This window comes from Genypterus blacodes, unplaced genomic scaffold (genome assembly GCF_046128005.1).
Source record: "Genypterus blacodes isolate CSIRO-AG114 ecotype Tasmania unplaced genomic scaffold, CSIRO-AGI_Gbla_v1 ptg000003l_1, whole genome shotgun sequence".
Lineage (NCBI taxonomy): Eukaryota > Metazoa > Chordata > Actinopteri > Ophidiiformes > Ophidiidae > Genypterus > Genypterus blacodes.
Window position 1 is genome coordinate 6,327,044 of NW_027466817.1, and position 72,089 is coordinate 6,399,132.

At 39.9% G+C, this 72,089-nt stretch overlaps 1 protein-coding gene across 1 annotated transcript; it reads right to left on the reverse strand.

Annotated features, from left to right (window-relative positions):
- Window positions 1-13,903: 13,903 nt before the first annotated feature.
- Window positions 13,904-25,196, reverse strand: LOC142988984 (cholinesterase-like). The gene is made up of 10 exons (XM_076138358.1): window positions 25,123-25,196; window positions 22,812-23,120; window positions 20,957-21,191; window positions 20,530-20,662; window positions 20,198-20,349; window positions 18,376-18,559; window positions 17,844-18,154; window positions 17,127-17,336; window positions 16,883-17,040; window positions 13,904-16,260 (listed from the first exon to the last, which is right to left on the reverse strand). Exons 2-10 carry the CDS (start codon window positions 23,110-23,112, stop codon window positions 16,166-16,168), a joined length of 1,779 nt encoding a protein of 592 aa, XP_075994473.1. The 5' UTR covers window positions 23,113-23,120; window positions 25,123-25,196; the 3' UTR covers window positions 13,904-16,165.
- Window positions 25,197-72,089: the final 46,893 nt, after the last annotated feature.

Here is a 72,089-nt window from a genome sequence, read left to right on the forward strand (position 1 = left end):
GTACCAAGTCAAAGCCTAACACAAATGTCTGAATCTGATGCCTGGAGTAATGTAAAATCCAGAATTTTGAACTTGACAAGTTGTATTTGTTTGATCCCTCAGATATCACTCCGTCACAAGAAAGGTATTTGAAGTCCTTCAACACCCTCTTCCTCTTTGTATCAATCAGTATGGAGCACCAGATCCTCATTAGATTAGTGAGAATAGATGGAAGCTCTTACGTCTTTTTTCTGACTTCTAGTAAAATGGATAAATTAAATAATCACACAAGAGTATTCTGGATCATTACAGACTAATCTCATGAAGTGTGTTCACTCTGAAAACTGACAAAAATACTTGACTTAATACAAAATTAAATTCTCAGATAACCACAACAAATTTGTGTTTTATCATTGATTTATATGGACTTTGGACTCTATGTCAGGAGTGCTGTCAGCAGGTGATTATTGTGGAATAAACCCACTAGGGTCTTGTATTGATTGAGCAGACATTAAGTATTTTTTGACCATTCAATCATTTGATTATCATATTACCCTGCTTAATATAGTATAAACATTTAAAATGAATTTATTAGTTATTAATTTGCACCCACGGAGAAAAGTAGTCCAACTGCTGTTAATCTGCGGTAGTCATGCAACTCCATTTCTACATTTAGCAAGTGTAGCAACGTCAAACTTAGTTAGCAGCCTATTTAGATTTAAAGATAAGGAGCTAATTGCACATTTCTTGTAATTATGAAATGCGACATAGTAAATGGGACTTTTTTTAGGATGTTGATTTCTTGTTGTTTTATAGTTTCGAAACCTGACATGCTTTCTTGTCAGGCAACGGCACAAAGTCCGTGCTAGTTTCTAGCAGAGGTACTACTTTGGGATCTAGCTAGGAATGCTTGCAGTCAGTGGCGTTGTAATGCAAAGTAGCTTGGTTGTGTGAATCAGTCATCCAGCAAACCTCTAGTTTGCTGGATGACTGATCCATCTACCACCGGTGATTATTAAGTGCTCTGTGTGTGCTTGACTGGTGTGTCTCTGGTTTCCTTGATACGAAAATATTAGTACTTTTCATTCAACTACATTTATTCCATTACAGCAGTAACCAGTTACTTTGCAGGTGATGACTTTGCATGGGTTCAAGCTGTCAATAGAGACAGCCTGAGGTCCAGCTAAATATAAGCCTGATGATAGAGAGAATGATAAGAGACATACCCACACTACACACACACACACACACACACACACACACACACCTCTTCTTATTCTCAGGGGTTAGCCTTTTGAAATCATTCCCTTCATATTCAGTCATACTGATTCTCACAGATGAGCATCACAGTCACACAATTTAAAAAATGAGCCACTTAAAGCAGTTCAGCTACTTTGGCTGCGTGTGTTCTATTATTCTTCCCTTCTTTTCCTCTTTGGAAACTGTTGCTCAGTGAAACCAAATCTCTAATCAGCTTAGTCGTGTTGATGCATCAGACAGTTTTAATCAGCGGTATTGAAAAGAAAGCAGCTCAGTGCTGAGGTGTTTGGAAAAGGAAGGCACCCATCGAGGAGAGGAGAGGAGGGAGGGGCGGTGAGAGAAGTGATGGGGGATGAAGGGAAGAACCCACATTCCTTTTTCTAATTAATCCCACCCTATCCTAGTTTTCTTTTTGAGCAGCAAATTTTAAAAAAAAACATCTTTAGCAGGTTCTAGCTCTGCATCACTGAATTTGGAAAAGATTTAAATAGATTTTTACTTGAAGAGATGCTGAAAAAAGGTATTTTTCAAACATACAGAGCGGTTTCTTTCCTCTTGGCTTGGCCTTTGTAGTATACCTCTAATCATTATCTTTGTATTGCAGTATCTTGCACCAGGTTTCCCTTGTGTTAGATCTTTTAACGGGTGAATTAGCTTGAATGGTGTCAAGTATGGGCCCCTCTGTTTATTGTAAATATGTGTAAAACAAATATCTGAAACTTGGGTGGAGTGCATTGATTTTGTTTATCCATTTCTGATTACAAAGTACTGTATGCCAACTCGGTGCATTTGTGTTCTTAAAGAGATAAATGAGTAAAATTACTGACTCCAGCAACAATCCATATGACCTGCGCTGATATGATGTTGTGATTTATTGAGTCAGGCTTGTTTGGATAATCATGGCTGGATGGTTCTGTTATTTTAATATTTAATGTACCATTGTTGAGTGCTATATGATGTGTGTAGGTGGCATTATTACATATTAAAAGTGTTTTTGGTCTATCACAAATCATAGCACAATACTTTAAATATAATTTTGCTAGTTTGTTATTTTTTAATCTTATATCAGGAACATGGGCAATCTCCATAAATGCGTTTAATAAATATACAGTTATGGCTGATCATTGTTCAGAAAGAAAATATCCATGAAAAAAAAGAACTAAGTAAATGTTGACAAGTTTAAGCAAATCACCATTAATTCACTAAATCACACCAAGATTATTTTGGTAGACTTAAAACATTTCAGCAAAATATTGAAATTTTCATTTGAATTCAAGCACATTCTCATTTGCAAATCAGCGTCCGTGCAGCTTGTCAGGGACTCAAATTTTACAATTAACTTCATTTAGCCTTGAAGAAACATTGTGAGCTTTTAGAAATTTCAGTTTTCAAGTACGCAGCATATTCCAGACACGGAGACAGTACACACATCGACATCATTTCAAAATTCATATTTGTTGCTCAACAAATACAACGGACTCCAAAAAATGTTGATGGCCTGTCTTGTGTATCCAGGGTGTCAAAGCTACTGCATCTTTTCAGACTATTGACATGCTCAGACTATATTATTTTGCTCAGATTTTACATTTCCAAACAAACACAATTCCCCCACATGCTAATTTTACTCTTTTTCTCTTCTGTTTTTTTTCAGCAAACAATTATGTACCTAATTGTTGAACTGCAACTGGCATCGCAACAGGCGGGGTGTTGACACTCCCCCAACCCATGACAATATTTATCACCTTGTTTGTTAATTAAGACAATACAAGATAATAATTGGAATAAAAAAGCCCAACAATAACAACTCTCTAACACAAAGTACTGAAGACCTTCAGAAGGCTTCACAGGGAATCAAAAACGTCATAACTTTAGCGCGTGAGTTCACTCATTTCTGACGAGTTCAGCTTGAGACTACAGCACAGGTGTGTTTATCATTCAGTGGATGTTCTGACAGCAGAATCTCTATGCCTACCGAGTGTCTTTCTGGCAGTGGATGTGTTTGCTGTCTTTACTTTGGTAGATGTTGGAGGTCCTCCTTGTCGTCTATATTATGTTGACCAAGCCATGATTGGACAGGATCAGGCTCAGAGATCTGTTTTCATGATTGATCGCATCCACTTTTGACCTTCTTGGAGCAGTTCAACACTTCAATCAATGTGGTAACTTTTATCAATGTCTTTATTGTTAAACATCAGTACATTTTTACTGTGTAATGCAAATTATTGTAGAACAAAATAATAATATCAGATCCTGACCAGCATCTCTTATTTATAACAACGTGCACACATAAAGGCCTTCTTTTTCTGATGAGTAATTGTCAACAAAGCCACCAGAAGGATGTAGATTGACGTTCTATCAGCAGTTTGTAGTTTGTTTGCCTTGTTAATCTGCTGTCATGCACGCCGGCTCCATTGGTCAACTGAATTAAACTCTGTGCAAACATCACCAGCCTGTAATGCAATTGTATGTTCTCTCATGCACATCAGAGTGGTCAGTTATGACTGGCTATTCTCACATTTGACTGTAAATGAAACCATGTGGAGGTTTAAACAGACAATTGTATTTCTCCTAATTTGGCAGTGGCTTTTACACTGTAGTTCTTGTTCATTCGATGGCGATGATGTGAAGATGAAGAAGGAGTCTTCGCTGACAGTGTCTTGCTTGTATAATAAAGGTTTATTACAAAGAAGTACAGCATCAAAACAAGCACCATGGATTGCCTGTGAGAGGTTCCGAAGCCAATATGAATCTCTCCCGACACCTTTGTCCCGCACCTTTTTATAGCATGCTTGTTGTTTTGAAACTATGTAAGACATCTGCATCCCATTCTCTACGGAGCCCTGAACCTTGATCCATTCTCTATGGATCTCTAAACCGTGACTCATTCTCTATGGACCTCATTTCCCTCTCAGTAGACATGTGTGAACACATTTCATGTTGCTGTGGGAGTTGAACAATTTTATTTGCGATTAGAGGAGCTGCTAGTGATACTGATCCGTTTTTCTTGAACCCACTCTAGTTTGTGTACATGTACATGCCCCCAGCCACTAAAATAGACAGAGCACTGGCACATCTTTGCCACATGATGCCGTTAACTTTGATATGTAACATGATTTGCCCAAAAAAAGGCCCAGAAATTGCTATAATTTAGAGCTCTGATCAGACTTTTAACAGCTGATCTGTCACAGATTTGCTGTCATTGGAAGTGTTGCTCACTAATAGCATTGTATAGTTCACTCAGTGTGTCCTTACACTGGTTTCACACTGCCTGTGTATTAGGGTGGCCAGACGTCCGGCTTTAGGCCGGACAGTCCGGCTTGTCAATGCCCTGTCCGGCGTCCGGCGCAGCAAGCCGGGCGCGTATTTGTCCTCCTTTTTTAGGCACTACCCACACAGCAAAAAGACTCCACGGACTCCACGGTATCGCGGCTTCCGAAGCGGACCCGCGAAAAGGACCTGCAATGTCGAATCCGCTGATTGGCTAAGAGCGGTGTCAGATAAATATCCGCTATATCATTGGTTAAAAACTGAAAACAAGGCTCCACAAGTGTGCGTCAATTTCACTTATTACTGCACAGAGGTGTACAAGGAGTTCATTGGAAACAAAAAAAACTGTTGGATGCCTCCAGGAAAGAACAGAAGTATTGCAGATAGACAATCAACTATTTTGGTGAGTAGACTAGTCTTATGATTTCACTGAGGGGCTACATGAAATATTCATATTTATTGGGTTGGAAACAATAAATATTTTTGAAGGTTGATAACAGTATTCTTGCTATGTCTTTATTTGTACCAGTCCCTGCAGGAAATAAACAGGCCGAGGGGCAGTGGGGGCTTGGAAGCCATGATGACAGAGGGGCTGTTGTCTCCTGAGCTGCTACATGTGAAGAGACCCAAATACTGACACACACACGCACGCACGCGCGCACGCACGCACGCACGCACACACACACACACACAGATGAAGACACTAAAGACAAGTCCCCAAATGACTGAAGCACTTTAGAAATGCTATACTTTTTGAGCAGTTGAATGTAAATGTTGTTTTCTTTACAATCTCCTTTGTTGTTAACATAGAAGGTTATTTATGCTTTTCAAAAAAGCATTTTTTTATTATTATATATGTTACCTGTTATGCCACTTTGTGGCACAAAAGATTCATCTCAGTTTTGGAACACCACAATGTATTGAATAAATTCAAATACTGTGAACAAACACTTTTTGACTTTTCATTAATATTTTTTCCTATTCAGCTACACAAACATCTTCAAACCACACAAAATTGTATTGTAAATGAGAGTATACCAGAGTCCTATGTACACCATGGTAATTTATTGATATGCCGCATAATGTCCTCCTTTTTGGTGTTATGGAAATGGTCACCCTACTGTGTATGCGTATTCAATCTATGTATACTTAAAAAACCTTATCATTACATCAATAGTGCATTAATATTGTGCCCACAAGCCATTATTTAGCCAAATTCAGCTTGGCTAATGGAATACTGAGTAGGCATTGCTCAGTATAAGTATAGCTCGCTGTAGGCTACAAAATATAGCGAAAGGATGCACAAAGCGCACACGCAAGATCCCCGTGCTCAGTGCTATGGCTTACTGCTCGCCGTCTGTAGAGTAATGGCAACATTGATTGCATAAATACTATGCATGCTTCTACACTGCATACGCCAGCAGTGTGAAACCACTGTTAGCAATAGCGCTGTAGGATATACATACAACCAATTGGTGTGAAGTCCCTCAGCAGATGGTAAGGCCAGCATTCCATGACCATAAATTCCACTTGATATAAGCGTGTTTTAAGACACAACCATATGCTTTGTTGATGTTAACACCCAGAAGACCCTGGTTTGTCTTAGCGGAGAGTCATTCAACTTCCAGTTCCGGCGCTGTGCAAGCGGCAGCCAGCAACAGTTGCTCTCTCTCTCTCTTTTCTAGCTTTTTAGCTGTTTACTACTAATGTTTGTGTGTATTTTGTTACCTTCTCGGTAAAGTAAGAGTTGACTAGTGATTCCCTTACATCACATCACAATGCTGTGGAAAGTGGTCTCCATTGTCCTCATTTTTGGGACACTTCCCCTCAACCGTGTTGCCGTCTCACCCAACACTAGCGCGGAGCCATTGTTTACACGCGCACGCAGACCAAAATCCCCAAGCAGTTGAAGAGGAAGTAAAGGGGATGCAAGGCTGGAGTGAAACTCCGGGAGAATAAACAGAGATACAAACCGTATCTCCATTCGGTCACCATGGGGAACGTGAGATCGCTAGCAAACTAAATTGACGAGCTAGTGGTCTTGTTGAAGACTCAGCAGGTGTATCGTGAGAGCAGTGTTTTGTGTTTCACGGAGACATGGCTCCACAAGGTCATCCCATACTCCAATGTGAATGTTGACGGCTTCCAGACTGTTTGGGCGGACAGGGTTCACAGAGAGAGTGACAAGGTGGGGTACTTGCTATTTATATAAACAACAAATGGTGTAATCCAGGACATGTCACCGTGAAAGAATGTGTTTAGCCCGGACATTGAACTGCTAGCTGTGAGTCTGAGGCCGCATTATTTGCCGCGTGAGTTCTCCCATGTAATCCTCCTGGCTGTTTACATTCCTCTCTTGGCCAGCACGTTGCTCGCGACCGACGTCATCCATTCAGCCGTCGCAAGATACCTGGGGACTTTAATCTCTCTGGCAGCGAAACTGCACACATTCAAGCAGTTTTTGGACGGTCCAACCAGAGACAAACACTGGAACCTGCAGTATGCCAATGTTGAGGCAGCGTGGCCCTTCCTCCACTGGGATGGTCTGATCATAACCTGATCAACCTGCAGCCCCTGTACAAGCCTCTCATCCAGCAGCAACCTGTGACTACAAGGACGGTGAGGAGATGGTGCTGCTGTACACTGCTTTGAGGTTATCGACTGGGATGTGCTCTGTGACTTGCATGGAGAGACATTGATGATCACTGTCTAACAAAATACATCCACTTCTGTGTGGACAGTATTGTTCCCAAAGAGACTGAACACTGCTTGCCCAACAACAAACCTTGGGTGACCAGAGACATCATGGCCGTCTTAAATGAGAAGTAGAGGGCCTTCCAAATCGGGGATAGAGAGGAGATGAAGCGCGTCCAGAGGCTGCTGAAAGAGGAGATCCAACAGGGCAAGGACAGCTCCAGGAGGGGGCTGGAGGAGAAGGCAAAACATGCATCGCGAGCGACTTGTTGGAGACCCCTGGCCTAGTGTTTCACTCCACTTCACTTCAGCACTATTCAAACTAAACTGTTTGAATGCTTGACTGCATTTGCTCCGTTGAAGTAACGTTGAGCTGCTGCTGGTCAGAGCCCATGTTACATTCACAGATGACCAGAAGCAACATGTGAGTGGAGCAGCATTTTAAGAAGCAAACAGAAGTCTGGTCCCTTCTGCGTTCCACTTGAAAGTGCAACCTGAATGTGGTAAAATAATGCCTTGGGACTTTTAGGCACACTGTTGACGTAGTGATAACAAGGGGTGGCGAAGTCATGCAGCTCTTTGCCAGCTGATGTGGGGCTCGGCTCTAGCTCAAGAGCTGACTCATTTTTCTCTTGGTGTACAAAAATGTCATCTTGTGAAATAAACATCCAAAATGTATATGCTATATTTGGCAATACAGACAAAAAGCTGTTAATGTAATATTTATTCATATATGTTTTGTCATCACGCGATCTTGAGAGATGTCTTTAAGTAACGTTATGAGAGCGTGTGGCTCCTTTAAGAAGAGAGAAGCAGGTAATCGTGTCTCAGTGTGTGTGTGTGTGTGTGTGTGTGTGTGTGTGTGTGTGTGTGTGTGTGTGTGTGTGTGTGTGTGTGTGTGTGTGAGTGTGTGTGTGTGTGTGTGTGTGTGTGCGAGGACGAGCGAGAGAGAAAGACTGGTGGTACGTAGAGCGTTGGCGGGAGCAATGAATGTTATGGTTACAGGTAAGAGTATGAAGATATGAATGTAGTGTGCCAGCGACTGGTGAAACTAAAGCTGCCAACGTTAATGTTCCAAACATGAAACATTCTAATGTGTGCACACAGTCTCAGAGTGTTACTAGCCAGACTAGCAGTAGCTATTGACAGAATCGCCAAGGATGCAGGAATGCTTAAAACTAAACGAAAATATGAATTTGAACACTGGACGTTTAGCTGTAGGGTTGGGTCGGTCTCTCGCTAACTCTCTTCCCATCCGCTCTCGCTGGCAGTCACTGGGCAGCTCCTTGTTGTGCCTTGCTGACACACTGCGCTTTTTGTTTATAGTTTGAACGTTCTTTATTAGTTCATCTTTAAGCACTTAACCTGTGTGGGTTAATACTTTATCACAACACACACAACAATCTCAAACAATTGTCTTTTGTTTATGGTTCTTTTCCCATCACTTATGTGTTGTCAGGGTTTTCTTTATTTGTTTTCGGTTTTTTTCTAGAGAAAGGGAGTATTTTACCATCACCTTGCTCTCCTGTATTTTGATTGTTTCTCTTCACCTCTTCTCTATGGCTCTTATGTTATCTGGAACCATTTCATGTCATTATTGGTAACAGTGTTGCTCTTGGAAATGGTGTTGGGTTTTGTTGTAGCTCTTTAAGCTGGACTGGTTAGCCACCCCTGGTATATACAGACTGAATGAGCATTTTAAAGACAAAATCATTGTAGCTCTCTGTACGCTTCAAAACACAGCCCAAACACCCCGAAGCAACAGGATGCACAAGAGGCCTCATGCAGGACTCCCTTGCACTGTGGAGAGTAAAGCCAACAACATTTCATGGAAGTTTGAACAGTATTAGCAGCACTGATTATCTGCTCTGCCCCACAGCAGTGTGAAAGACAAATGCTTTCCAGCAGTCACATAAGCAGTGGGTGTGGGACGGACATACAGAGTGCAAAGCTTCCAAACATCCATCACACTGCTGTTTGGTCATTTATTCTAAGCACCCTTTTAAAGTGTTTATGATGATTAATATTTTGCTCACCTTCACTTGTCTTTCAGCAACAGAAGACAAGGACAGTTCATCCCTGCATGTTTCCCCTGTCTCCCTTTAGTCATTCTGCTCATCTCATTCCCAGCCCCTCTCGATGACACACACACACACACACACACACACACACACACACACACACACACACACACACACACACACACACACACACACACACACACACCTTCATCTTTTCTCATTAAGCCCTGGCTGACAAGCGGAAGAGAAGGAAGCATGGCTTCCATCATTGTAAGGACATGGATAATTTCCACAAACAGAAATTACACAAAGCAAGCCAATTTCAATTCTAAAATGTAACAAATGACTCCCATTTCCAATTTCGATTCAGCGTATTATCTCCTCCTTTGGTCTACAGACCAAGGTCAAGGCAGCAATCGTTTTTTGCATAAATTCCTGGTCTCACAATGTACCAGTCTGCAAATATTTGCCTCATCCCCATTGAAAAGACTTGACTCTTGTAGAGGTGATTAAATAAAAAAGAGCCTTAATGCCAAAGTGGCTCCTCCTGCACAATATTGATGTACAGTGAAACTTGACTTGGAGGAAAACTGCTGTAGATTCCTATTTTGGCCTTTGACCTCATTCTATTCTAGACTTTGCATGTCTTTACCACAATTCAGAAAATATTCACCAAAAAAAGTATTAATATTATCTGGAAGTTTACATACAATTTAAACTTTTTTTTAGGATGATGGTGATGATTTACATTCTATATAATGATAGAGACCTAATCATTTGCATCTTTTTTTCAAATACGGCCTGGAAAATAAGGGTCACAATTGGCTTTGTTAGAGTTTAAGCACTTGTGGTGGTGTGGAGACAGTGGATGATGGATGAATCTTGTGGCACAATGTGAAGACAAGGAGGATGAGACGAGACGTGGTTGTTGTGCATTAACTCTCCGTGAATCCTGGAATGACAATCGCATTTAAAGACCGGAATTCCTACAACCAACCAGTTTAAGGAGTATAAAATGCGTGAATATGAGGAGCATTTACTGCTTCGGAAGGTGGCAATTTATGAAAGAAGATGAACCCAAGTGTGCTGAAATGGGTGAAACGTTGTGGCCGGGGGGGGTGTGTAAGGCTAGATCTGGTGGCAGAGAGCAGTTTTAGTATCCATTTTGGCATGAAATTAAACTTGCACTTCCATTTCCTTCCAGTTTGTGCAATTTTTGCTTTAGTCGGCGGGGATGCATTGACGGAAATGTTTAAAGTTGCATAAAGCCCTGGTCTCTGTGATGGCGTTGACTCCTCACCTTCAAGTAAAACATTCATCTGGCCCACCAAAATGCATTTTAAAGGAATTACAGCTCAGTCTATGCTGTGTTAGATTAGCACAGCAGGAGGATCAGAGTGGGTTTTCCCTGAGATCTACAATAGCAGTTTTGCCTACATTTGGCTTATGCTGAATCTTCTATAAATGTTTCCACAGAACAGACATTTCTGACTGTCATACTCTATGTAAATGTATCAGCACTTCTAATTACTGTGACAGGTGTTACTGTTATGGACTTTCTAAATGGGATTTGATCTCAGGACAATAGGCCTCCATTCCCATTGTCTGGCACTAACAATGTTTCAGTAGCATATGCAACCACTGCTTCTTTCAGTCTCTGTATTGTGGAAGCAGACCTCTCCCAGGTGGGCAGGGACTTCTCTAACAAGCAGTTTTCATTAGCACATGTGAACCAGCTGTACCTCCCTCATGTGAAATTTCAATCATCCTAGCAGAGAACAGCAGCTTTTCCAAAACAAATCAGTCCCTAATTGAATACTAACCAAAAAAAAAGACAGGCTGACAGAGGAAGCAATTGCACAATAGCCGTTCGTTCTGTCTTTACAAGCAGAATTAACTATAATTTATTATAGTATATAGTTATCGAAGCAACTGTATGTTGCTTCAATAACTATATAGTTTTTCTCCATTGCTTCATTATCATCCCTATAACACTATTAAGTCCGGTAAAGATGATTTAAAAACTCCAAACTGAGATCTACTTCTATTACCTCCCAATACTATTTTTTCCAGACCTCTACTCATCAGGGGTCTGCTGACAGCTGCCGGCCTCTCCCTCCATCATTCCTCGTGATCAAATCCCATCTGGCTTTCAAACTCTTCAGTCTTTCATTCCTCTCTCCCCGCCGTCTTTGCACACTCCACATCTTGTTATAGTCTTTTATTCCTCTTGCTTCCCAGACTTTTCTGTTTGTTTGCTCTGTCTGCATGAAAACACTCCAAATCCCTCTCTCTTTATCCTTCACACACTCTTACTTCCTCTGCCTCTCTCTCTCTTGATTTTGCTCGATCCTAAATTCCTTGCAGTCCCATGTCGCTGCACACCTCTCTCTCCCTCTTTTTAAGCCCCCCTCATTCTTTCTGTTTCCCTTTCGTTGTCAAGATTTGTCCTTCCTCTAATCACATGTCTCCATTGAATGATGGCTGTCTCGGTCTCAACTGACAGCCGAGGTCAGATTCTTTCTCCCTTTGCCACGGTGTTAAATAGTGTTTTCTTGTTAACTCCAGGGAATGGCTAAAATGTCCCTTGTTAAACAATTAAACACTTATTTTAATGGGCATGCCAATCAAAGGCGTGGCTGAGTGTCCTGACAAAACTCTTGAAGGTGATTCAACTGAATTAGCTGCTTCAATACAGGACGGAATTCTCAGTGAAGGTAAAAGCTGTTCATTCAACTCACTGAATGAAACCTAAAGAAGTTATGCAGATTCACCACATTTCTATTGTGGTGTATCTGATGCAGTGTATCACTTAATGCATTAATTTCAATGTTGTATCATTAACAGATACAACATTGTAGAGTTATGCTGTGCAAGCAGTAATTACATAATTGTATCATAGGGCATACTTAAATCATTACCACCCTACACTGCCTCTTTCCTCATCCCATGTAAAAATAGCGAAATTAAAATGTGTACATCATGTAATGTTTCCCAGAATGGCCAAGTCCAGATGGAGACAAATGTCTGACTGAGCAAAAAAAGAGTTGCTCTATGAAAATAACAAACTTTCCAACGCAGGTACAAACTGCTGCTTAACAACATTCAGCAAAGTCCTTGATGCATCAAAATAGTATAAAAGTTGCACTGAAGATGAAGAAATAACAATAAATCAGAGGTAAAGGAGAGAAAATATCCTAAACATGGGCAAGACGACAATAAAGTGAGAAATATCAAAGAATATAGTCAGACATAATAGAGTTAACAATGTGAGTTTACTGGTTAGGTATAGCTGCTGCTGTCAGCCTAGTGTAACACCATAAATTGATGATGTATGAGATCATGGACAAATAAAGTTTGTAATACACTGAATATAGTGTGTGAGTTGCCAGTTTGCCTCCAGAGCACTGCCGAGGTGCACGTGAGCAAGGCACCAAACCCCCAACTGCTCCCTGGGCGCCGTAGAATGGCTGCCCTGCACCCCCTCTGTAATGCATGTGTTTGTGTGTGTGTGATATGAGGGGGTGGAAGTCAGATTTCAATTGCATGCGATTTGCTGTGAATTGCAACACGATGATTAATAAAGTATCTTGAATGCCCATTACTACTATTGAAAAATATGCCAAACCTATACTTGTGTGGTAACCAAAGAAAATGAAACAAAATGACTGATATTTTTCTACAGCGTGGTTGGACCTTTGATGACAGTGACAATGATGGCAGGATACTTCAGAGTAAAGCTGCTTCTCTAAAAAGGGTCATTTGAAGTACATATGGCACCTATTAAGGTTTATACTTCACTTTAATTAAATGTGAGCAGATGTGTGTGCTTCTGACACACTTGATGGATGACTAAAGAGGGAACTGTGAAGGCTTGATGAGCTTCACCCTCTATTGCGCCGGTTGTCATCGTCACTGCTCTGCTGACATGACAAAAGTTGCCATTGCTGCCGCCCCATGTTGCATAGCATGAATTCTAGAGAATGTATGTAAGAGAATGAACACATGGTAGTTGTGGCAGCCATCATATCCTCTAATACACACCTGGGCCAAAGAGAAACAGTTGAAGGTCGGGTTGCCTGGTCAGACCCAAACATAATGGCAGATAAAAAGACTTTGGGCCCCCACAAACCTCTTTTGACAGCTTCCTGCATAGAACAACAGATAGAAAAGGATTGTGAACACCTTTAATAGAATCGCTGAGTATGTTTTAATTTCACAAAACCCTATTAAAGATTTGATGTACCTCAGTTTTGATTAAAAATTTTGATTTGTGACATTTTTGTCTCCACAATTTGCAAAACGACCGGGTGATTCTACTGTCACTCTTTGTACAACGTGTCCTTCTCTGCACATGCCCGGGGCTTGTGATAATCATTTAATGACACACAGTGGGTGGTGTTGTCCTCTTAATGAATTAAGTTGTCACTGTCACATGCATTAATCACATCTCAGGCGTTGCATCTGTCTCTGCGTGTCACATCTGAGAACTAAGCTGTGGCTCTGACATAAATGAAAAAGAATAACCTCTGAGGAGCAGCCAGCCCTTCAAATGGCCGTGTATTAACCAAAGTGATGAACCGCAGTCGCTATGGCGATTTAGCACAAGTGAGGTGAGAATGGTGGCACCACAGGAAAGGCTATGGGATCATTAAAATCAAAAGACACCACTAATGCAGTCAGCAAATTTTATTGCAGTATGCTAGCTAGTGTACGTCACAAGATCTTTGGCTTGCTAAGGTAACATTTTGGCCTGAGGCTGGCACAGGAGCAGCCCTCAATTAGGCATCCAGAATGGAAATGGTTCGTCCTCTCAGGAGCACAAACATGGACAGGGAGGTCTACAGCAATCTGACAGAGCTCATTCGAATTTGATATTTAATGTGCACAAATGGACAATTTGGTTACAGGTGGCACAAGAGGAAAGGTCAGGGGGTCACCGAAGCCATTAAATTATTTGGCTGCAAAAAATTGTAAAGGAGGACAAAATTAGGGCAAATGGAAAAGAATAAGCTGTGTGAAGTAAGTGAAGTGTACTGCCAGGGCTAACAGTTCTTTTAGAGTTCTTCTTTAGAGTTTATATATCGTTATACTATATACAGTTTCTGTATACTGTAGTTTTTGGTTTTTACAGGGATCCCAGACTTCACTTCTTGTTCGTTTCTGTCTGTCTTTCTCTCCCTATCGTCCTCCTTTTCTCTTTATCCATAATGTATAAGGCAGAGTCAAGACAGGTATTTTTCTTCAGAAAAACATTTTCTACAACAGCGATACAGTGATGTCATTGTGATTTCACAATCATGTCTCAACAGACCACCTTTGCAAATACTCCTTCTCAAACGTTCATGCTTTCGCTGTCTCTACCAGTGTAAGACACAGACACACACACACATTCACAGTCCTGTAAGCACCAGTCTAAAGTCATTTTACAACAGTCACTTTAAAAGGTCAAATACAAGAATAAGTTATTGTGTGCGTGCATGTGTAAGTGTGTGTTTGCGTGAGGGTTTGGAGGTGGGATGTAAAGATCCAAATTGATGATGACAAAAATAAGTTGCCTTGGCATTTAACGACTACAAGTTCATTAAAATAAAAAAGCTCACAGCAACAATGTAGCTACAAACCGGTGTGTCATATTACACTATTTTGTTTGCAACGTTTGCATTAACTTTTGCATCACCAGGTCATTCAACCAAAACTGTTTATTTCTCATTGGCAGCTCATTAGCTTTTTGGTAGCAGCACTCATTTTTTGTGACATTATTTATCATATCACTGCTTTTAGTGAAAGAGGAAGAACAAAAACATTTAGAAACATTGATGATGTCAAGGGAAATATAATTAAACAGCTATCAACCGCGAGAAAGACTGGCATGAAAATGATTTAAAATGATTTAAAACTTGTCTGAAGTATGCTAACAGCATGCCTTGTGTTTATTGTAACAAGATAAATAAGCTTAATTTTCAGAGGTCCTAAATCAAAATGACAGAATGAGTGAAAGCGATAAAAGAAACACACTGAAATCCTGTGAATACTGCAACACATACAAATGGAGTAATCACAAACATGTGCAGATAGAAGTCCTAAAGTACGAATTTGGAAAGCAGACAGAATGAGAAAAATAAGGTCTAGTGATGTCATAATGGGTTTCCAGATGTTGGTGTTTTCACATTTTTGCTGTTTGCACAGGTCCTTTGATGTTTATGTTGTTACTTTTATATATAAATATCATATATCATATTAGAGGATCATTTGTGAATGGTGTACAATACGGACAATGTGTGCATATTGGTGTTGATGTTGAGGTGTTCATGGGACTCAAAAGGCTATTTGGGCCACTTGGCATCTATCCAACTCTTAACACTCAGACAAACAACATTCCCTTTTCCTTTAAGTTTGCTCTTTTACCAAGGATTTGTTCATTGTGTCTGTACTCTCATTACATTACGATCATTTGGCAGACGCTTTTATCCAAAGCGACTTACATTACATTACATTACCACCCTTCGCAGAGGGGGGAGCAATTGAGGGTTTGGTGCCTTGCTCAGGGGCACCTCGGCAGGGGCTTGAACCGGCGACCCTCCGATTCCCAAGCGGAAGCACTACCCACTGAGCCACTGCCTCACCCAGTCCAAAAGTGTTCCACCAGTGTCCTCAATTTAGTTATTGGTCTGATCCCTCTAAATTGTTGTTTAAAGAAAACCACAATATCTTTTGGAAGAAGAAAGCGGCAAAAGTTTGGGAAAGGTGGAGGACACTCCAAAAAGGATAGTTGGGATTGCGGAATAGCATGTCAGACACATGTAGATTCTCTTTGGTGCTCCTGTAGGTAAAACATTCATACCAAAAGCAGGCTAACATGTCAAAAAGTCATCACTTTGACCACACACTGTAAAATAACATAATTCTTACAGTAAATTATTAGAAAAATGTCTTTGTGGCATTCAGTATGTTAAAGCAATCAGCAGTAAAATGAGGATGAATGTGTGGCTACAGCGAAGCCTAATCCCATCACCACCAACACAAGACGCAAGTTCATCTAAAGAGAAAGGGACACAGACAGACAGGTAGGTAGGTGGCTTTCACAAATGCCATTGACATATCTTTACATATTACAGATTTCCTAACATTTGACGCCTTTGAAAGTTAGATCACATTCTAGTGATGCAACGTTGATAGCATCACTGCAATCTACTCCGAATCTGAGATCATCAGGTACTGTGCGACTCAACACACTTTGGCTTTCACTACAGCAAGTCAGCTTCATACAACCATCAAGGATAAAGCACTTAATAACTGCAAAAGCACAGCGATTCTGCATTCCATAATTTGGTATTACCATCATCAGTTTTCAATTTATTCATTATGCAATTAAGTGACATCTCATTCTTGTTATTTCCTTTAATTAATTCCGTTCGATTCAATTCCATTCCCTTCCATTATTATTGTCTGAATGCAGTCAAATTCTTGATCATTCCAATTTTATTTCCACATTCTGTCCTGCTCATCATTTTATGAGAGGAAATAATACTATCAAGGTCTTTGGGCAGAGTTAATATTCCTCTAATCATATTTCATGTTTATTTTTTCAAATACAAATTCATGTAGCCACAAATTGTATGAATGCATTCATGTGTATGCCTGTGTGAGTTAATACAAACCTGAGATTTCCTGGATTTTTGGCAGCAGTTTTCTCCACAGGTGGCACTCAGTTGCTTTCAACATCCTCTTTTGCACTGGATTGTTGAAGTTGAGGGTGATATACTCTTGGTTTTGGGGAGTGAACTTGGGCCAATCACTGCCTTCAAGTTGTGGATTCCTAACACAAATTACACAGTGACAAAAATGAAGGAAATCAATATCTGCACTAAGTCTCTGCAAAGTGTCAAATAATTTTTTTCATACCCAGTCTTGGCAAAGTTGGCCCAGTGTTTCATAAATTTCTTGGTCATGTTCACTTCATTCTTCGTGTAGCCCAAAGCTGCATTGAGAGGCATTCCAAAGACAAACTCTATCTCATAGCCATGCATCACACCCATCCACTCTGGCCAAGGGTTCGTGGATGAGCGGTGGTCAAACATATACAGGAAGGATTTCCCTCCTCGTTGGGAGTACCTGGAAATGAAATTGTAGTGGATTGGCCCAGAAACAGTGCATACTGAAACTTGGAATTTCCTCTTAATAATTACATCCATATATTCCTATCATTCACCTACACCTGAAGTCTGTAGCTTCACACCTGCAGCACCCTCAAACTGTCTTTCCAGTCTGATTGAAAAAGGATTCTGGGCCAAACTCAATATATGGAATATTTATACAATGTGTCTGATTTCTGAGACAATCTAAAGTTCATGCCATGGATCTTGTGGCTCTTGTTTTCACATATATCCTCCATCTTTATTAGCTATAACTAAGTATCTACTAAGAACTAACTATTAGTTCACCCTAAAACCACACCTTGTGCATTCAGCGCTATACAAGTTTGTTCTTGGCTCCTTTTTTTCCCCATTCACAAGATGCATCTTTTTGTTCTTTGCCTACGCCCAAAAGCCTTGATCTGCCTTGGCACAGTGAAATTACAATCATCAATGTATTCATAATGAATGTTGTGTTGCTTTTTACCTTTGAGCAAACTCTAGCAGAGGGCAGGAGAACATTTGGTCTCCAACCAGACTGCCCAGCAAGTCACGATTTTTTGTCCCATCGTGTTCATCTGCCCAGTTGGTGTACTGTAAGGTGGCAATTTCCCATGTGATATTACTGACACCTGGCGTTGCAATCGAAGCTCCATGAAGGAAATCGGTCCTGCTAATCAGACTCTGTCCGGTAATGGAATATCCAGGCAATCCATAAACTGAGAAGTAGGTTCCTTCATCCTTATTGAGGCCAAACAGCACCTCCTTCTTTGGGAGGCTACCAGTTTGTAGCAAGACCTACAGAGGAGTTGCAGTAGGAGATTACACTGGTGTAATTATGCAGTGAGTGCAGCTTTGGTGATTTGCAGGTGAAAACATGGTGTCTCGGTTGGAGGTGGTAAATGTGCATTGCAATATCACAATAACAGGATTATGTCATAATGCTGCTTGTTTGCTCACTCTATTCTCATAAAAGCAAGTTGTTCAACCAAATGTGTTGAAAGCACAGAAACACCTACTTCAGGTTCATGTGGTAAGAAGTACCCATCAGCATGAGGGACAAAGTCGCTGCTCATGAATGCAGGTTGCCTGATTTCAAATTGCTTGGTTACAATTTCCTTGGGATTAGCCTTCTGCAGACACAGCTCCAGATTAATTGACGGGGACAGAGGACAACCCAGCAGTTTTGCCAGCATCAAGGACCTAGAGGGGGATCGCAACATTGACACAAAACAAGTGAGGGACAGAGAGAGCTCAGAAAAAGAAGGGATAAGGAATGAAGGAAAAGTTGGCAGGAGATTGAACAGAAGCATGGCAGTGAGAACCCAATGGATTATATTTGCACAATAGAATAGACGTTTGTGATAATAAGACCTGTAAAAGTCCCCATCCATGATGAGGTTGTTGTTGGTGCAGGTTCCCAAACTGCATGTCACTGCTCAGAGTGTCATGCAGTTTGTTACAGTGCTGTGTCTGTGTCCACTTGAGGTGGAATACAATGTGGTGACCTTTAATTGTGAAATGGTCCAGATTTGGTTGTTACATTCCCAATCTTGGGTCAGTTGCTATTGACCACAGGACACACAGCTTATCTTCTTGTTGATGTCATTGCCGCCATTTCAGCAGATCTCGGGTTGGATCAGCTGTATAACTGCTGGGTAAAATGTGAGCGGTCATCCTACCACAGTAACTTGACCAAAATTCACCGTCTGTCCGTTGTGTACAAATGTGCATCTGGAACAGGATCACAAAGCATCCATCCAGTCTGAGAGGTGGACAAACAGCATCGCATCCACCTTAGATGGTTTTAGCAATATTCACATATGCTTAAGCATAAGACCTGCGGCTATGCCAGACCGATGACTGAAAACCTGAACAGTAGTTTTATTTTTTATTTTATTTTATATCCCAGGTGGGCCAGGACGGGGTTGTGTGAAGGTGGGGTTGTGTGACTGCGGGGTTGGGTCGGGTGTTTGGGTGGGATTTCTTCTCTTTGTTTATTTATTATTATTATTTTATTTATTTTGTTTTTCTCTTCTCTTCCTATCATGTGATCTGTAGTTGCCTACATTGCTGTTTTCCTGTAAAAACTGTACCTATGGGATCATTGCATCAACATCACTGATGCCATCCTGGACTCTGCTTCCACACTACTGTGCCATGTTCTCACAACCTCCAGCAGCCGTGGCTTCCTGCTGTTTCAATTTCAACCTACTTGTACCTCATATTGCCTATTTTACCTCAGGGTCTCGGAAAAAAAGATAAACAACAACAATTATAATTTTACAACCTTCTTTCCTTCTCTCTATCTCTCTTTCCTTTTCCCTCTCTTTCTGTATAAAAAACGATCTCCAAAATGTCCTACAACTGCGCAATATCATGTCAAATGTTTGCTTCAATAAAAACAATATACCACGTAAACCCTGCGATCGCCTCTGCAAGCTGAAATGCTGGGTATTTTCCAGACTTGTTATTCTCTAGCAAGTGCAACCACTCATTGCACTTCTCTATTATGAATCTAAATCCAAATAATTAAGCTGAAAATTTAGTCCAGCCATGGACAGTTTGAATCATCACGAACCCAGCCTAAACATTTGCAAGACCCATTTCCTTTTAATTTGCTGTTCAATGTTAAAAAAGTAGCACATTGCAGCTTTAAGTAAAAAATCCCAATTAATACAAATGTTTATGTATGTTAAATAACTGTAACTGACTAACAGTCTGGATGATTGATTGAATGAATGATTGAACAGTAAACAAATTCATTGGTGTCAAATACAAGTAACGATTAAAGTAAACAAATAAACACTGAGTTAATCGATAAGTGCACATAAACACTACCTGTCCCAGGCCTCTTTCTTGCTGATTCCAGCCCAGGGTGCATTAGGGGAGCCACTCTGCATCACAGCCCTTTGGAAAAGGCCTTGGCTCCCTGGGGAGAGTAGGTGATAGCCCACCGAAGCTGACCCTGCACTTTCCCCAAACAGAGTCACCTGCAAAGAACCGCAAATCAAGGACGTGAAGTCATTTTTAAGTCAAAAACAGACCTAATTTTGGTGATCATAACAATAATTTGAAAAGAAGAGCCAATATATTAACATTTTATGATTGCCAACATCCGTATGTATCCGTTTCTGTATTTTTACTGTAACTATGGATCGCAAATGCTGTACCTTTGATGGGTCACCTCCAAATGCAGCAATATTTTTGACTACCCAGTTGATGGCCAAGCGTTGGTCCAGTAGTCCTGCATTCCCCCGCATATTATTATTGTGAGGAAGGGCAAGGAAACCTAAAGCCCCGAGTCTGTCGTTGATGAACACAACAATCAAGGTCAGTTGTTTGTTTTTTTAAGTTGTTCCTGGTTGGCAGCATCTTTTGACATAATAACAGGTACCAAAAATATATGGAAGATTATGCACAAGACACATATGGAGCAGTTAGATATTACAAATAAATAGTTTTTGATAAAGTTGGGAGAGGGAATTCTTTTATCTGCACAACAGAAATCCATTTACAGTAAAGCTGAAAGCAAACATGCTGAAATGAAAATGTTTTGGTTTGCACTAATTTCATCAATAGTAATATTTTCATCCTTACCTGTAATTCATTGACACCACAACAATGTCTTCTGATTGGCTCAAAAACCGACCATCATAAATGTCCAGAGAGGACGTTCCTCCAGTGAAACCGCCTCCATAGATCCAAACAAGAACAGGAGCCAGTGGGGAGGATTGAGGCTGGGTTTTGTTGATTTGTGGGGACCAGACATTTAGGTAAAGACAGTCTTCACTCAGAGGAGTGTTTGGGTTCCACATTTCTGCCCCTTTAAATCCTGAAAAGAATGATTGCTATTTAGTCAATTTTGGTTAGTGTGCGTGTGTTTTTATGTGTGTTCGCTCACCCAACTGTGCCCGTGTACACACCCATGTGTGCGTGTGTACATGTGTTACACAACGTGTTTTTCCGTCTGTTATTGCCCACAATATATTTAGTCTGTCTGATTAAAGGAAAGAGACTGATTGAAATGAACAGGCTCCAGCATTTCTGTGATTGATAGATAACCTTATCTCTGTTCCTGCAGGACGTAAGAGGAAACCATAGATGTGAGATTGGTTGTGAAACTTCATTAACTTTTATAGTCCTTTGTTACAAGTATTTAAGTGACAGGGGTAGAGTAAATTAATAAATTCTTTGTTTTGCTGGAAATGAGCCTGTAACAGTGTCCTGACCTCAACTCTGACCCCAACACTCTCTGTAAACATACGTTTGTGTGTCATTTCTCTTGTATTGGGTCTGAAGATGTTGTAAGCACATCGATCAAGGTTGGCTTTCAAATATGCCATGACGTTGTTGTTTCTATATACAGTATATAACAATCCATCATTGGCCAAGCCTCATTCTGTATATTTGGTCAGTTTTAGATTCAGTACTTGGGTGTCGCAGGCATGTGTTTACACTTTCAATTCTACCGCCCGTGTCACAGAAACACTGACCTATAGTTTGTATGGCTGCCTTTTAAGAACATTCCTCCTTATCATACATGCACTATTAGTGATCTATTTACTTTGTTAGATAGATACCATTGGTGTCTATAGTCTGTTGTGTATGTACATCTGCCAAATGAGTAAATGTAAATGTAAAGCACCACTAAAGCTCATAAAACTCAATCCAAGTCTAACAAAGAACACAGGCAAATGATTAAGTTGTCCTCAAATGAACATTGTGTGTCTGACCAAAGTTCACAAGTATGAATCATAGCTCTATATTAAAGTGCAATGTGAAATCTGGATGGAATACCACGCCCTACTCTCATCCTACTGAGGCTTTCATAGCTGCCTATGATTTATTACTATGTTAAAACAGTTTCTCTCATAAAGTTGGACCAAGATTGTTAATTCTGAATTTGGGTTATTAACTAGGTCTATACTGATACTGCAAACTATGCCAGACACACTTTTACACCACCTCTTTTCCTATTTAACACTGCTGATATAAATGTAGAGAGCCCTCTATTATTCTTAATGGCAGTGATATGGACTCTGTTTGTGTTTGCTTTCACGTGCAAAGAAAGCTCTATGCTCTTCACATGCAACACTGCATTTTGGAAAATGTACTTCCAAACCTCCTGCAAGAAGCCAGCTGGCAGGAAAAATGGTTAAATCACTGTGTATCACTATGTGTATCTAATATAGGATAAGCATGCCATAGATTGCTGGCAAAACAGATCCCACCATGCTGAGCATTTCTAACAAGGATACTGTGCTAATGTGTCAATTTGGAGGATATTTTGTCAAGAGCAATGCTAGTAATTCAGGGAGCTATTATTTTATAGCCTTTCAATGACTTCCATAACATAAATCGGTGTGTTTTATGTACAGAAGTACCCAGTTGTGCTAATGTGTGTGTGTGCATGCACATGTACATGTACATTTTTTCCCCCAGAGTGCCGTACCGGGAAAGGTTGTATCTAGCAACTGGTAGCAAGAATTTGAGAATTTCGTTGCATCCCTCACTCCTTCCCATTCATCTGCTGGCTCCGGAGCCCGGAACCTCAGTCCTCCGATGGGTGGTTTTCCATAACGAATTCCAAGAAATGCTCTGATGTGACCTCCTGGTACAGAGACCAACATTCCTCGAACTTTCCCATGCCTGGTATTGATTACAAGGTCATCGTCCGTGGCGAGAGATACTGTGAGGAAATGGAGCACCAGGAGGAGCCAGGTAAAGTTTGCACAAATAGACGCTGTCGCCATGGAGAATCCTGGAAACATGAAAACACAGTGTCATTCACTCAAAAAACATAACTCGATGTATTGTAAGGTTGAAAAATAAGGAACAATGGATGTGTTTGTTTTTAAGTTTGAAGGATAACATTTTCTAAAAAGAGAACACAAATTACTTACCTACATTTTGATCAATATAATGTTTGTGAAGTGTAACTGTGTAACTGTAACTGTGGAGGATCTTCAGAGTTTTGTGACAGTGTAGAGTAAATTGATAAATGTTGGTTTTGCTGGAAATGAGCCTGTTACATATAGGGCTGTAACAATGTCCCAACACCAAACACCCTATGTAAAAATTCTGTATGCATGTGTGGTCACTTCTATATTTGTAATGACTGGTAGGATTTCAAATACGCCTGACAGGTGGTGGTTTCTATAAATAAAAATCTATCTCTGGCCAAGCCTCATTCTGTCTCTTGGGTCAGATGTAGTTACAATACTCACAGTACAAAACGGCTTCATTAAGGGTCGGCAACTGTTTGTCAACGCTCGCACCCTCTTAAATATTATTCTATCCACTCACTCTGGAATCTCACCAGAGACTGTAATTTCCCTGGACATTGAAAAAGCCTTTGACAGGGTGGAATAGGGATACTTATTTGCAGTATTGAAACAATTTGGCTTTCGGAATCAAATTCATCAGCTGGGTGATATTATTATACTCATCCCGACAGGCCAGTGTCTGTACAAATACAATGCGGGATATTGGGAACACAGTTTCAACTTCTCCTCATATTGCCATCTTTGGAACTCCACTCGACTAATGTCATCTATACACTGTGCAAAAATATACGATCAGTTTCACATCTCCGCTTGCCAGACGGCTCCTGTTTTTGTAGTGGAAATCCCTCACCGCTTTCTCTATCTCGCAATGGCTGAAGGACACAATGTTTTTTCTTAAACTCGAGAAATCAAATACACTATGAGGGGACACACCGATAAGTTCTATCACAAATGGCTCCCCCCTTTTTTTTTTCTTGCACCACAGCCCATGATGTGTTCTGAAGCTGTGTTCTGAAGCTGCCTGCGCCCTGTATGATGTCATCCTGTAAGAACTCTACCTTCGAGATCGTCCAACTAACTAATGCCGCTGATGTCATCTAAAACTCACTTATTATAACCTTTGCTGGCTGTGGCTAGCTGCTGTTGCCTTGTTTGTCATTGCATTGCATTAATATACATTGTATATTGAATATATTGTTTCAGAATGTTATTGCCTTTATTCTTCTGTATGTATTGCTTATTGTGTGTATATTGTATACTGTTTGTACTGGTTCTTGGGTGTATATTGTTTAGTGTGTGTATTTATCTTGTATTTCTTCTCTGTACTGTGCCGCTATGGCTACTGAATGCCGTAATATCGTATCTTACTCTCCTTCTCTCTGTATAAATAAAACAATCTCAAAAATGTCTGTAACTGTCCGTAACTGCAAAAAAAAGCAAAAAAACAAAACAGACTGACTGACCAGGTCCCTGGAGCAGCCTACTGCCACAGTTAAAGACTCAATTACGACTGAGTCCAAGCATATTTTGTTTCACATTGATTTTGTAATACTAATCCAAAAGCGTTTTGTGTGCTGCTTCAAAGTTTTCACTCACAGGGGGGATTTAAATTGCAAGACATACAGGAATAGAAAATTACAAGAATTGATTAGACAAAGTTACTACACTTCAAATTCACGCGTAAACATCTGACCTTTGTTACTTTTAATGTGTAATAAATAACCCTAGAATGAACGCGAATGAATGCGGAAGCGGATCAACCACACATCAGGACAATCTAATCAAACGTTGAGCAAAGTACATTTTGAATTTCACGTTGGACTTTGAACGCGTTCGCTCATGATCGTAGTTGTAATGGAAACACGTCGTTGTATATCGTATTCCTCCAAGCATCAGGCAAACCTCTCCAAACACACAAACAGCATCGGACACTGACTGGAAGAAGACCGAGGATCTAAACCACGCAGAGAAACTTACCTTCACCGTGACGAGGGTCGAGCTGACCGCTACAAGTGACTGAGGACGCAGCAGTAATGAGATGAGGAGGACGGCGATTCTGAGTCACCACGCTACCAGCTACTGAGCTGGAAACAATGGACTATAGTTTGACCATGTTTAGAACGTAGAACTAAATGGCTTTAAAGAAGCTGAAACTGCTCTACCTTCATCTAATATTTAGTCTTGCACCTTCATAATGTTATCTGTATTTTCTTTTGTATTTATGTCGGTTAAGATGCACATATTCCAGACACTAAACACACATGGGAAGCCTAATTTAACTTTTATTAACTCTTAAAAACTACATTAATACAAGCAGTATCACACGTGCTGACCAATTTATTGGGGAGATACGCACGCACGCACGCACGCACACACACACACACACACACACACACACACACACACACACACACACACACACACACACACACACACACACACACACACACAGCTTTGAGGACCAAGATGCTGAAAACCTGGATAGATGCTGTGAGAGAGGAGGCAAAGAGGCCATTTGGTGAAACGTCTTCACTATTTTGTGTTTTCTTTGTGTGTCTGTGTCCACGTCGATGTGATTTGGCAGAGGGAGCAGTAAGGAATTTTGCAACAGTTGAAGAAATGATGTAATGAGGGAAATAGGGCGTGAAAGATAAAGTTGTGGGCCTCTGGTTTGTGTCTTCCTGTTATCAAGACATCCTACTTGGACTTATCATATTTTGTATATGTCAACATCAACAGGATAGCAACACATTATATACAGTGCATAATCCATTCCACACAAGTTGTAGTATATTGTGGGCTTAATAAAATGTTTAACAATTACATTTCAGTGTTAAACCATATAAGCTGGACCTGACCTGCGGTGATAGTGATGGTCATACAAGCTTTGACAAGCAACATTATGCAACAGTCATGTTGTGGGAGTGGAATTCCTAGACTTCCACTATTGCAATCTCCCCTGACAATAAAAAAAAAAGCACTAATTAGACAGTTACAATGTGGTGCATGGCAAGATACGACACGTCCAGCTACAGATACATGTGGACACACACTTATATGTTAATTATGCACGAAAATGCATACACCAAATTAACTTGTGCAGAGTCCCCCCTTCCTTTAACCTTCACAGGTAATAGAGTACATGCCCTTCACTGACATAAGCTTCCCTAATTGGAAGAAGAGAGATGGATGGAGAAGGGAGAAAGAGCCGAGGGGGTTGTTACTTAAAAGGTGGTCAGCTGAGAAACGGGTGTGGGTGTGTGGGTGTCTGTATGTGTGTGAGTGTGTGCGGTGGGGGGCAGTGGATCAGTGTGGGACAGCCTGATAACTGATTTCAGAACACACCAATCTAACTGGTTAACTCAGTAATTGCAACGCAGTATGGGGAGTGACAAGGTCAAGTGGGACGGAGTGGGAATAATAGTGACTGATGTTAACCACTCAGGAGAGAGGATCAATATTAAAAGGACGACAAATTTTGACTCCATCATTACCATTATTATTTTTAGATCAGATATTAATATAACTTTTTTTTTTTATTATGTAGATTTGTGGCTATCTGTAATTTTACATGTACAGTACTTTATATTCTGATTCTTGTTTGCACTTTGATGTAAAACATGCAAAGTGAGATATTACTTTGGGTTAAATTAAGAGGATTCTGTTGCTGGTCCAATGTACCCAACGCCTCGCTCAACTGGCTTACAATGGAAAACTTGGTGAGGAAATCCATCGCCTAGAATGCTGTTGTCAATTATATGACAATGGATCATTTACTGTACATATTTAAGGAAGTTTTGATGATTTATTTGTGTACTGTAGTTCTCCTACTCTGACTACACTGAGATAAATTTCATGTTGAATTTGTTGCTACCACATTGTTAACATGACGTTAGAAATAGTCGATTCATAGCTTTAACTGTAGTAGAATCCAATCTGAGTGTAAAGCTAACGGTGGCGGTTCTCGGCCACCGTATAAAGCTGCTCCCTGCCGTCGGGCTCCATCATCACATGAGGTGCTATATATCTTTCGGGGGCTGTAATTATAAGACCTATACGTCGTTCCCCACAAACGAGATGAGACGTGAAAATGCCGCAGTCCCTGTGAATCCACTGAACATTACATCTGTCATAATGCCATGGCAGTGTTGTGGTTCCATCCTTTTTATAATTTAAACCCCTATCCTCATTTCCTTTCTCACCCTCTATTAAAACACAATCATGCATTTTTATTATTATTACACAATCCCCTCTTTAAAAAGGATCAATTGAGCTCCTCCACACAGAGAACGCTGGATTTATTAGAGATGTTTTTTTAAGTTTAGAGGAGTGTCCACTTCACTGCTGTCACATTATATCATTTCTGGGTAATGACAAACTTAAAACTAAATGTTTTCCCCCCAACTGCCACTTGAGCCTGCCAGTGCAAAGATGTCCAGACACAGTTATAAATTGCTGGGCCCTCTCTCTAACCAAAATACCACTATTATCTATGTGTTCCTCTCCGTGTAATCACGCGTGTCATATTAGCGCTAAATCATCTGTCACTGTTATTCTGTCATAATACCCACATCCAGGCTGGATATTAAGGTCAGACTTCACTTTTTTAGGCCGTGTTATTTGTAAGTCAACATGGTAGCTGGTGCTTGTGTATCTTGCTGACAGATTATCAGGGATTTAGCATGTTAATGCGCACAGTGTGCTCGTGGCTGAAAAAATAGGTCAGTAGAAGTGTAAGTGTAGCCTGACAGCAGTGTAAGTGGACAAGGGTTTTGCTTTTTTGGGTGTGTGTGCGTGTAGAGGGGAGGGAGCATGAGCAAGAGAGAGAGGGAGAGAGAGGGAAAGAGGAAGATATAGGATGATAGATTATACAGCCATCTCAACGGTGTGAAATTTCATTTGAAACCCTGCTTTCGATTCAATCTTAATAAAACACTCAACTGTCTGGCGACCCATTTAGTGTCCCATTGCACTCATACCTACCCTCCAAACACGCCGTCTCTTCCTCACACAAACACACACTTATGCACACACAAAAGGGTCTTATCAGGCTGCAGTGTGTCTGAAGTGTTTTTTTCTATATTGCAGTCATATTTCATTTTGGCCTACTTTTCTTTAAATTGCCTATGGGGTTTTGTATGGGGAAAGCAACCATCACATTTATATAAGAGATTGAAGGAAAGGGAAGAGGGGTAGGAGACTTGTTTGTGTTCTTATTCATTTTCTTTGCTTCCTTTTTCCCTCTCTGTGTATGATCCCGATGAGTTCAATTCCATCCAATTCCTCCCTGGGTCGCCATCTTTTTGCGCTTTCATGTGTGCATGTATTCTCTCCATCGTTCCTCCTCTCCTCAAGCATAGTTCCCTATGCAGCTGGGTTTAATTGCTGTTGTGACTCACAGGCGAAGAATGATACATGGAAATAGATAAGCAGAAGGGAGGAAAGTGAAGAATTTGTGTCCAGTCCCTGGTTATTATAGAGCTCACAGTGTAAAGGTCATTCTCTGAAGAAAATACAGTTAACGTGTATATTTTCAGATAACTGAGTTTTTATTTGCTTTCCTGCTGTTGCATCACATATTGCAAAACCTTTAATGTGACGTTTGTGTTGTAATAAATGGCAATCTCTTTGGGAAACCAGTACGTGTGCGCAGCAGAGAGAAACTTTATATTCATTTTGATTCATTTTTGAAGTTGACGCATTTACTTTTGATAAATGTGATTCAATGTGGGGGGAACAGGCCTCACACAGACATAATCTGTCCCCAACACACACACACAGACACACACACAGACACACACACAGACACACACACACACACACACACACACACACACACACACACACACACACACACACACATGCTCGTGCCTTCATGAACTAAATACGTCCAGCAGCTGACTTTCAATTTGTTGCAGTAAAGAACTCATCTCAAAATCTCTTTGGCCTTTGACACAGGATGCATAGTTGCATACAGAATCTAGATTTATACATGTGTGTGTATTTGTGTGCATGATGCAGTGTTGTCCCTGCATGTATATTCAAGTCATGAAACCAATTTAAAAAACATCATACATTACCAGTGGAACATCGCTGGAGAACACAGAGCAGGTGGATGCAAATCATTACAGGTGTGTTGTTGTGAAATTAAAATGAAGCTGTATTCATTTAAAATCTTATCACCTCTTCATGGAAACCTCTGAAACCACACACCAAACATGTGTGAGGGATTATATGTGGAAATCACAGCTTTTTACATTGGGTACCACCTCAGAAAATATTTGGATCTCCAATACCACCACTATGGCCGATGTTAAAATGCAGTAGCGTAGGCCGACCCTATTCAGCTGCTATGCAAAACACACATAGGAAGCACATTTATTCCTCATAAGAATAAATGTGTAATAAATTATAATTTAATTTGACCTATGTCAGTCACAGCCACATTGTACAAATTGGTACTAGAACTCTCTCATATGAACAATTCTCCTATACGGGGCAGGGGGCAGTCCCTCTTACACCCACAGCATGTTGAAACTTTGAAAACTAACTGATAGAAATTCATGTTACTGATTCACTGTTATTCTTGAAAGAATAACACACACACACACACACACACACACACACACACACACACACACACACACACACACACAGAGGGGAAGAGTGGAATGGATGTCAGACATAAATTATGGCAATCTAGATTAAAAAATAAAAGCAATGGTGCAATATGATGAACCTAACTCATGCATCAACACAGCCTGTAAAGACTCCAGCATCACTCCAAGGGTAATATAAATAAATAGTACCTAAATATATAGTACCTATCGTTTGTAAGGCCCTTGTAGGGATCCTACAGCTGTAGAACGTAGCTCTCCTGCGGTGCGGTATTGCCTCTTGGTGTCACTGTGCATTACCTTACCTGGCCATATTTTAAATATTGTTATTGTTGGCTGTTGAATTAATTTCTGTTTCTTTTGTTTAGTTTTTGACCCTGGAGATCTAAATAAGTTTGTTTATTTCAATTAGTATTAGTTATATTTTTTATTATTGATTTCCTATAGCCTTTATACTTATGTGTTTTGTGCATTAATTAGTTTTGACCGTTTCCCCCAGTAGTGAGAGCCAAAGGCGTGGTGCTGGTGTCTCCGGTAGTGGCTTTCACCCGTTTCTTTGTGTGTCGTGTTGTGCTTTTCTTGATTTTGGTGTGTGTAGTGATCACGGGTGCCTTCATTTACTTTGTTGGGATCCCTCTCACCTCTCGTCACCTCCATCCACTGGTAAGCCTCAGCAAGCCCTAATTAAGATTTTCTCAGTGCATGTTGATAATGTGTTTTCCTTTTTGTTAAAAATATTTCGATACCGGAAATAAAATGTATGATTAATTGGAACCACGTCTCATGCCCCTCAGTATTCCAAACCTGTGCGCTTTACTGGTCCTTTGAATAAGTATCTCCTTGGGTGCAATTCCCAAGGTGGCGTTGTGTGGCTTTTAACCTTCTTGGTTGAAGGAAGATTTTAAATAAGATTTCAAACAACCACTCCCACGTTCCGCCACAATAAGAAGCCTCCTGTGCTTTAACCACAGGTGCACCACGGAACTGAATTGCGCATTTGGACTGCCTCAGTTCCTGGAGTTTGCGTACAAAAAACTCCACTGGTTTGTCTTTCAGCATTGTGTGTTTTGTTGTAAGATGCCGTTTGAGATGCGATGGTTTCATTGCCGACATCATCACCACCATCAATTTTTTCATGGTTCAGATTTTTTGTCTTCAGCCTTGTATCTTTTCACAACTTCGCAAATCAAGTGTGAAATCAGTATATATGTATTCACCTGTACCTCTGCCATGATATTGCCTGGCTAAAGTCAACATGTGGTTAGTGGTTTTGACGCCCGGCGTCTAAGGAGGGGATGTGATGTGACGAGTCAAGAAGAAATATGAACCCTCTCATGATCACAGCGCTGTGTTCTCATGCTTTGTGTTGTTGTGGTTGGAAAAGAATGAGTACCCTTCTCTCTTCTCTTCTCGTTTCTTGACTCTTCTCTTCTCTTCATTCAAACATTTTTTGTAGTTAATTGAGATTCCAATTAATTAGCAGGAACTCATGATGTGAAAAGGCTGTAATGTGTACAACACCATTCAACAGACAAGCAGAAGAATTTACTCCAGAACATTTCATTCCCTCATATATGAATGATTTCATGCTGTCACCCGTGTCCTATTAATGAAATTCATATCTTCCTGCCATTTGGTCTGAACCTTTTTACACCTTTCATTTATTTTAAACTTAACCATATTCTACTACTCTGCTGCTGTAATGACATGATGTAGAACAGAGAGGTGATAACGATGATGTTTGAGGTATATGTGAGTGTACGTGTGTGATGGAAAGAGAGGTAAGTGTATGAGTGATCATTAATGTAAGTCAGGATATAGTATTGAAAGAATGAGTGCAACAGGTGGAAAGATGTAAAGAGACGGAAATATGAGGCAGCTAAAATGGGCAATGAGGAGTGAGAGAGGGAGGAGGGGAAGAGGATGAAAGAAGATGGGAATGGACGTGACCGGGCGTGAATGCTGCTGCTGAACAGGAGGGTTCTTGTAAGCCCACAGGGTTATCGATTTGCTGATGCTAAAATATGAAATATATAAATAAAAGCCAAAACGGCCCAAAAAACATGTTGCACCCACAAGAAAGATTCAAATGACCTTTACCTCCATTTAACAGAGCAGGCTGCAGCTTCTATGATGAAGCTGAGGGACATATGCATTATCATAATCAGAACAACTCATGAGAGGTGGAAAGCAACCACACACATTTAATCAAGTAATGCAGTTAGGTAGAATCTTGAGCTATTTGTACTTGACTTGAGTTTCTACTTTGCACTGCAATGTTACCATGTCACTAAATGGAAAAGACACATATTGTGCCTTTGATTGAACGTTTTTTTGTCGGATACATATCTTTCATCTGCATCTGCTTTAAAATTTGGGCTACACAATCAAACAGATTCCGATAGCTGATGAAAAAAAAAACCTCATCAACTGAGAGCAAACCATTGTAACTTTTCCTGATATTTTGCTGGCAGTCGCAAACAAAACAGCCAGGTGTAATTTATACATATTTAATGCCCATGTTGGATCTTTTAATTCTGCCAGGATTCAATTTATTAATCTATTATTACCAACCCAGTGATGTCATATTTAGTCATATTTCTGTCTTTTTCAATAATGCAATACCTTATACAACAAGGTTTGGATTATCAAAGCTTGTAAAATCATACCCGCAGTGTCATTGTCTGACCCACAACAATGTATTACAAAGAGTGTGTTATCACTAAAGATCACAAAGCAAAATAAAATAGTGCTACTGCCAAGACATGTCTATAAAATGAACCTTAGAAAACAAACCCAGCCTTTTGCAAATGGCTGTGCATAAACCAGCGTGTTTGGCTAATGAAACAAATCATTTCACAGAGACTTGACAGAGAATGATTGGTATCAGCAACAAAATACACATGATATAATTGGACCCAATACTTCATCTAAATGAGGATGTTTGTTTCTACACTTTAGCAGTCATACAATCCACAACGCTGTAGTGCTATTTTCTTGTTCTCATTTCAGCGTAAGGAAATTGTGGAAATAAGAGTCTATGACTAAATCCAAATGGTGTTAAAGTATGAATTTTCTGTCGGATTGTAACATCTTCACATCAAAGTAGGCAGACTCCTATTGATTTAGAACACTTGTGTGTGTGTGTGGTTTTCCTGAATGGAGTTTGGGTTTAATGGGGAACCACCTTTCCTCACTGAGAACCAAAACACATCTGCTCACAGAGTCCAGAGAACAGCGGCTTAGTGGGTGCTGCAAACACTGAGCACACATGACATCAGCAACATTTGCAAAATAGATAAGATATTATTTATCCAAATGTCATAAAAACTATGGTAGAAACAGGTGCTGTACAGTGACATTCAAAAAACATTACGAGACACTACTGCAGTACGTACACACACGCACACGCACACACACTGCTATTCTTTGTGAATATTTTCTTTGGTGGTGTGTTTGGAAAGTCATTTGTAACTCCCCAAGCATTAGGCAGGACATGTGGAGTGAGAATAACAAAGGGAAGTGCCTGTTTTGCAGTGACAGCACTTTCTAGCACAATAAAAAAAACTGTGCATGACTCAGTGTTTAGAAACATGGGAGAATATGGTGTTTCTGGTACAAATGAGGATTTAATATTTTCATTTTGGAAGAGGGGCCACTCTGAGCTCATCTGCACCAACTCAGCACTAATTAAATCACTAGTTAGGTCTGTCTTAAGAACATACAGTATATCTCTCAATCTGTGAAGTTATTGCTCTTCTCCACTGATGGAGTAAAAGCAATTGATTTGATTTAGTTTAGGCACTATCTTTATTGTCTACTTGCTTGGGCAAAGTCTCCATGTGCCTCTCAGAAGATTATATCACATTAGGAACGATAGCCTTGATTATGTGTACAGTTGCACTTGCACATGTGTGTTTTATTGGATGTAACCGTGTTGTACAGGCTTTTGTCAGCCTTGTATGAGGTTTGTGCTTTAATGAGCGTGCTTCTAGGTCTCACTGCATTCATTTTTCATCTACTAATCAAATGTATATATGTATTTTACTGCAGAGACCCCATATGTCAGTAGCATTAAGTTCAACAGCAGTGTGTGTGTGTGTGTGTGTGTGTGTGTGTGTGTGTGTGTTCGTTTAAGTGTGTATGGGTCCCATTGGCAGCACAGGTACCCTGACCGTGAGCTAATAGACCCATCAACCAATCCCCTCAGGTTATACAAGACTGTGTAATTGAACCACAGAGAATTTTCCACTAACCTGTAACAGTGACCACATCTCTCTCTCTTTCACTCACTCACACTCACACACACACATTGTTAGCCCTGTGGCTAACACAGAACAACTGAAAGTAGAAAGGCTTTTGTCCCAATCGCCGACCCGCCATCCATCCATCCTCAAACCTCTTTTACCCAATTCCCTTAAATCCTTTAACTTCTCTCCCTCTGGCCTCCACAATGAGCTTTGGTCCTACACTCTATGCTTAAACATCTACCTTGTCTTTGTTATGAAGTCATCTTCTGCTCCAAAATGTCCTATAGGTGTAAAACTTACCTCTATTCATTAATAACATTTGCACACATTCCGTTTATGTGCTGTCATGTCCCAGGTGCAGTGCTACTGACAGTTTCAGCTATTTATTAAACATGTAAGAAAAGAGAATCAAGATGGCTTCACACAAAACTCTGGTGTCTTTTTTGAAAAGTAATTACCAAGGCTTCCTTTGCGAGTTTGGTAAAGGGAACAAAACTTTTACGGGCAATCCCAGTTAGGGCTCTTGAAAAGGGGCAGCTTCTTCTCCTGCACTGCCTGTCCCAGTGTTTTACGTTTTAGAGTTAGATGAGCTGTAAGGGCTTTCACCGAAGCCACCATTCCAGAAAATTGGCAGAAATGATGAGCAGTGTTGCTGTTCTTTCTTGAAATATCGTTGATCATTGTGCAAAAAAATGTAATTAACTTGGGGGGCAGCACTTAACAATCCAAAACTGTGTATAACTTATAACTAAGTCTTCTTGTGTGAGATGTTGTTTGTGCAAATAAGAGACTGTAATGAGCAAAAATACAACTATTGTGGCTGGGAGTCAGGATGCTGGCACCTTTTTGACAGTACACTCTGCTCCCAGGTGCTTAATAGGCATTTTTGTGGCCAAACAACATGCATGCATGCGTGCACACACACACACACCCACACACACACACACACACACACACACACACACACACACACACACACACACACACACACACTAGTATAACATTTTGTTGCAGTGTTTTGCCCTATTTTGTTTAACACAACAAAGGAATATTGCCAATAAGTATAATGTGAACAACCATAAATCTTGTTCAACATTCATTATTATTTAGCTTGATATTATATATTGATATGACTGTGCAGCCTTATTTACTGCTTCCAATATATCAACCTTTACCTTTATGAAGGTAATATCAAAACACAAACCGTTACCAGTGCTACATCAATTATTGTCTCTGTCTGGCTCTTGCAGCTACATAAGTAATTGTTTTGATTGCAAATTATTTGAAAAATGTACAAAAGGTGTACATGCTGGTGTAGCCCAGGAACCCAGAATCTGGCCTGATTGATGAATTGTGTAAAAGCATGGAATCCATGTTTGTACTTGTAAATTGCAGTGCATGTTAAGTGGAGAATTGTATGAGGCATGATGGAAAACTGATCATCTAAAATTAAAGCAATATTTATTGCAGCAACAGAATAAAGTTGAATTAACCAACCCACGTCTGAAAAACAACTTCCTCCTTGTGCATTTCCTCAGTCCCACCACCTACACCCACTAATGCACAATATCCAAGTTAGTTTGATAGAGCTGGTTGACCGGTCACAAGACTGACTGTGTTAAAAAGTCAGATTGCACTGTGGGTTTCTATTTGGGAAAATACGTTTTCCGACCTTCAAAGTGCATTTTGTTTGTTTGTTGTGTGAGATTAAGTACGTGCAAATAAGAGACGTAATGATGATATAATGGTAATTATCCAGGCTCGGAGTTAGGATGGTGACGTTTGGAGTAATTTCTTTTGCTTTTGTCTGTTTCTTACAAGCCTTTTGTGATGGTTGCTTATTCAAGGAAGTGTTGAGGTGGGAGGCAGCTCAAACATCAAGGAAATGTCAGTGGTACAGTATATGACTTCAGCCCATTGATTGAGACTCAGATTTCTACTTTGTTTCGTCCTATTATTTACTTCCATTTCGTGGTGGAGGCAAGAACTGCTTCAGTTGTGTCTGACCTCTTGACCTCAAAGCGACAAAAGCTTCATCAGCATCTTAAACCCGACCCCCATCTCTCCCTCTGTCTTACCATCTCTCTCTCTCTCTCTTTCTATTGATGCTGGAGGGTTGCATGACTTGTCCTCAGACTGACCCCTTGACATCAGCATCCCTCCCTCCCTACAGGATATTAGACCTGACTTTATTGTGACCCCATGACACCGGACCATCACTAATGGCTTACAAGTAATTTCAGTAATATTGGATGTTGCCTAAAATAAAACTCATTTGAGGAGACTAATTATTTTCTTAGCATTCTGTGACACTTGTATTGTTTTATGAGGTCAGCTAATCTAGAACATTCCAGAGATGAGCAATTATCCTGTGCCTGCCCTGTGTGTAAGAGGGTGAGGGGAGAGGAGAAAAGAGAGGGTCAGAAAAAGGCCAAGTTATTTCTTGTGATGGCATCAGGTCACTTGTTGACATTAGAGATGATAGAGTGAATAGCTGATGTATGCTGTGTGTCGATGTTAAATGCCACATAATGTTTATGAAAGCATTTCCCATCACTTGTATCTATATAGAATATCCGACACTTCATGTTTCTGCATATCGTCTTTGTCTAAGTGTTACTGAAGAAAAGTTCAGTTTACATTCAAATACAGTTCATATCATCCACACAAACTTTGCAACAATACAATCCATGGTGGCATATACTGTATATTATGTGGGGCTACCCTGACTTGCTGTCTCACACACACACACAGGCACGGACAGACACACAGACACTGACACCTATTTGTGAGCAGCATACTAAATCAAGTCTTTTTATCTCTACCTTTTCTTTGTCTTTCCGCCCTGTCATCGACAGTTCCTTCCACTCTCTGGCCCCTGCACTTTCCCCTCATTCAACCGTCTCTGTCTCTCTCTGTCTGCTGCTCTATTGCCACTGTTTTTAACATCCTACCCTTACGCTTTTTCTCCCTTTTTTTTTGTTTCTTCTCCTCTGTCCCTTCTTGGCCTGCTTTTGGCACATTGCTCAGAAATTGTGCCAACCAATTAGTGGAGGCATTCACAAGCATCTTCAACTTGTCCTTGCCACAGTGCCCTACTGTCTCCCCTTTGTACCCGTCTGCCTCTCTTGGCTGTCACATGCCTCTCCTCAGCCAATCACTTTCATCTCTTCCCAGCTCCACACCTGTTCATTATTCTACCTCACACAGCTAGCCCTACCTGCAGTGTACTGGTTAGTGAGTTAGTTGGCTTAGCCTTTTCCTGTCTGATGGTTTGCTCCTGGATTTCTAGTCTTTGGTTGTCGCACTTCTGTATCTGTTTGCCTGTTTTACCAGCGTTTAAAGTAAGTCCTTTACCGCAGTGCATGTCTATTCCTTTTTTTGAATTTTTGCCAGATATATTCAGCTTGCCTTAACTACCATAATGTTTCTATACTTAATTTTTGTTGGCTCTATATTCCTGTATGCTTTTTATTCCATTAAAAGACTGCTCAGTATCTTAATTCAGTTTAACTTCCGCATTTCAGTCCACATATGTTGCGCACTTAGACAACCATCAACTGCTTCGGTGATTACAGACTCGTCGCACAAGTAAATATTTATGGAGTGCTTTGAAACAATGGTCCTGATACATCAAATCCACCGCTCCATCATCTTTTGACCAACACTAGTATGCTACAAATTGCTACAAATTGTATGCTTTAGAAACAACGTAGCACTGAACACCAAGAAAACTTAAGAACTCACTCCTCAGAACAGGAGACTTGGCGGTTACCTCCCCTACACTGGACATCAACCGAGATAAGGTAAAAAAGAGTCTCCAGCTATAAATAAATCACAGCCGTTGTGGGAATGTTGCCATGTGAAAAAAACGATGCATATTTAACCAACACCACGTCTGTTGTCAAATATTTACAGCAGCGGCTGTACCTCCTCAGGACGCTGAAGTATGTGAACGTGTAGCTGTTTGTGTGCTGCTAGTTGCATGCAATAATGTTGTCCAGTAGCTGTAGTACGCTGTGATATCGGAGCATATTGTGTCGCTATGTGTTCAGTATTTTTTGTTTCGTGATTATCTCTTGCTGTATGTATGTATTTCCATTTGTTTGGGCAGACTAGGACTATAACATAGGAACATGCATTAGAAAACAAGACAACCGCATGGCATTTGTCTCTCAACAACAACAACTTAGGAACATTTATGAAAATGAAATGTATTTCAAAAAGACAACGCTTACTTGTGGCCCTGTGCCCTTCACAATAGGAAATTGTTTTAACTTTAAGCGAAAACAAGTTCATTTCCTTGCCAAGCATTTTCTTCCAGGCAAACTCGCTGTATTAAATTGCATTAGATTGCAATTGACTGTGTGGCTTTCTGCTCCTCTTGGCTTACAGGGGAAGATACAACATCACTCTTTTAGGTAAAACAGAGTTGCTGAGTTGTTGGCAAGGTATATTATGTATCTTTTGTGTCTCCCCTTGTAAAATAAGATCCTGCAAGAGAAAGTTGCACTAAACACTCATCAGCTGTTCCACAGTGTGCAGGCTGCATTGATACGTTAGATTAGCTTTTTAGTTTATTTTTTCTCTATTTTTTTCTTTTTTGTTTATTGTTACATAATGTTAAAACAATGTATAACCACAATTTAAAAGTTAACACATTTTTTTAGTTTTTAGCCAAATGGTTAATCTGCTGTGAAGAATGTTAGTTGCACTAACTCAAAGGAAAGGGATTACTGAAAGAAAGCCTGGCACTTCCTCACGGCAGCAATAATATCTTCAAAGACCAATCACATCACATTTTTAAACTTATGAGCAGTCTAACAAAATGAACATGCATAACACATTTCAAACTGCAAACTGCCCCACTGCTATTATTCATAACCCAGTCAATCATGCAAAGAATGCCCCACGAGGCAATGGGGACAATTCTGGCATTGAGTCATTTAAAACTTTGTGTGATGTGTCTTGTAAATAAAACTGTCGCCTCAGTTAAAGTGTCCTCAATGAAAAGTTTTCGAACAAAGATCCAACAACACGAAAGCAATTTATTTTTTTGTAGGGTAAAAGTCCAACGCGCCCAGTCTCCCTTTAGCACTTTTCTACCTATACACCCATGAAAAGACGCCAATACGACTTTTATGGCATATAACAGAGGACTGCCTCAAGAAGGGGGGTTGACTTATCTAAAAGTGGAAGTTTTTACAACATCCAGTGTTTAATTCTGAAGAACAGTTTGGGCTTAACGGCATCAGGCTGACAGCAGCTATATCAACTGGAAAACAACCTGGAAACCTATACAGACAAAGAGGACCTGCATCACCCAAAGCCATCACACCGTCCACTGGGTACTACTTCTGAGAAGCAGTTCTGATGTTCCTCACTCTATCAAGTTGACACCCTTTTCGTCCTCAGCGTTGCTGTGAACATTACTCAAACTGAGTGGCTTTTCTTTGCCATCATAAAAGGAGCACGGACAGATGTGAGAAGCAGGTGCTGCCTCATCCCGACCCCCTGTGAAATGCAACTTTAGGTGAATTTAAACATGGGTTGCAAGGAATTTCACCAGTCCACTTAAACCCTGCTGAAATACTCCACTTAATCTGCATTACCATGTTTGTATTACATTGTATTGTATTACAAGCAATAAGCAGACATATAGGCTGTACAGGTTTGATATTATAACATTTTGTATTGTATAAAGCAACATTATCATTATTACTATAGATGGCATTTTCCCCTCCCTCTTAACATCCTCACTAGTAAGATTAGTAAATACAAAGACAGGGTTATTTCAGCACCATGGACAGGTCAACATTCTCTTTCACCCACACACCCTTTAATAAACAAACCAGCAAAAGTATGTTTGATGATGCTGTCACATTTGAAAATAAAAATGTCAAAAAGATGTGATAGCTGTCAAATTAGAAGCACGCACAGCAAATGTTCAATGTATTTTAACTATTGATCGTTGCTACTTTTAAGGTTTTTTATACTTAAATACAATAAGGACTAGTGGAATTGAAACACTAGACGACCCCGACTCTCACATTTTCCCCATCTTATGTATTGATATTTTGGAAACAAAATACATATTACTTTTATTTTTAAACCTAGCAGGGTTTAAATAATGGTTTCAAAGCATCAAAGAAAAGTCACTCGAGCTCACAAAAATCATTTAAATGAAAGAGCTGTCAGAATCTTGTCAACATATATATCCATATCCACACACACACACACAAAACGAAACACTGCACTCAGTTAACACACCAAGCAGTCATGCCTATCCTCTGAGTAAACAGAGTGTGTGTCTACGCATATGTGCCGCATTGAGCTGATACTATAATCAGCTGCCTAATCATAATCATTGTTACATTTCTACCGTTCACTTCCTGTGCAGGGGGAAATCTCAGTCCAATTTACATCATTAAAATAATTGCCTAACACTTGCTAATGCACTTGCCTAATGCCAACTTACGCCAATCTAGCCTCCCCGCTATCTTTCATTTGCCATGATTAGCAACCGGTGCTAACTGAGCAAAAACAGTGGGAGACACACATCAAGTATTACATGCTGACACACACCTACACGCACACACACTCAACTATCAAATACATTTGCAATTGCTCGTCTCATAGAGGACAAGAAGCAAGCTTTTCATGGAATATCTTTCCCTCAAGGCTCTACACTTCTGTGCAATTTTGGCAGTTTCTATCCTAAATTCACAACATGTACTCAGATATTTTAACATATCAAAACAACTGGATTATGTAATGATATACAGTCCAAGTTATACATGACATCCAGCCTTGGTAAAGGGGGAAAAACGGCATTTGTGCTCTTTACCTTTACCACTAACACAGCAAAACGTAACATGTGTGAAGTGAGCAGTCCAATCATCTCTTCAATGGGTAATGGAGTATAGGATTGCTGCCAATTCTTAGGCTGTGATCTATGATGCTAAGGCCAGAGGCTGTGTCCTTTGTAATTGTAAATGTATTGTAAATGTTGGAATATGGACACACAATATGATACCAATGGATGCAATGGGAGCAAGGGGAAGCAGCGTTCAAAGTAGAACATTTAGTTAATCATAATTTTAAATAGACCAGAATCAAGACATAATTGTTCACTGGTGCAACAAAAAGATCAGTAAACCAAAGCAAGCACTGAAGATAAAAACTCAGGATGATGCAATTTTGAGGTAACCACCTACCAAAGGATTGCAAATCATTTCAATCACAGCTACAATCACTGACTTGTAAGTGTGTGTTGCTTAAAAAACAACATGAAAAACCTGACCTTCACCATCACTCTGGTCATTCCTCCTAATTACTGAGCAGTGTTTATCCTGCTGTAAAACACACAGGTAGACAGATTGCCACTTAGAGTTATACTGGTAGAATGATTGCAAATCTACAGTAAATATTTATGAAACACACACAGGTACACACATAGCTAGAGGACATACAAGCAGGAGCAGAAAGCATACATTTAATAAATGGCATTTGAATGAGCTCATTCTGTTATTTGAATTTGCCAAATTAGAAGTCATTTGTTAGCCAAGTATGTGAATACAACAGGAACCTACAAAATAACCAAAAGATACATACATATATACAATGTAATTGGACATTGCATGTGTTATTTCACATATACATATAATGTGTGACAGTGAAATGCTGTACACTATTGACACAGATATACAGCATACAGTATGTATGGTAAGGCACCAAAGCAGATGTAGCCGTGTGCAGTATGTCTGCCTCCGGACTCCAGGGTTGTTTGGTGGTGCCGCTGTTGGGCAGTGAAGAAGCTGTGTGTGTGTGTGTGTATGGGTGTGTGTGTGTGTGTGTTTGTTTGTTTATTTACCAGAGTTCTCTTGGAGGGAAGAGTCTGAAAGAGTGTGTGTGGGTTGAAAGGGGTCAGAGATGATCTTGAAGGTGAATAAATTGTGTATTGGGGTGAGGTTGCAGCTGAGCGGATCATACGCTGCAGTTTGTCCCGCTTGGTGCCTGAGCTAAACCAGACAATGATGGAGGAGGCGAGTAGAGACTCAGTGATGGCAGTGTGGAAGTGAACCATCATAGCCTGGGGCAGGTTCTATTGCCACAGAAAGTGCATCCGTGGGCCTTTGGCGTCAATGCTGGAACACACATCCTAGTGGTGCCGTGCTGAGGGTCACAGGGTGTAAGAGGAGCTCTCCCAGCCTACCCCCTTATATCATCATATCATCAGCAATGGTTATATATGCATTGCCTCTTTCAATTACATAGACACTGAAGTTTTTTCTGTCTGTCTGATATGTGCCTCAAGTCCCTCCAGCCTATTGTAAGTTGTTTTCTGTTTGTCTGAACCACTGTACCCTATAACTAGCTGCAACAACTAAATGTACTGTATAATGCAGAGTCAAGGTGACGCGGTTTTAAAATACTAAGCGAGCATGGAGTTTCTCTGGGGTTTCTCTGGGTGGTGCCCATCTCTGTGCATGTCACTCCTCATACAAAGTCACAAAGAGAGTTAGATAGAAAGACAGAGGATCCGTAATGATATCTTACGTAGGTCAAGGGAGAGAGTGGGATACCTTCACCCTGAGTGTCTATTTAGTGGAACAACTGCTCTGCTTGCGGTCAATTAACCTTGGGGTTATTACTGTGTGGTCATTTCAGAAACACACAGAAAGAGCGAGGGGGACAAAGAGATAGAGGACCCCAGGAACTAGAAAGAGAGTAATTTACTGAAGACAAGCCTAACCCCTTCGGCCACATGCTGTCATTCTGGTTAACACCAGCTGACATGAAAACACATACTTTCTCTTTCTCTCCCTCACTCTTGCCCCATCTCTCTCTTCCTACACACACCTACACACAAACTGTGGCTCCATTATTGGAAGCATAATTTGATTTCACTTTAATAAAAGTGAAAGGTTTGGGTAGGAAATCTCCTCGCTGAAATAGTATAATGCCAAACGGTTTTTTAAGGTCAGGGGCCTCAGACAAAAACAATTGAAAAGTAGGTTCAGAGAGCCTAACTTTGTGAAATGTTTACTCCAGGCGTCACTTCCGTCATTTGTGCCAAGTCAAGGCGAGGTGCATTGATACTTACTCCTTTTGTCTAGCCATAGATTACTTCATCTACCAAATGTCTTTCGGTGTGTCTTATTTGAGCGATACAGGCGACAGAAACAACATTTTATAACAGACGTGAGACAGGCATAAAAGTGGAGAGTGAGATGTACAGTATTCATTTCCCTGTCGTAACCCAGGGTCTCCCCTCTCTGACCTCCAAACAGTGGTTCTAATAAATGCTGCATATATTTATGTGAGCAGAGCCTTTTAAATGCCAGCACTCCAGCCACCCTGATTTATGAGCTGGGGTTGTAACCTCACTTGAGTGTCTCTGAGATAATGTGTGTAATGTGTGTGTGCACGCGATCCGTGTGTGTGCATCCGACGTGTATGCGGTGGTTGTATAAATCTATGTGTGTTCATGCTTGCAGATATATGTGCTTTGTGAATGCATGTGTCCATATGTGTGTGTGTGTGTGTGTGCGTGTGTGTGCGTGTGTGTGCGTGTGTGTGCGTGTATGTGCGCGTGTCTGTGTGTATGTGTCAAGTGCGACCTTGAATGGGCAGCATATCATTGTTAAGCACGGGTGGCCTGCATTCACCTTTGATGTAATCTACAGCTTTACTCTGTTTGTGGCCAGATACAGAGGACTGAGTAAGGAATTGTGTGTAGGTCTATGTTTGTCTGTGTGTGTGCGTCAGCTGTGGGCAGTGTGGTACACAGACTAAGGGGATAAAGAGTGTATTTATCGGATTTATTGAGTGGTACTCACTTTGTAGAGGACAGTGCTATCATACCCACACCATAATAACATATCAGACTTCATAAACTCGAGTTTGCAATATTCTGTAACAGTGACACTGAAGTAGAAATCACATAAATCACATACATTTTACACAGTTGCTGGAAAGGTGAATTAAAAACCCCAGAACTATTTACACAATAAATATGAACAAATTCGTAGAGAGAAGCTGCTTTCATGGCTTCATTTTGTTGGTGTGGAGTCCAGGCAGGAATATTGTGAAGTTAAGTTTTGATGTTCTTAATTTGATGTTCCTGGAATAGTTTTGCTCTAAATGGACATATTTGATGTCATGGTGGTCACACTGGTAACTGTGTCATGTCAATCATTCACACCAGACTGGGGAAAGTGAGCATGTAATCCCCACTCTAGTCGTAGTGGTTAGCACTGTTACATAACAGCAAGTAGGAACCTGCTTTCGTCTTGTGTAATCCTCTTTGTCTAGGGTTTGCGTGCCATGCTCCTCTGTTCTTTGCAATGGCTGTTGACCATGACTTTGGGCTGTCAACCTGGACTTTGGGTGATTTGAGCTAAATTGTTTACAACTACTTATGTAAAAGGAAAAGAAAACAATCATAAAAATGGACGGGGTAGAGGTGTGTCATTTGAAACAGGGCTGGGGCAGGCTGCTATGAATGTTTTGTTCCCAGTCTGGACTAAAACATGTTTTGATTCTGTCTGTCACAGTTAAATTGCATTTTATTTTGGATGTGGACATAAGTCCTCCATTTGAGCATGGAAGTTTTGAGGAACCATATGTTTGACTCCCAGGTCTTGTAGTCAAAAATCACATCTTTATATGGTTACGTGATGGCATCCGATGCTTAAGTCCATAGATGATCTAAATGGCTGGCATTGATGTGGTTTTGTGATACTATAGTTTATAATTTGTCAATATGTGTGTACCGGCAGAACATGCTGTCCCCATAAAGATCTGAGCCTTATTCTTGCAGCAGAACCTAATTGATTATGTGCATCCCCTCTGAGACAAATAATCACCACACCTCAACCCCAGCCTTCTTCCACCCGGCTTCTTTGAATCCCTTCCGAGTAAACAAAAGTCGAAAAGGGAGGCTGATGTACTGAACAGGTGGAGACAAAGGGTCGTGAGAGCCATGCAGATGGAAAGAAAATAAGGGGGAAGCTAATGAGAAAAGGATCATCACTAGGGAAACCCATCCCTCCATAGCAATGGAAAGGGAACAATGTGTTGTGCCCATTAGTGTAGTTTTGGCAACCGTGTCAGAAAAGTACACACAAACTGAAAGAGAATGGAATACAGCCAACTAAGACAAAGGGGGCATTCAAAAGAGTGAGGGGAAAGAATGGAAGATCCTATTAAAGGAAGGCACACGTTTAACCATAAATGAAAGCAAAAGGATTCACTTACCACATTCCGAATAAACTAAAATGAAAAAGACTTGGTGGCATCCTAAGAGAATGGAAATCTAAAGGTATATTCAATCTGGTGTGTCCAACAGTTGTTTTTGGTCTAGGCAAGTACAGTTTGTTGTTGGCCTTATGTTGATGTTACCGTTACATTTGTTGTATGTCGGTTATGACTAGGAAAGAATATATACATATATATATATATATACAAGTTCAAAAAGGGAGGCATGCAAAATATACATACCAATGCAAAAAACTGCATCACAAATATGTGGGACATATGAGTTGTCTGTGTTAGTAAATGGGTCATAAATGGAAATGTAAGTAGGCTTTGGTTTCTGCTATTCTCCCCCAAATTTACACTTCGATATGACACTGGAGAGAATAAACAAAAAAATAACACTTAAACTCCCCTCTTCACCCCCCAGGTCCTCTTATTCCTTCTTTCCTATTCACCTCCTACTCTCAATCTTTCTTTCTCCATTCTATTTCTGTAACTTGCCATGTCATTGTACTGCATGCGCTGACACATGGCTGTGACGGCCAGAGGATGTGCCCTTCCCAGAGTCAAGTGTGTCTGTTCATGCAATTGTTTGGTAGCTCTTAATGCATGGGTGCAGCTAATTTAAGTTAAAAAATATGTGTAATATCCCATCACACACACTTCCACCTCAAACATTAAATGTGGGAAATGCTTTGTGCTCATTAAAGTAAGTGTAGTGTCTAAAAAAAGTTCTATAGTAGGTGTGGTGTCTGTGGAATGTGTAGGAGAGAGGCCTCTGAGTCAAATTTAGAGGTCCATAGAGAATGGGTCATCGCCATCGAATGAACAACATAAGCCTCACTACTGTTTACATGCACACAGTAGCCCAGCTAAGGTCAACAGTCTGTCCATAACCAAAGAGCTGTGGTCTTAAGTAGTCCGTTTATAATGTTTTTGACACGTAGACTACTCAACCAATCCATTCCTCATGCGTGTAGTTAGCCCCTGAAATGCTAGTTTCACACATTATATTTTTCGCATTTCTGCGCTAGTCACCTCGCTAGCTTGCTCAGAGAGGTTAACATTTATCTTGGATATGTCACTGAACACTGAACTATGTCTCCAACTCTACACTCCAATTTGAGTAATAGGCATTTATATGCCATTTTTGTGACAGAAGTCTCTTTTAACCAGACTAAGCGTCTCTAAATCAGACTATTGCAGGCATATTTACAATATGATATCTTGGTCTGACTAATATCGGACCATTGCTGTACATGTAAATGAAGCTTGTGACTTACATCCTCATTATACAACACCATATATCTTATATCATGTCATCATATATAATTGTGAACAGTCGTACACAGACTACTACTGTTACTCTGTTACTACTCCGAAATGTTAGAATTTTATTACATCTCTATATTACGTATGTTATCATCCAAACAATTAGCTCTCAATGTTGTCAATTGTATTATTTGTCATTTACCTTTACCTACAATGTTTTATTGCAGTTTCGTAACCCAGTTTTTGTGTTCAATTCCTGTTGTTCTATTGTACACCTGGATACTCAGCAGACTGCTTGGAGAGCAACAGCGAGAGTTTGATGTAGCTGAGGCCACATTTAGTAATGAGGATGTTTATATGCATCTGATCTGAGACCCCATGAAATAGAGCAGCGGCGGGTCATGTTTGTTGATATCATTCAGCTATGCCTCTAGTGTTGATTAATGGATGGGGCAGTGCCACTCCTTGCATTTAATGTTAATAAAGTTCAAGCTGAAAGTGGAATCTGATTAGAAAATATAATATATCTAATCTCCTCCTGATAGATCTCACGCAAAGACCCCTCCATCCCACACTCATCTCGTCTCATCATCACCCTGCCTCTCCATTCTGTCATGTCTTGTTCACTCTTTATCTTCATCCCCCAAGGGTTTCCTAACTATCATACATAACAAAACTGATTTCAGCTGTTTTCAGCTCCTTCTACTGGCTGTTCTCTCATATTTATCATCTTGTTGTATAGGAGATGAATAAATGATGTTGAGAGATTAGATTGGACACTAAACAGCCTTACAGACACATATCATGGTAAGGGGAACGCTGTTGTGATGTTGACATGTTGCTTAGAGCTTTGTGTCACGTAGTCACACAATGCTTATAAGTCTGTTATTTTTATATGTCATATCCCATCTATTGCATCGTCACTGTAGCCAGGAGAATCGTAATGCACTCTGGCAGCCTCTGGCAGGTACCAACTTTCACAGTTTCTACTGTGATGCATTCACTTGCATACATACAAATAATAGGTAGCCACATACGCACGCACGCATGCACGCACGCAGTGTGTGAAGACATAACAAAGGCTTTTATTTATTTCTACCTTCTGTTTTAGGTTTGTGCAGCCATTACTTGAGTTTAGGATTTTGCTTTAAGACTTAGCGGTGCATTTATAAAGCTGAACATAAACAATAAACTATCAAAGACCAGACTTAAAAATTATGAACTGGTGCTATTTTTCTTCATCTGTAAAAGATCCAGAATATATTGCAGGTTAAGTTTTACATTAAATATTTTCTGCCTGACAGATACTTGGTACATCTAATTTTTCAAGTTGCAACACATCATATATTATTTGTGTGTGTCTCTGTATGGGTTTTTTCTGTGTTTGCACACACAAATCTGGAGAGGCACTAAGAGCACTTCTTCTCAGTGAACTCTCTCCACATGTCAAAATCAAGGATCTGAGTTGTTTCCCCAACATCCCCAATGATTTTGTTTTCATCACAAGGCCATCACACTGGAGAGCACTGCAGAAAGGGGTCATTAACACAGCCTAACAAACATATGCATATGCCACCACTCCACACATTCAAAGCAACCACATTTACATGCCATAATGAGACTCTACATAATATGACAAAACAACATTATTTTGCTGATGTATGAGAGAGCATGGCTGTCTCATACTTTAAAGGACTTGTTTGTGTTGCTTCTTTTTGTTGAATGGTATCTGACCTCCATTTGTATGAATATGAATACATACAGTGACAAAGGCAAACATTCAAACACAAAATTTTGCTCGTTTAAGTTGTGAAATCTTGACTTCGATTTGTGCACAAACATTTTTTTCTGACATGAATTCTGAATGAATGGCTCCTTTTGCTGCCCACATAGTGGTTAGAGATGTTTGCACATATCTAAGAAATGTTGACAGAAGGAAAGTAGTTGATGTGACATAAATAAATTAAGGCCAGAGACCTTGGGGAATCTCATAGAATATTGATTCAATGACACTCGCAATCAAATCGGTTCTCCATATATGTCCAATCGAACATACATATAGTGAAACAGAAACTCAATTTGACAAGTTTAAAACCTTTTCTACACATGAATCAAGGTGATTTTAACCATGAAGCCACATAATCAGATTGAAGGTAGCAAGTGTGAGGCACTGCAAAGAGGACTGGAATGAAAACAGACGGAATAAGGGAGAAAGCAATGAACCTGCATTGAAATGTAAAAGCAGAGCAATCAGCAGGCAATTACTTTGAAAATGTGGATTTTTCAGAATATTGTTCTGTCTCTCATAGCTGATTTCCTCAATTTGCTGTCATTCATAGAGGTGTGTAATCCCAGCAGATGTCACCATTCCATCACCTTAGGCCATTTGATAATCTTTGCTAGGCATATAACACACATGCACGCACGCACGCACGCACGCACACACACACACACACACACACACACACACACACACACACACACACACGCACACACACACACACACACACACACATTACTTACAGCTGGCAGTCCTCTGGTTTATTTTTTTTTGCCTGGGAAGCCTTTTTGATTAGCACAATTTATTTTCCTAGTAGATGAGAGCAAAACAAACAAGCAAGAGGAACATTTTCTCCAGGCAGTAAAATCCTGACATTGTAATTGCTTTGCTTAATTTGTATGCCAATGAGACATTTTACTACATACAGTATCTGATTCCTGGTATCTGATTCTTCAAGCATTATAAACACATGTTTGCTTTATCATGGAGGTTAGTCTTTGATTGATCATTCTGCAAGGCTGAAGGTTTAACTCTCGTTCAGAACAGAAAAGATTCCCCTGGCAACCTTTTGATTGTATTGGGTAAAACTTGGCTTGAAAATTTGTTGGGATCCTCCAGCTAGCCTCGGGCAGCCCTGATTAAACAGGCACAGATGCCCAAAGAGGATTTCAGATGGGATGGTATGATTCAGCAATGTTTGCATCAAACCACTCTATGTTTGACGGTGTATACAGCCTACAGTAATAACACACACAGACACACAGAGACAAACACACATGCACAAAGTAATAAAATGCAATCATAAAACAGAACAAAGAGGCAGACTGCAAATTTGCATAAGATAAAATGAAATCAAAGGAGGCTCTTTCTGAAATGATACCCATAAACAAGAAGAGAATTATCTTAGTCTTGAGGCTTGGTTTTCCCCTTCACACATTGTTAATTGTTCTCATTCACTTTGCATTTTCCGTCTTTTACATTTGATCTTTTTTTTGTATTCCAACCACGCTTCCTAACAGCAGATATGTCCAGTCAATGAGCTCGCTCTCCTTTTGTTTTTATTATTATTATTATTTTTCGTCTTCGGCACCTATCAACCCCTGTGCAGCCACATACCATCCCACCCACTTCCCGCCTTCTGCTTGTCACTCTCGTCATGTCTCACATCTGAGGGCTGTTTTCATCCCCACCCCTCCTTGTCCAGCCCTTCATCCCCATGGGGACCCTGCTGAGAGATTGAAAGCAGGAGCTATAGGGAACTGGCATTCCTTTTCAATATTGAATATTTTAACATTTAATCCAAAAAACTGCCAAGTGCTCCCCATCCCTTTTTTCCCTTTTTGTTTGTTTGTTTGTTTGTTTATTTGTATCAGTTGCAGTTCAGGACATTTTATAAGCTCTGTCCGATTTTATGTCTTGACTAGTAACAGAGGAAATCATTTCTTTCTCATTTTGCTGTTTCTTAAATCCAAGTATCACACACACTGCTTTTACTATCTCCATGTATCTTTCCCAAAGGCTATAACAATGATGGCTGTAATTGACTTAAATGGGCACATTAGAAAATCGGAGATAGTTGATTGCGAGTGCTGAAATGTTTAAAATCTGTTTTCTAGTCAAGCCCATATTTTGCAGGGTAATTATGTGAAAATGAGCGAGGCCTGTGATAGGATACAGGATCAGCTTTTCCACAACACCACAACACCTGTTACAGCTGTTGTAGGTATCCCTAGGTATCTAGGGATGCAGCCGTGTATGCAGTATTTTAAAGACACCAAGGGTGGATTGTAACTATTCATTACTAGTTAGGTATCCAGTACAAGACTGGGCCGCCACACAAAGTGAGTTGCAAGTCTTGAAGGTTACACTAGACTTCACTGCGCTTGGCTTTACACTGATATCGGCAGGGTGTACTGAAATTAACCTATATAGGGTACAAAGTATAGTATGGTATGAGACACATATACTACATACATATAGTATATACCAGGAGCCATTAATATGGTATTAATGCCAAAGAGCAAGAAACCTCACATTTGCACTTTCATGCAAATTACAACGCGGACATTGTCATCATGGTCTGTCTAACTAACAAAAAATAATGATATCTCCATGAATTATGAGCATCCCCTGCTGTATTATGAATATGGCATAATATAGTTAGTTATGTATGCGATAAATCTCTGCAGTAAAAATAATTTTAAAAGCAACGAATCCAAGTAGTGCAAAAAAATAATCTTTTTTGAGAACTATAGTGGGTTATTTCGATGGTTGGGAGAGAGGGATTACAGTTCATTACCTATACCACCCACTCCTTACCATGCGAAGCTGGCATTTAATAAAGAAAGACCCAAAGACAACGAAGAGAATTCATATAAGCACTGAGGGGATTTATATGAAGGCAAATAATAAAAGGGTGAGCAGAGGTTGAAAAGTTACCCTTCAATTTTTCTCTGTGGAATAGTGCGACCCGTAGATTACACTGCAGTGATATGTTTGTATTCCTCTGAGTAAGATTTTGATTTAATGTCATTAATGATGGTGGCACACATTCCAAGAAGCAGATTTGCGTTGTTTGCTCCTCAGGGCGAAACAGCTTAAGTTAAGGTTAACTCATTATGTTTTCCAGTTCACCATGAAGGGCCTCATATTTTGAGTTTAGCTTGAGTCATTTCATTCATATCTGAGAAGATGGTGTGCTTATTAAAAAAGCTTTTTTTTTTGCTCAGTGCCCAATCTACAAATGGGGTGACACACCATGAGTGAGTGAGGAACGTTGGATGATTACATATTGTTTCTCTTTTGAAATGTGTTCTTGAAGTAGGCTGCTTCTTTCTATCATGAAGGGATGTAAAATCTTCCACTTTAATAATTTATATTCTACATTAGCTTGGTCCTATTCATAGGAGACTGGAGTTTATCAAGTACAGAGTGAGACAAATGAAAAGAAGCCTGGATGGGCCACAAGATGATTGTGAATTTAATGCAGACAGATGTTTATTCGTATGGGCAATCCATTAGAGCACTCCGATGGTATCTATGTGATGACAGCAAAACAAAACAAAACATGAAAACTCCACACAGAAAGACCCTGGGCGCTTCTTATATGGACTTGCAGAGAAATTCAAGATTCTACAGCAAGGCTTGACGTCCAGTTTGATGTCCAATATAAGCAACTAATATACAGTCTTACATGGCAGCTCTATTCATGTGACTCTAAGGTGTTATTATGGCCCCCTGTGGTGTTCTGTGTAGAGTTGCTATTAGATAGGAGCAGAGAGAGGACACATTGTTCATGTCACCTCTATTAACTCAATCATATTTGATCCCAGATGTACTGAATTCCTTGCCTCTGATTGCTATTGCTGAGATGTTGATATCTACAGTCCGTTGAAATAAATGAATATGATTTGCTGCATACATGTGAGCCATTTCTCATTTTGAAATTCAAAGTAATGCTATCCTTTCTTTCACAGAAAGATCAACCATTTAGTCCAACAGTAAACCAATAGGCCCTGGGAAAACAAAGGTAAAAGGACAACTAGATAACTTACTCAAATGTAACATTTAAGAATATTAGGGGTAAATTTAAAAGGCAAACACATTAACAACACAGCTTAACACAAGTGTAATCACAAGTGACACACATTCGTTGGAGGTTCTTTTCAAAAGAATGATGCACAATGCCTCTAAGTTGGATCAAAACTTTCCATTTAAATATATTGACAATGTAGGCATTTGGATTCAATTGATCAAATTATAGATTACGGTTAACATGTGTGAGGCAGATACAGTTAAACCCGCTTCATGTTGCCTGTCTTGAACTGAAATGATTTTTTGCCTATTTGTGTGTGATTTACACAAATAAATAGCTTACCTCACTTGCACACAACCAAATATCACAGTAAAGCCTCCTTTAAGCAAATGCTATTAAGAGGCCAGTAACTGGTGTTTATGAAAAAACGTGATTGTGTGGCGCTATTTGCTATTTGAGACATTCAATCAAGTGCTGTTTTTATGAATTACACCCATTGTATTGGTGGTCTTTTCATGTCTATTCTCCAAATTGTGTTCCAAATAAAATCCTTTAATTTCACAGACCATAACAAATAATGTCTAATGTTGCTGATCACGGGACAGAATAATATCCCATAACTTCTGAAGAAGCTGTAGGGCCTACATGGAAGATCCCAAGCCTGAAGTTAGGATCACGGCCTATAAAGGTTGTAAAAATTGTGGATCAAGAAGCGAGTGGTTCTCCTCCTTTCCTCCACATCACAACGAAAACCCTCCAATTACGCATGGTTGTGACTACTAGTTATTACTGTTGGGTTTAATAAACCGTATTATATTGTAACAAAAAGTGTCTGGTCTTGTTTTGTTTGAATGTTGTTCGATCTATCCTCTGCCATGTCAAGACCTCACCCTTTTTAGACTGATTTTTGAGAGCCATAACCCAATCCTTAATTTGTTCCCCTTTGTTTTGATCAATTTAATTGTTAATTGAAATAGTCATAATGTATGGTGAGTCCTTGAGGTCTGGATCAATTATCCACTATCATTTCCCCTTGTAAAAAGGGGTGGTTCCCCAAGGACTTAAAACTCTAAAAAGAGCCGAAATGCCCATCACTAGATATCATCCTTCTACCCGACATTTAGATTTTCACACATTGTGAAAATCTAATTGTCGGGTAGCAGGCTGATGTCTGGGCTTAGGTTGGCTGCTCTGTGGTTGCGTGAAACTGAACACTACTTAGCCTTATCAGCTAGGCTGCTAGCCGTGTTGCTGTTGTGCACTTTCATGTTGTATCATGTCCATGCTTTTATGGCTCTTTTAAGGAAGTTTGTTAGGATGACAACACAAGCATTCTTTATTTGTTGTTTTAAAGAAATCCAAGGCAGGTGCGATATTGGAACTTGCTGCTCGTCTAGAAAGGGGTAATAATCGATTGTTTGAAATTAATATTGGTGTGGGACATCCATGTCCCCCTAGATGGGTAACATGGGAATTTAACCTTATTTTACAAAGTGTAATAAGCATAAATAACAAGTCAAAAATACAGGCAAGCTTGTAAGCATCTATTGAAGGGAGAGGTTTTAAAAAAATTCTATTGGAACTGAAAGCAAAACTGAAAACAGACACTATGAAATCTACTCTCTAAACCTCCAGCTTAGAACTTCATACATTCTGTTCTTGTTTTGTTGAACATAAACCGTGTCTTGTATACTGGCTGTGTAGGTTTGAAAAGTGAGTCTAAGCAAAGTGGATTTACAGTGTATTTGAATGAGATTATTTAAATTTAATATTGGCCACATCTCGGTGGATCCCTTTACTGAATCAGGACTGAAGTATTGCATTTATCTTATTTTTTCATTATTACACCTTTTTGTCACTTTGAAATTCATGTCTTTCCCACCTCCGGCTCCTATTGCACACCCGGGTGATTCAAAGGGAGGAAATCTCTCATTGAATTGCCAAGGTTCCTTCCATTTTTTCCCTTGCACATTATTTTTTGGGGTGGTTCTTACTCAAGTGCTTTCGGCTAGATCAGGAACCATTTGTTGTGTGGTCTGGTAAAGAAATTTGAGACCTTGTATGGGATATTTGGCTACACAAATAAACTTACAGATAGACTAAATTACTGATGCGTTTGATGAAATGTACATGTGGTGTGCGCACATATATTATCTTAGCTATCTCAATAAGCCTCATGTTGCCAACACAAACTGATGTGAACTTCCTTGCTTGCATTTATGTGTGCACTTGAATTTGACTCAGTGAAAGCAAGAGCTTATTTCGATGGAGCGGTTTTCATTTTAACACCTCTCAGCAGCTCCAGCCCATATTGACTTCCCCAACTCATCTATTCTCATTTATGAAATGATGTCAAAACTCCATGGCAACCAATCTACGAGTATCCCTGGGCTTTGCTAACCAGACAGCAGAAGGAAACAGGACTACACTGTCTTCAATAAGCGCCACAAAGTTTATGTCTGCTTCTCTTCAGCACAGTCACATTTTCCCCTGTGCATTTGAATGAATCCCCTTGTGTAATATTTTTGCGGTCATACATAGGACTGCCTAAAATACATAGCACATTAATCTAAATGATTCATTCTGCTTTTTCAAAACCTCAGCCCAGTCCTTATGTAAATTAGGCTGATTCATTTGCACTTAACAGCAGAAGAATTGGTGATCTAGGAACTAAATAGTTTCTCCTTCGGATAGTTCTGTGTAAAATATTTAGTTATTTAGTTGCACATATTTTTGTGAAAGCACATATTGGCAAAATGATATGACAGAAGAGTATGAATCTGTAGCCTTTAGTCTAGTAGTAGAGCCAATATTCCAGTATATAAGAAAGCTATAGCAGACAAGAAAACAGAAAAAAACAGCTTTGGATGGTGCATGCAGCAAATTGTTTAACCTCAGAACACTGACTGGGTGGATTTAGAGGAAATAACTACATTATACCCAAAGACTCCCCATACTTATGTACTTATGCTCACTATGTTCTCACCTTGTTGTGTCCTATGTTATCATTCACACAGAAACACCAATGCATATTTCAGCACTTGCACCTCTCACACGGATTTTGTGTTTTAGTAGTCAAAACACAATACAATATCAAGTTAAACCTAGCTATTTGTTTTCTTTCCATATCTTTCAGCCTTTCAAGGGTTGTAAATATTCCCCATTACACTCCTGTTGTAATTAAGGAAACATCATAATTAAGGGGTGTAAACACCAAGTAATGTTTTGATATGGAAACAAGGAAATCATATTTGCATTTATGTGCAATTATTTTTCCCTCTCGCCATGATTTCATTTTCATATCACAGCCCAGTGTTTGTGGTATTTTCATCCCTGAGAAAATGTGGAAAAATATGATGGAGGAAAAAATATTAATATGCTAAAAACACTATTACAGTAATCAGCAAAGCAGAGTTGGGGACATTTTCCCAGACGGATGATTTGCATAATTCAATTTCTAGTACACTATCAAAATCCAGTATGCTTTAAATGCCTTAGCAAAAATAATAATATTTTTATGTTGCTGAAATTAAATTATGTTTTTACCCCTTTCTGCCCTTTCTACTGCTGCCATAGCGCTTGTTAGGGATTTATTTTCTGCCATGCCGCTGTCAATAGATTCCAGTTAAATAAACTAATTTCAGTGAGGCTAATTAATAAACTGAACTTTGTTCCTCAGTCCTGCCAAACCATCTTGACAAATAGTTGTCATTAAATAGTAGTGCACTCTCAGAGTCCACTGTCAAAAGGACAAGCCATGCTTAATGCCAACCCTTCATCCCTTCTAGGCAAACATTAAGTTATTCTGTATCTTGGAGACTGTAGATTGCCACCTGTTTCTTCAAGTCAAAGTTAGATATTTGTAATTGCTAACTTGTGAACTGCCATAAATTGTGATTATTTGGGAACCACTGAGCCCAGCACTATCCTCCCTACCTCTTGTGTATTGTAACTTGATCTGATAGGTGTTTTAGGCCCTTTATTCCAGCTCTCTGGGATAAATTAATCTAAAATAAAAGATTAATCTCAATGACAAAAATCTGACCTACTGTATTCATCCTATGAAAGATCAATAGGTGCAGTGTGTTCAGATATGCATAAGGCTCTGATTCTTACAGACGGCACATGAAAATAATTCCTAAACAGGCCTTGAAACATGCAGCAACCACCTACGTACAGCTGATGTGATGCTTCATTAGCATGCAACTTGTTTGATGTAGCTTAAATAATTCTGGAGACAGAAAAAACACACATTTTGTCTGGGCTTGTTTGCTCAATGGAGATATGCATTCTAAAGCCAGTTTATGTGTGTACATGTACCATGTCTGTCACATTCTGTCACCTCATGTACCACTTCCTGTGTTATTTTGAAACTCACTGTCTTGTCTCTGTTTCAGGCGTCTTCACTTCCTACCCTCCTGTGCTTCCCGGTCAGTGTGATTTCCTGCCTCCCCTAATGTCTTTCACCTGTGTCTCGTTGTCTCCTCTCCTCTCTGGTATGTAAACCCTTGTGTTCTGTGTCAGTTCGTTATCAATCGTGGCTTCCTTGTGTTCCTTACCCCCGTGACAGTGCCCCTTATTTGATCCTGGTTTACCTGTGTACCGACCCACGCCTGCACCTGACCACGTCTTCTGTCTCAGCTTCTGTCTACCGATCCACGCCCGCACCTGACCTCACCTCCCGTCTCCAGCCCTCGACCTCATCTTTGGCCCCCTGCCCTCTGATCCATTTTGTCTGTCCCCGACGCCGCCTCCAGCCTGCTCCTGTGGATACCTCTGTCATTATTAATAAATCCTGCTGATACTGTTAATCTTCGCTTGGGTCCTCTGTTCCGTCAAACCGTGACAATGTCTGCATATGTGGTGCTGAGGTAGTGCAGATCCTCACAATTTAGTTCAGCCCCCATGTCAATAGGTTACAGCATTCATACTACAGGCTAGAGTGGCACCCAAGCGTGCAGTGCTGTAGGCTCCAAACACAGTTCAACAACCTGAAGCAATAAGATTCATAAGGACTACACACAGGATGCCCAAGCTCAATGTTTCAGTTTATTATTCGCACTGTGGAAAGCCAGCAACAACCGGATAAATAATATTGCATGGAAATTGTATCAGTATATGCAGTACAGCGTAGCTGTTCTGCCCTGCAGCAGCAATGCTGCTAATGTGAAAGATAGGTTTGGGCAGTAGCAGCCTTCCCTGCCACAAATACAGGCAGTGTGAGACTAGTGTAATCAGTGCCCGTCTCGTTTTTATTCATTTTTCTCCATTATTACATCATTTACGTCATCTATGTCCATCCGTTACTTTCTGGCTGTGTATGTGCATGTACTGCTTTTTTGCATGCTGTCTATGTATGTATGTATGTGTGTGTGTGTGTGTGTGTGTGTGTGTGTGTGTGTGTGTGTGTAGGAGCATTGAAAGCCACTGGGGGATTTGGCCATTATTGATCCAAGGCGAACACAGTATTTACTGGGATAACTCGCAAAGCCCCATCATCATAACTGTCTGAGACCGCAGTCCAACTTAATGAAAGCACTTCCCAAATGTCAAGAGCTTAACACCAAGCTAACAATAGCCCTGTGTGACACACACACACACACACAGATGATAGTGTTACTGTCAGATACTCATCAAGGTAGTAGGTTTAATAAGAAATCCTTAATTAGAAAGAACATAATGCACTTTCAGAAATTAGATAACAGTTATGTATCTGAGAATAAGATGTAAATCTCACATAAAAGTAAACCTTGAATGAAGTATGCAGTGTTGTTTTGCTCTACACAAAAATGTAAAACGTAATATACAGCTCATTGATCTGACATGAATCGTTTGCGATGTCATGTAGAAGCACACACACACACACACACATTTATAATAAATGTCTCTAATGCGAATGAGTAACTTCAACACAGAATGATTTACTGCTCTTGCAAGCTTCATCCCTTTAGCCTCTCATACTAAAATGCTATATTCAAATAGAACATGATATGGAACAACAGGCTGGACCTTGAACACTCCTACTGACCATGGATAGGGATCAATGTGAAGAAAATTCTGGACTTCTCACCGAATATTTCATGGTTCTCACTTAAAGGTTTTAATTATGTATCTTCCACTATTGCCACAATTGTTGTTTTCTTTTTTGAAAGTTGCTAGCTTCTCAAGTTGTGGGTCCAATGTCACATCTGCTGTTTTGACTTTAGCCCTGTTGACCTAATTCCTATCTTTTCTATTACAACAGCAGAAGCAAAGTAAAAATAAAAAGTTTTCTCTTTCTTCCCTATCTGCATTTTATAACATTGCTCTCCACCCAGCCACCTGTAAAACCAAATTGATACAATTCATTTGTTTCCTCCAACAGTAAAATAAAAGTATGATTTCTGTAATAATAATTGAATTAAATTTAAAAAACATGAAACTTTATAACGAAGGCTCTTCTATCAGTTATCTACCTTGCACCAGTAGAAATATGTTTTTAAAATTATACAGCCTGCATACTCATTAAACATTAGATGCCTCTGTGCCAATGTGTCATGTTGGAAAAAAGGGGCAATCAAAGAGGCCCTATCATTATTTGAGAAACTCATTTGCTGTGATCACTCTTCCATTGCTGCTTCTTCCGTGTGTTTACACAATTTAGTAGAGCGCTTTCCACGGCCTATGACACTTGGGAGAATAAAGAAAAATCCTGTGCTGACCCCCAAAGATGGTGAGTGGTGAGAGTGGGAGGCAAATTGAAATGATTTAGTTGCTTATTAATGTTGTTCTGATTGTCTTGCTTGCCATTTTATAATGCCACAATCTTTTTTATTTATTTTTATCTTTTTCCTGTGAAAGCTCTCACTTTTTTGTTAATTGCCTTGGCATCGCTCAGGCAGAGCCTTGCCAATAAAGCACCTTGAAATTGAAAAGTGAATTGGAACTGAATGGAGGGAGGAGATTCTCTCTCTGCTTTTTTCCCGCAGCTGGTAAAGCAGGATTAGGCTTCGCACAAAAAAAGACAAAAGGGAGAGTGCATGTGTGCGCATCTCTGTGTGTGGGTGTTTATGCACGTGGGTGTGCAAGTCTGTGGATGTGTGTATTTGAGCGCTCGCACTGTCCTGGAGTCGAGGCTGCAAGGTTTTTAGGAGACTCAATTAGTTCAGCCCAAACACAAATCCAGTGTCTTTCATAGTCCAGGTCTAGCTGGGATGTGGTGAGAAAACACTAAAACTCTGTCCACAACCCGGATAACCTCAAAGTCCCTCTCCTCTCCAGATTATCCCTGAGAATCCCAGCACATGGGGAGACCAAGGGGAACTAATCACAGCTGGAATCCCACAGTCAGCCGCTGCTGTGGGTTTTCTGATGTCACCCCAGTTTGGCCTGGATGAAAGATTTGGTCCTGTGTCCATTTCAGGCAGGTTTGTTTGGATTGTGGTTACAAGGGAAGAAGCAAAGTGAGCAATGACACACACACACAAAAAAGACCAATGATGACCTGAAGTCATTGATTAATTAAAAACAAATTTCACAAAAGTAGGACAGAATAAGACTATAAAAGCAAGTAAATATAAAAGTAAGCTTTCTTTCACTTTGTGTGGTATTTCATTATGGAAGACCAATCCAAGAAGCTCCTGCCACCACAACTGCCAGGTGACACACCATCCAACCTGGTTATATAGACACTTAAATAAATAATAACTACCTGAGGCCCCAAAAAGACTTTTACTCTCTGGCTTTTTTGGTCGTCCGCTGGTTTTTGGTGCGGCTGTAAACCTTCTAACCCCCCCATGTATGAAACTTTCCAATCCATTCCAATGCAGTATTATGGCCCCAAAAATGTAGCTCTCCGACCCATCCTGATCCCAAAGACAGAACTGCGTGGTAAAAGCTTTGTTACATAAAATACTATAATACTAAGACTGGTATCCACCAATAAGGAAGTATCTGCAATCTGTCTGAAAGAAATGAATTAAGGTTAGAAAGTTAAAATAAAAACATTTCTTTCAACTGTTTGGATTAAGATCCTTGTTAAGGTTATGCTGACAGCTGGAAAGAAGCCAAACATCACTGCGGAGTTGCGTTGGGTCTCTGGGTGGGATGTCCTCTCTTAGTTTTTTTGTTTTTGTTTCTCTCCTTCTCTTTCCTGCAGCCTATGATGCAATTTGTAGTAGCTGACATCGCTGTTTGACATCATCCTGTAAAAACTGTGTTTACCCTAAGAGATCGTCGCATCAACATCACTGATGCCATCCTGGACTCTGCGCCCACACACTACTGTGCCATGTTCTCACAACCTCCAGCAGCCGTGACTTCTGGCTGTTTCAATTTCAATCTACTTGTACCTCATATTTCCTTTTTTACCTCAGGGTCTACGTATAAAGTTTAACAACAACAATAGTAATAATACAACCTTCCTTTTCTCTCTCTCTCTCTCTCTCTCTCCCTTTCCCCCTCTTTCTGTATAACAAATTATCACTTAAAATATCCTATGATTGTATGCGCAATGTCATGTAAAATGTTGGCTTCAATTAAAACAAGTAGCAAAAAGAGAAAAAAAAAGAAACCATCAGAATTAATATGTTTCATCCTTTACCAGGTAATTTTCAAAGTATTTGTTTTTGGAGACAAACACACATACTTACAGGCTATTCAGATATACTGCACATGTGTCGGACATGATTTCCGGTTATTTTCCTCATCTTAGTGACACATCGGAAAGTTATCTTGGCTCTTTAAGTTTTGCTGAGAGAGTTTGGCAAAGTAGAACACAGGGAGGGACAGAGGGATGGCTGGTGGTGTGTGTGTGTGTGTGTGTGTGTGTGTGTGTGTGTGTCTGTGTGTGTGTCTGTGTGTGTGCATTGGTTTGTCTGTGTTGTGGGTCTCAAGATTGAAGAAGTATTGAGAGAAATAAAGAGTTAGTCCTGGCTTTGGGTCTTACCTTAATCCTTTCCACACCTTTTTTCAAAGCGCCTCTCCAAGAGACCCTAAGAAGCAGAGGAGCATCCTTTTGGCAAAGGCAGATTATCCTTATATATATATACTGTATATATACACAACATGAGGTTACAGAAAGGAGGAGAATGGGCTGAACCAGAGGGGGGAAGTAATGTTTTCCAATAAGTTTTAGAACAGACTAAAGTGAAATGAAAGAAAATGAAATGATAGATAAAGTTACAAAGCTGGATGGAGGAGGAAGATCGAAAGACGGGGCAGCTTTTGATTGAGGGGTTTGGATTGAGGGTGGAAGAGAGAGAGAGAGCTTTGGCTTGGTTGGGAATGCAGCCAGTGGAGCAGCTCAGAGGAGTAAAGCTGCTTCCACATGAGTGAAAGGATCTACACATGCACACCCACACACACACACGCACACAGGGGCTGAGGCAAAGAAAAGGAACGTGTGAGAGGACACAATGGCAGCCATGTTTTACTTTAGTGAGCAAATAAAAAGGCCACCAGATCCTTGCCACTGAACTCTGTGGCTTGAGAAGAAGAAACTATCAGATTCTGCCATTCTGCTATATATTTGATGATCAGGCATTACATAAACCGTGTAATTGTGTTTAGCATAATCAAACAAACAAGGATTGTTCACATTCAGCCATACAGAATATAATAATAATAAATACAGTTTTACAACTATGAGTTAATTAAGTATCTGTGCTTTGAAAATCAAGGAAATTAAAATTTGTCAACAGTTGTAAAATACTTTTGGTGTTTTATTCAATAGCTTTGTTATACAATAATGAATTGTAATTTATTGACTATACCCATGACAGTTATTAGAATTATTGTACTCCTTAAATCAGCATCTTCATCATGCAGCACAGTCCTTATCACTGCTGACAATTCTCCGAGGGATGGTGTAGACTCCATTACGGTGTGGATTCACATAACCCTAAACCTGACCCTATCCACCTCACTGAATCGATGGAACTTGGCTGAAACGGTGTTAGGCCTCTGAGGTCACTTACTTCTGAGTTTATTTGGGTTTTATTTACCGCCTACACTGCAATAAGAACACATAGAGTGCATGGCAGATTTTCACTTATGAAACGCTTGACATTTTCAATAATGCCTCTCCTTTATGCTGGTTAGGAACTGGGGTTGTATGCTTGTGCTGTTTGTGGTACCATGATAGAGATGTGTTTGACTACTTATCTATTGAGTTCAAATTTTTCACTTAGTTTGTGGAAAATGGTCCTGGTCAAACCCATATCTCATGTTGTCACAAGACATTTTTCTGGACCCTTGAGCTTTTCTTTTTATAGAAAATATGGTGCATTAAAACAATTTTAATAATGCCATTTCTAAACATACAAGTCTGTATTTCCATTCAGAGTTTTCACAAGGAAAAGGATGTAGACAGAAGCACTGTCTGGTGAAATTGCTGATTGCCCGTCACCATGCTGGCAAAAGATCAAAGCTTAACTGCAAAGACGGCAGCTCTCAGGGCTTGAAGTGGACATTATTTCTAAGCTGAAGTGGTCTGTGTCCACAGAGGGTTTGTTTTAAATGACTGTGTCAGCTGGGGTCTTGCCCTCAAGACACAATCATTCTAAATGTGAAACTCACTGAGTTAGATAAAGAAACTTCATGTCATTCCTTAATGTGTAGAGGTATTTTTTACATGCACACATATGCCTACGTTTGATAAGAATATCCATTGTGAAGCTTATGAATAATGTTCATCATGTATGCAGCTATGAAGGTAAATGACTGGGAAAGATAATTCCGAAGAAAAGGTCATTGGCTCTCGGAATTCCGGTAGACGAGGAGTAGGGTGACGCGAGATGAGAGCACAGACGCACAGAAATACACAGGCGCATGAAAGACTGACAGGAATCCTCTTGCAATTTGTCATGCCTCCGTGCAGCGGCATTCCATAATTGATTTAAACACACAGAGGCAATTACTTTAATTCCATCCATCATGTGCAATGGGAGCTCCAATAGGCCCATTAGGGCGATCATATATTTACACTTTAAAGGCTTGTTGTAAATAAATCCAGGCAAGGCATACATTTATTTTGTCGTGACATGACCCTTCTGTCGTCATCTCTAATACACATATCTTACCTTCCTGTTTTTTGAATGTCCTCTTTCACTCTTTAGTCCATTTATTCACTGGTTACCCAGTTCCCAGAATCTTTTCTATCATCTCAGTCCATCTGTCCAAAGAGCACAAAAGAATTTATAATTTAAATCACACTCTTGCCTCTTTGCTGTTGACTCAGTAAACTGAAGTAACAAAGACACTACATATGGTTGTCATAACTGCAAATGTGTCTTTCTCACTATTTAAAACAGATTTTACACATTTGTAAATATTTGCTTGTTAGAATAAGTGCTTCTTGAGATTCCCTTTATAATTTCCTGGCACAATGGGCTGATCCAAGCAGGTTTGTTAACTGCCAGCACAACTGTGTCTTTGTGTATGGTTGTATGCAAGCATATTTGTGTATAGCAATTATCCTGCAAACTTGCATTTCACTATGTCTCTCTATGCCTGGCTTTATTAAATATATTACTGGAGCTTTGTGCCCCATTGCAGCTCTGCAAATAAACATATAAGCACCACTTCCTTTCCAGTCAACATGCACAGAGAACCGGGAAGGTGAGATTTTGACATTCTCGCTGAATTGCATGAGCAATAAACAATAGAAACATTGAGAGTGATGAGCAATGCAGACAAATGTTATGAGCATAAATTCTTGAAGTGAGAATCAGTAAAGATGGATGGAGAAAGTGAGGGAGGAACAAAAAAGAAAGAAAGGTCTGCAGCTTCTTCAAGTGTTCCAAAGAAGTGTAGGAGAGTGAGACATAAACTGTTTACCCTCTTAAAACATTTTCATATACTGCTAAAACTTGATAATGTACAAAAAGGCAATTGTGAAAGATGACATCAAATGAGAAAAAATGTAGCGCCCAATGTTTTGGTGGGCAATGACAGAGACAAAGTTTTATCTTTTTCTGAATTATTTAAAAAAATACTTACAAGATTCTGTGTTTTCTATTTCATTTTAATTTTCATGAAAAGCTGGTATGTGAACAACTAAAACTAACAATGGTCTGATTGATGACTAGAGACGCCTGTCAGAAGTTTTCCATCTCCCTTTATGATTTTTTATTATGAACATAATGAATTCTGACTCACCTACTGGATGTTTTGAACACAGTAATTTTGGCTGTGGGGTAAGTGAGTTCTGTTTCAATCTCAATGCTTTTCCTGATTTGCAATTCAAACAAAAACTCCTAAATTCTGTGTCAGTAACAGTTATATCAATTTGTATGATTTTATGATTCCTTTAGCCTGTCTGTCTTTTACACAAAAACACTTTTAAACTGAAACTGCACTCATTTCAGTACCCACATAATGATGGGAATATATCAGAATATAATTGGTTTAAATTTATGAATCTATGCTATGTAGATGGTCTTCTGGATTTAAACAACAACAGCAACAACAAAATCACTCGCACCACTTTTGTTTATGTCATTGTCCATTACTGGAAACAAGAGAGAACAACATTACAACATAAGCAACTATAAAGGTAATTTGCCCTTGTTCAGTCTGACCTTTCACCTTATAGAAGAACAGAGGAACACAAACCTTGTGACTTCATGTCTAAGGAGAATCTAAATTCTTTCCTCTGCACTTCAACTCAAATTGTTTCCAGTCATCTCCGGCCTCCATAGCCGTTGAAGTTTCATATTGTTAACCTAATTAAATATACACGTATGATAATACTCTTTCCAGTCTCCTCAGTTCAGCTGTTGTGCAGTATCGGACTTCAAACCTCTCTCATGGATTGCTCTGATCAAGCTGTGTTTCCATTTCCATACATCGTTTCATAACCCCTCAGATTTATTTTACAGTGCCTTGAATGAGTCCGGACGCCAAGGTTGGGAACCAAAGTCCTCAAATCACGAGCGTGATGATGAAATACAAACTGTCTATAAAATAAATAAAAGCACTATAAAAGTTATGCTCTGCTGTCTTTGAAAGGCAGATGGCCAAAGAGAAGGTCAATATGCCAGTGGACCCCGACTTCACTTAATTCGGTCTGTTTTTTGGTAGAGATTCAGCATTTGGATGCATTTTAACAGTTGTGACAACATAAAGGCGGAATGCAGAATCAAGCCGTCACGTCGAGCAGGGTCCACAAAAAACCTTCACAGACATGAGAACCGTGCATCCAGCTTTGGTTGGAAGAAAAAGAAGAATTAACAAAAAAATTAGCTCCACTCAGGCTCTCAATCCAGTGTATGTTGTGTATGTCCAAACAGGAAAACACTCTGAAGAAAACATTCCAAAACTGTACGACAGAGAATGTGCTTCACTGCAAGAACATTCCAGAACTATTTGAATTCCTCATGAAAATAGCACCACACTCTCTGTCATCTCACTAACATCAGAACAGACTGAATGCATGTGAAGTACAGATGATATGGCAACTACAGGCAATTCCCTGAATTACAGGGAATTTGAAGAGAAATTGTGACAGTGATATGTGGACAGACATAAAATGTGAAATATGAAAGGTATAGTATTGGTATATACCAATGTTATATACCAATACTACTGCCCAGTCCATAGGCAAAGGGATTCAGCTTGGGAACCAGAGGGTCGCCGGTTCAAGTCCTACATGGACCAAGTAAGTGGACTGGTAGTTGGTGAGTTGCCGGTTTCCCTCCAGGGCACTGCCGAGGTGCCCCTGAGCAAGGCACCAAACCATCAACTTCTCCACGGGCGGCGTAAAATGGCTGCCCTGCACCCCCTCTATGGTGCATGTGTTTGTGTGTGTGATATGTAGGGGGTGCAAGACAACTACCAATTATGTGTGATTGCTGTGAATTGCATGCAAATGACTAGAATAAAGTATTCTAAATCTTAAATGGTAAAATAAGTAACTAAAAATATAAAGAGTGTGAATTCATTAGTGTGAGCTTGACACCAAAAATGTATACAGAAAAAAACAAGCTTATTTTGCTGAATTGAAGTGTTGGATTTCAACATTTTGTAAATGTTCACACAAAAGACGCTTATTCAGCTGGTTTGGGTGGAGAATCAGCCATGTGGATAAATGTTACTAATAATGTTTAACATTGATGTACTTACACACATTTGGATAATGCACTGGTAAATGAGGGGAGGAGGACAGGGCATAAAGAATTCATTCATTCAAGTTTTAGCCAGTACAACGATTAAAATAAAAGCAGATTTATTGGATGTCAGCAAACCAAAATTGTATTGTATTAACATAATCAAATATGCAGGTGGTGTACATGTGTGTATGTGTTTTTAAGAGATAAAGTAGTTGCATCAGAACCCTCAACTGCAGTGTTCCTGCAACTATAGCGATGTTAAAATAAACATTGCAGCAAGTTTACTTAATTTATAAGTCATTTTTAATTTCAAAAAGATCTACTTTGGCAGCACCCCGTCTGTCTCAAAGTTTCAAATAAAGTAGTAAAGCTTTCAATTTTGGATAAGCAGGGAAAAAAATATTTGATAAGTTTCATGGAGCTACTAGCAAGAGCCAACGCTGATAAGAATGCCTAATGTGCAAAACATGGCCAGCTGAATTATTCCTCATTCTTATTCATTTGATGAGATTCAATGCCAAACACAGTAATACTTAAAAAGAAATTGGCAAATTCCTTCCTTTCCTTTCACTTCTCACCTCACCGAAACAAATCATCTCAACAACTCTGTAGGTAGTGAGTGGGTTATGAAAGCATTTTTAGAATAAGTGTTCTCTTTAACAGAAAACTAATTATTGATTTTCTTTCAAACGCAATGTAATGCTTTACTATTAGACTGTGAAATATTTGTATTTTTTGTTCCTTTCTGGCACGAGTGACTGAAAGCTTGGTGATAATCGTATACATTTTTCTATGCATTAATTCACATAATAACTTGTGTTTGATGTCATATATGACAACAATGGACAAACCCACAATAATCCAATTACAGGTTAATACCAGACAAAGCATATCACCCTCTTGTGCTAATTACACTCAGAGGCATATTCTCACACACTTTTCATTATACAATTCTTTCTCATCACTCCCCTTCTTTCCGTTGCTACTCTGCCTGTACAAGGCATGCAATCATTGTAATACGTTCTAATCACAATTTGATAATTGGCAATTCAAGGAGGTAGTTAGGGAACAAAGCAGGTTTGTGGGGGCTGTAGATGGATGTCATTGACTCAGAGACATTGAGGTTCTCTTGCTCCTTCACCAAACCCCAATCCATCTCTCTTTGTTTCTCCCCTTCACCCACTCCCTCTTTCCTTCCCGCCTGTGCCCCTTTCTCTGTCTCTATCACAGCCTGATCTCCACTGTGCTGATAGATTATAATGATCTTTAATTGGATCTAAATATAACGATTGCGCTCGTTGCCATCAGTGCCTCTCCGTGAAGACCGACCGATCATTAGGAGGGGTAATAAGGAGAGAGGAAGTATTTGCAACAGCACCAGCACATAGTGGTGGATAGCCATTAGGGTCCTCCCCCCAAAGTGTAGTCACTGGTCATAAGTAGCTTAAAATACATCATAAACATTTTATTTCCCTTCTTTATTGTTTCATTAGTCTCCCCTGTCCTCCAACTTAGAGCAGTGAGTGCTGACTGGAGGTTCCTGAGGTTCCCCTTGTCTCAATCATTGCCCACCAAAATGCCCCGAAATGCAAGCATGGATGGGGACAACTTTTGTCGGCACAGCAACTAAACTTCTTTTACAGAGTGAAGAGCAGGAAGGGAAGTCTAATCTGACTGACTGTAAGTCAGGAAGGTCCCCGTGAAGATTAGAAGTGCATCTCTTGCTAGAGCATAACCAGGGAATAAGACATGTTTCAACTCTCTTCCTGAGATTTTAGTGGCTTGCCAATGTCTGTAATGTTTTGATTTTCACACACATAATCGGTCTCTGTTCATAATTGCTTATATTGTGGGGTATTTGGTTGTGAAAGCTAAAAAATACTGTTTCCTCCTTGCAGTTCTGGGCCTCTGTACAAATGCTAACATTTTTGTCTTTCTTTGTATCCTTCATCACTTCTCCCTTACCATCCTAACAGAGTGTTTCTTTGCCTCATCACTCTTTCCTTCTCTCCTTTACAGATCTGTTACATTATTTGATTTCGTCCTATCGTTCTGCATAACAAAGCTCAGAAATCCTGTTTGAGCTGTGATCAGCTGCACCTCCTCCAACAGTGCGCACTGGGATGCAGCGCCACTAATGGCAAACAAGTTTGTAGAGATGCTCACACACCTCTGGCACAGACAGACTGACACACAGACTAACAGGCTGAAGGACAGACGCCTTGTGTTTGCTTTTTCTGTAAATACTCTGTTGAATCATTTCATGTGATGCTCCAATCATTATCAGCACAGTGCGCACAGAAGCTGCACTGAGCTGGGCTGTAGCACCGTGATGGAAAACGATTTTCGGACAGCATTATGCAGATCAATGAAAGTAAATCACAAAACTGGTGTATCAAACACAGCATTGGCAGAGTCAAACAGAAGGCTATTACTGTGCCAACTACAAATACTCCGAAATAATATTCTACACACAAATGAGCAAAGCAGTAACAAATGCAACAGATGCAAACAACATCTATTGTGCTGGAGGAGTTGTGCGAGTTTAGTTCTGCTGATCGTTCGTTCCACGTTGTTACTGCCATGACTGAACCCGTTGGACTTTGTGATGGACATGCGTTTTCAAACATGACTGCTGTGATCTGGTTGTGATCAAACAAGATTTTCTGACTTTGTGATGCAGAACAATAGGAAGAAATTGCGTAATATAACAATCTTTTCAGCATTTCTACTGGAAAGATTACTGCGTAATGTGCAACGGTCCATTATCCACTTTACTGGATCAAACAACAAACAAACCCCGTCACAGCGTTTCATTTCTCTCTGCCGAGTCACTTTTGGCTCTGTAATATAATCCACATGCTTTTCAGCCAACGGTTTTCTCACTTTGAAGTCAAAACACAAGAGCGAACCGCCTGTGAAGCCACTTGCCCATCTTGAATGGCATGAGAGTTATGTTCTAATGAAGAATGATGCAGTATTCTTTATGCATACCAGCGCCACCCATGTGTAGATGGGAACCTGAAGGAGGATGCACAGATGGAGGGCTGAAAGTAATATAGAAATGTATCCCATTTGGACACTGTTTATTTTTTCCCTCAAAAGAGGACACAAGACATCTCATTTCTGTCTTTTGAAGAGCTGCCACATTAAGGCAAAGGAGAGGAGGAAAATAAGACCGATGATCATTGGTTAAATACTTTCTTCCTAATGCAAACTTACTATCCATTAGACTCTAGAGCCTCTGCTCATGTTGGATAAAACTAGATTTAAGTAGAATGAATGTTCATACTCCTCACCTGAGGTACACCTCAACTTATCCTCTCCCCTTTTCCTCCCAATCTTGAAATCAATAATTCAGTGTTGCTCAATTTATGTTGAACGACTCTCCTTTCCCCCTGCAAAATCTGTCATCCATCAGTCTAACACACGTCACCCTTCTGTGTCGGTGGCTTTGTTTGGGCCCGTGAAGGTCTGTAACCGCTAGGCAGTGTCACAATCTGGTTGAGAGATACAGTATCATCTATTCAGCAGGTCACAGGTTTGATGCTCCATTTGTGTCCAACCTATAATGCCAATATACAGTGTACAATGTACAGTATATTGGAGGAAAATACTAAATCTCAGCCGACGCATCCAGTCTACGTCAATGTCCCCTTGATGCTATAAATTACCCATTGAATTTCTATAAATGTTCCGTTTTGTCCCTGCTGTTTTGTGTCTATTTCTTCTTTGCGACCAACCCCCTTTTCTCTGTCTACCCAACTTTCTGTTATCCATAATGTCTCTGTGAACCACAGACCACAGTACCATAGGGAGCAGCAAAAAAAACACAAAACACAAGAGGATCCTGAAGCTATAAAAATGCAAAAAGGCGAGAATAACTTTGATACATCTATACCCCTAGAGAGTGTCAGTGTGTTTTGTCCATCATGATTTATATTCCAGTCTTGTAGTTTTAGACACATCAACCCAGTGGAAACTTCAGATTGCATTGCAGGAAAGCATACATCTAACACTAACGCCACGATTTTTGTTTTACCTTTAGGAGGTATGCGTGACGTCTTATGTCTGCTAAATGCGTGTGGTATGTATTGTGTGGTGTTCTATATCAGGGAATAATACCCAACTATGCGATCATGAATATGTAAAGCCAAACCACACACACACACACGCACACACACACACACACACACACATTTCCATTTCAGGGCTTGCTGATTTGAACACGGTAGAGCACCAAAACACAAGGGAGCAATAGAACTGATGGTGAGGTACTGCAATGCATTTTAGGAAAAGTCCCTTGTTACCTGGATGTTGGATTACAGTAATAACAGAGCTTTCCTTATAATGCCTGTGTGTGTGTTACCTCTGAAGAGTGTGTCCCTCTCTGTCAGTGTATCTGTGTTTCGGTGTGAATAAGATGATGCTACAGTATCTACGGTGCAGACAGACAGACAGACAGACAGACAGACAGATAGATAGATAGATAGATAGATAGATAGATAGATAGATAGATAGATAGATAGATAGATAGATAGATAGATGGATGGATGGATGGATGGATGGATGGATGGATGGATGGATGGATAGATAGATAGATAGATGGATGGATGGATGGATGGATGGATGGATGGATGGATGGATGATAGATAGATAGATAGATAGATAGATAGATAGATAGATAGATAGATAGATAGATAGATAGATAGATAGATAGATAGATAGATAGATAGATAGATAGTTGCTGTTATAATGCTTGTTTTAATGCTTGATAAGAGCTGGTTCAAATGATCGCTCTTCTCTTTCCTATTCTTACCACATGCCATAATCCGGGTTATGTCTTCAAGCGTTCAACCATAAACACACAAAAACATGAATGCACTTGCACACATTCACATTTCTTTATAAGAGTAAGATGCAATGTTCTCAGCTCAACTCTCCAAATCACTTAAGAAAGTTTGTGAATAAAGTTTTTCTCTTTTCAGTATGGAAGAGCAGAGGGAACTTGCTGTCGAAAATGTACACAGAGAAGGGCAGCAGAAAAGCTTTGCTTTTTATAAAAAGCTAAGATTTCTGCAGACAAACGATTACTCATACTCATACTCACACACACACACACACACACACACACACACACACACACACACACACACACACACACCTGCAATGATTTAAGTTATTTATGCTTTATTGCTTACTGATGGTATTTCTATGCTCATTGCCTTTATATATATTTTCTTTACTGTTTTTAGTTTGCTTCAATAAATGTCTCAATGATTTCTGGTGTTTATTCTACACTATTTTAACTGTGTATTTTATTAATATCTCAAGGGATTAATATAATTGTAGTGGATATATATATATATATATATATATATATATATATGTATGATGCATTAATCTTCTCATGCATTAATCTTCTTCTTTGTGGAGCATATGTTCGCTCATTTCCTTTTTTATTTCCTCTGCATCGGGCTGTTCCTGATGAGGTTATGACTTCATTAAACTGGAACTAAGATCATAAGCTAGACACACAAATTATATTCAAATTGCCTTGTTTAAGTGAGTCAGCATCACCGGAAAAAAGATGAAATAAACAGTCTAGGGTATCAATGGGAATAAACAAACACACAC

Coding starts and splice junctions, on each gene's coding strand:
- LOC142988984 (XM_076138358.1), bottom strand. CDS start 23,112: ATGGCGACAGCGTCTATTTGTGCAAACTTTACCTGGCTCCTCCTGGTG. Junction 20,663..20,956: donor GTGGTGTCAATGAATTACAG/GTAAGGATGAAA, acceptor CATCAACGACAG/ACTCGGGGCTTTAGGTTTCC. Junction 17,041..17,126: donor GCCAACTTTGCCAAGACTGG/GTATGAAAAAAA, acceptor AATTTGTGTTAG/GAATCCACAACTTGAAGGCA.